Here is a 72,089-nt window from a genome sequence, read left to right as displayed (position 1 = left end):
AGGCTCCAGCATGCCCGCGACCCTCATGACAAAAAGCCATTCAGAAAACGAACGGCTCAAGAACCCTTGGGTATTCGTACCTTAACACTTAGGGGCATTAAATTCAAAATAGGAAGAAGTGATGAAATCCTCAGTCGGCGAATTAGTGTGCATAAAACGGGCAAAGGAGGAGGAAGTGATGCATTTTCAACCTTGCTATACAGTATCAAGTCAAGTCAACTTTATTGTCAAATGTGCAACACACAGCACAGATGAAATTTCTTTCTTCTCAACCACAGGTATATAGTACATAAAATATGTTGTAGTTCATGAGACACTTACCCAAAAGTTGTTCTGAAAGGAAGTCATCATCACTCAACAGATAGTCACCGTGCTCTGTAAAAGAAGTGGAAAGGAAGCATATTTGTCAGAACTTTAGTTCATCTTTTGGCAGATCATCTTTTCTTGTTTACATGCATACTGTCGAAAGACAAAAGTTCTTTAATTCCTTCTTATTTGCCATCTAACAATCAAAATTCCCAATTTGTGTTTCCTTTTTCCCGAGAGACTAACATCTCTGTACGGCATATTGGAGGGGAGCAAAGTTTAGCATGAGTTGTGAGTAGAAGTTAAGAAGAGTCTTTGCTGCAAAACTGTTCTATATTTAATATATATATATATATATATATATATATATATATATATATATATATATATATATATATACATACACATACATATATTAGAGCTGTCAAACGATTAAAATATTTAATCTAATTAAAAATGCAACTGTCATAATTAACTCAAATGGACTAAAAAATTAATCGTGATTACTCACACATTTTTTATTGTTTCTGAATTTCCTTTTACATTTTTTGTCCTATTTTTCACACATTTTAATGCTCTCATCAACATGGAATCATGGATCAGTTTTCTATGTGCCAAATGCAAATATTTACTGAAATAACAATTTTGATTTTCAATTTTACATGAACATTTTTCACTTGGAGCAGTTGTTCACACATAATCTCTCACACAATATTACTGTCCATCAACAACAGTGAAAAAAAACATTTTGTCACACAAGAGCTGCTTTAACAGCTTTTTTAATGAAATCAAAACACAGCAATATAACATTATAAAGTGCACATGTAAGGTAAACTAGTACTCAGCCTATAGTATATTTAAACCATGGTTACATACTTCGTTTTTCTCAAGTTTACTGTGAACACAGCAGTCTGTTTCTGTATGTTTGTTGAAGAATAAAGAGACACCGGACACCAGTGTTCATTATGTGCCGCTGTATTCAAAACTGCCCGCCGTACAAAAAAGCGCACGCACTTCTCCCGTCCTGCTGGGGCAAACCATTCTGAAAGGGGGAGGGGGGGTCACTCCCCCTAACACAGTCAGGCTATGTTGATTGTGTTGGTCCTTCTTGTGCGGAAGTCTCTCTACAGTTTTTGTGTAGACCTTATTTTGAATGACAACACTGCAGACGTTTTATTTTCGCTAGGTCGCTACCACTGTCAGACTAACACAGAGAAGCTCCACCCGCTCCATTTATATGAACGCAGAACACTGTAACCTTCCACACAAAATAGTTCCAAACAAGTAACTTCCGCTTGTGACGTGTGCCGCGTTAATCTCGCGAGAAAAAATTTAATCCCGTTAAAAATCATTTAAATTAATGCCAATAAAAACGCATTAAACTGACAGCTCTAATAAATATATTTATTTATTTTTTTGGCAGGGGGCCATCAAGTACCATAATCTTGTTTTTTTGTCATTTGTTTTGTTTTTGTCATGTTGTTGCCCACGGTGAACGGCAGGGCCGTTTCGTGTCATAAAGGCTGAGATCGGAACTAGAAAAAACAAGGTTTATTACCAATCTCTTCAAGAAAACACAAGATAAATTCAGTGTAGGAAGGATGCTCCTGGGGAATAACAGATTTATAAAAGACTTCAGAAGAACATCCCAGAGGATGGGCAGGCGAAGGAGGAGTGATTGGAGGGATGGTGAGGTGGAAGAGCCACCAAGGAGGTAATTGATTGGTGTGTGGGCCTACAATACTCATGTGGTTTAGTTATCATATCGATTGAACTGGAAAAAAAATAATAAAAAAATTAAAAAAACACTTGCCTTCCCCCCGCTTCTATTCATTGTATGGCGAAAAAAAAAATCCATATTGGTCGAGCCCGACACAGCACAGCCTCTCACATTTTTACCTGTTAACTTACGGCAAAAGGCAGACAGACTCCACCCAGCGGTGGTCTCCGGTTAATCCGTGCAATTGCAAGCGAGTCATTATTTGGGAATTAATCTCATGCTAGCTGCAATAAAGGTTGATAGCGAACCACTAAACTCGTCGTCAAAAATCGCTGCAAGCTCGGCTTGGAAATGTGAATCTTAAAACACGGTTCTGAATGCAAGATCATGTCAGCAAAAATGCAGTGGATCAGTCAGAAAGACAAAACAAGTGGTTTATCTGCGCAGCCTTTCCAAAGTATTATCTGTTCACAGAGCGCAGCCAAACTTGCAGCCTGTCTAACACTACACAGATTGCCACCATCCAAAGGAAAAAAAATTAAGTCTGGTGGACAGATGGGAACGAATGAATCAAATTCTCACACCTTGATAAACACAAGCAGCCCAACGTATTATAACTACACAAAAACAGCATCTTATCATGCCAATGTGAACATGCTGTATTCCACCACCATAGAACCCTGGGTACTCACAGATGTCTCGAACAAAGACATGAAGGACAACAAACTCACACCTCCGCAACACCAACATGGTCTCCTCCCTCGGTGGATTAACATTGCTATGAGAGGTTGAAGAGGTGTTACACCACAGGTCCTGAAGTACAAAATGCTACAGTGCAGGCTTTCTGAATTCTGATTGTAATTTCCTCATTGCGGGACAAATAAAGGACAGCTTAATCATTCACCACAAGAGCAAGCACAAACTGGGTCCAGTACAACGCCAGTGCTGAGCGCATAGTGAGTAATGAACATATTAAACCGTTTTAATAGTACAGGTACAGGTATAAAGCAGACAAAACTATGTGGTTTCATCATAGCCAGCAATGCAAGAATATTTCAAGCTGATGAGGAAATGAAGATGAAACAAATGTCATTTTAAAGATAATTTTTTAAAAATAATAATTTAAACAAATTTCTGAAACGTGAGTTCAGTCACAGTGGAGCCATTAGCTTCTAACCTCCCAGTTTGCCGGCTCCTTTCTGTGAGCATTTAGCATTCTCTTTCCATGTGTTGTCCAAGATAATTAAACACTAATAATTGCAGTTCAGTGGAACCTTCACGGCGCATTGACTCATCTGTCCCTCAGTTTGGCAAAGCAGGCAGAGAAGACCATATTGTGTCAGACCTTATTTGTCAGTTGAGCTGCAAACAAGCATGAGTGTAATGGACACCAGCTTGTGCTATGTACGTTCATAAAACCTCACAGCTCTGAGCCTTCAGAGGGCACTGGCCACTGAGTTGGCACCCTGAGCCTCAAGCTCAGCGGTCGCCGCACAACACTTCAGGCGGGTGACATGGTAGTACTGCGTGTTCGAACCCCGAGTGGGTATGAGATGGATGGAGCAAAAATGGAATAGCTGTGACCACAGATGTTGGGATAGACACGCTTTGTAGTTTTATGCAGAATTGCCACAATCTGCACTGACCCTGTATGCCTATATCCATGATATTATATGCCAAGTTTCAATGATTAGTTCATATTTAGTGTCTTTATACTATATTAAGCTTTTAATAAAAGAGTACTTCTCTGAAGTCACTTATTCGCATGTTGTTTTTTGTTTTTGTAGTATAAAATCTCACTGAATGTTTAAGTTTGGACATTTGCTGGTCTTTATAACTTGTTCAAGCCATTCCATATGGAAGGATTTAACCTGATGGGAAGCATGGTACAAAGATCAATGATGAGTGAGCAAAATATTGAATACATTGAATATTAAATATTTTAAAATGCAAGTACATCTTGATTTTATCGTATTTATTCATGATACTGACCCGACTGAATTTCGGGTGGCCCTACACAGTCATGTAGTGGCCCGAGCCACTGTTAACGTAGAACAAGGGGCAGGACGGGTTTTTGCTATGGACAATGTGGGTGACCATCCAGGGAATAATCGATGTGAGGGCACACAAGCACCCTCAAAAAAAAAAAAAGACCAAAAAAGCTAAACTCAAAACGAAAGGACAGTTTTCTAGACTACTATTCATTTCCATGTCAAGTTAGTGACGTGGGCACTGGGGCATCTTCAGTGTCACCTCAATTTGCTGCTGAGAATCATACAGGTTGTTTGTGTCTGAATATTAACATTTTCTTCCAGCTCTCCTAAAATATTAAGTTTGGGGTCACTGTGCTCATGATAAAAGCAGCCCCCTCGACTCTCTACAGGAGAAGCAGTTGTGAAAGTGAATGTATGTATTAATTCGTGTCTTTTCTGCATCATCAATTTGAAGTATCCTGCTTTAGAAACCAGAGATGAAAATTAAAACATTATTAGAGTCTTTGATTAATCAAAATAATCGATGGATTAATCGATTTTTTTAATCATTAGTTGCAGCCTAAATTGAAAATCAACATATTGAAAATCAGAAAATCAGACATTGCTTTTCATTCGTGATTCATCAGAATTATTTTATGCAGCAAAACCATGAAAATAATTCTTATTCATTGTAGTCTCGCTGATCATTTCAACAGCGGTGGGTGAACCTTGTAAATACATCAACAACGTCTGAATCATCCTACATATATAATTCTGTAGGTGATTCATAAATCATTTCATCATGTTCACAACATATTCTGCACTCTCAAATTGTCATTGGAAACCACAACCAAACAACAAAGCTTAACACAAAGGCAAATCAAACATAATTACCAGGGCAGGAACATAACTTGCATTTAATGACAAGTACACAAAAGCCATTAAAGTGATAAAAGACTTGGCTTTCACTGACAGAAAGGAAATGTGGGGAAAATCCGAGTGATCAACATGGGCCAGGCAATATCCCCATTGTCAGAACCTGAATGTAGTTTTGTCAATGCAGCACTACTGCAGTCTGTGACCATGTGCCTGGCAGCCATCGCTTGCATGAGCAGCTGCATGAGCATACATTAGTCAGGCACAGAAAGCACTTCACAATCTAACAAGGATCTCCACACAACCTCTCAGTTAATTAAGACCATGATTCCAGTAGTAGCAATTTAAAATATTTAATGACTCAAATTACATCACATTTTTTGCTTAAAAAAGGCCTGTCATATTTTAGCACAAAACTATTTTACATCAGCACTAGTTAACCTATAGATGTGGAAACGACATTATATCAAAAAGAGAGTGATTCAAGAAGTAGACATTCATTACACTGATACTGAAAGGAACAACATGATAAGATTTCCCAAAATAAGTCTGTCAAAATGGTAAATGTGGTTGGAATGGGTTGTTCAACCTGAATGTGCACTGAGAATTTTCAAATGTTGATGAGTTCCAGAGAAATTGCTTGTTGGGTTTTTTGTATATGCAGGAAAGAAAAAAAATGCCTAGTTATCAAAAAAACACCTCCAAATGTCAGTAAAATAGTACTTTATATCTCCTCGACCCTTTCGACTCTACACTAGTTAGGGAACCCTTTTTACAATTGGCTGACCCATTTCGGTAAAAAAAATATTCACCAATAACCTTTTACAGGCGGATAATCCTAAATCTACATGTCAAATTTACCTTGATTTTTCAAACGTAATCACTTCCCCTAAAACAGGAGTGGCCAAACATGGACTGCTCCCAAGTTGACTGCGAGGGGTGTGTTGTTCAATGTTCCCTCAAAGCTGCACATGTGAGCAATTGTGCATAGCTCTCACTCTGTCAGCACATCCCACGCACACACGCGCACACACACACACACACACACACACACACACACACACACACACACACACACACACACACACACACACACACACACACACACACAAACGTTCAAGTCCACCTCATTTTAATCTACAAAAAGGACACCACACCACCCCCCCCAAAAAAATATGAAATCCATCCTTAGTTAAAACCCAGTAACCATTTATGAAATAAATAAATACATAAAAATAAGACCTGAAGGCAATTACCACTTAACTTAAGCTCTGTATAGTTTTTTTGTTTGTTCATTTGTTTACAAAAACATATATGAGCTGATCATCGTACACAGCGAGGCATTAAATGAACTACTAACCCAGAAAGCGAGCCAGAACCAGAGTGCCCCAGGATCCTTCCATCTGTGGAAGAGAGGCACCTTGGCTGTACACATTCACAGCCTCGAGCACAGGTCATGGTCTTTCATGAAAGCTGAAACTGTATTTCTTAGCAAGACTATGCACTAAACGGGATGTCTATGTAACAGGTCTCGTCAGACCACATTGTGTTGAAGAATATTGACGCCGGCCAGCAGGATTTCCTGTATTGGCTGTGTTTAACTCTCCCAATCACAAAGCCTGACGAAAATAGCAGAAAAGAATGTCATCCCCTCAATTAGAGTGATACTGTACAGCAGGGGTCCCCAAAACTTTTCCTGTGAGGGCCACATAACTTTTCCCTTCTCTGATGGGGGGCCGGTGTCAGTTTGTAACATCAACGATCGTACGGGAGCTTAAAAAATTTATTGTTTCCCAGAAAGCCACACATAACCAAATAACCCTTTCCAGGTTCTTTACAGAAAAAAAAAGTCAGGAAACAAATAGTAACACTATTAATGAAATAAATAACAACTAAATAACGTAGTTTGGGGACCCCTGCTGTACAGTGTGCCTCTCCCTATGGACATCAAGAGAAAAAGGGCCCCACATAACACAACATACCTGACGAAAATAGCAGAAAACAATGTCATTGCATTAATTAGAGTGATACAGTGTGCCCCTACATAAATTATAAGGCACAGCAATGTACTAAAATACATAAACTTGTAATTGAAAACAAAACTTTCTTCCAGCTCTAAAAAATGCCCACCTTCACATGGACATCAAGAGGAAAAAGGGGGGAGTGGTACTGAAAAGAGGCAGTGTCAGGTTTTTAACAACAAACATGACGTTCCTGGATATGAAGTAAGATCCAGCCAGTTAATACAACCTATCTAGTACATATACGTACATTCTATTTTAAAATAATACCGAGTTACAAGATTTCATATGTACATGAGGCTGAAAAGCAAAGCATAGAAAGTCTCTGCTGTCGCAGTGTCTGCCTCTCAAATTGCCACACACACACACACACACACACAGTCCTTTAATTCTATCCCTTTTCACGACTAAAATATCACAACAGTGGCCAGGGCAATCTACTTCTTCCTAAACGAATTCAACACAATACAGTACTGTATATTCATCCACACATCCATTATTTATACTGTTGATCCAGTTCAGGGTTGTGGGGAGTACAACGCAGGCATGGCCTCAAAACTTTGTTCCCTGATACAAACACAAAGGATCACAATTTTTCCGTTGCAGCATGTTGGTAGGTATGTTTGCAATCGTACAGCTCGCTCATGGTGCTCAGTACGCTGCGGCCCTTGAACTTGATTGCTTTGCTTGTGTGTGTGGAACAAATTCAATTCGCTCTTTGGGGCTTGATGCTTCCGTGCCTCTGAGTTATGGCGATGCAGGGCAGGTTAATTTTCCATTTGAAAATTAAGTTAACATATGATTAACACATCATGGACAGTTGATGTGGAGCCAATCATTCAGAAGGAGAGAAACATGATCAAAGAAATCCTTAAATTCAATATGTACGGTCAAACTATACGTATTATGCATGGCTGTAACCATGTGCATATTCTTGCTCTTTGCCTGTTTAGAACAATTTACTAGGTGTCAATAAACTCATCCATTCAAACCTAAATGCAAAACGGGGCGTGGATTATTCACCTGCTTCTCTCATTTTCCTGTAAGTGTTACCGTTGCTCTGTTCACACAATTGGCTGCAACGTCTGTCGGTAATTTTAATTTGGCATGTCCTGACTTTCTCCCAGCATCGGAGTTCTCCTCAGTCATCATTTCTCCTCATTTTTTTGTGCTTGCCCCAGTCTATTACTAGCAATAGTTAGGAGTTTCAACTGTTTAGCTGACTATATAACAAGAGATCTACTCGGATTCAGATTGTAAAAGGACTAAAAGTAGCAGGATAACCGTGGGAGAAAAAAAAGGATGTTGAATAGGCTCTACACTTTTGCACTGATAAAAGTGGTGCGACCAATATTTCAGTTGGTCGCACAAGCATAGATGATTTGGTCGCACCCTTTTGACAGCGAGTATGGCATGATCATATTTGCTGAAGTATAGTAATCGAAACATCAGTAAAAAGCAGAGAAATACACAGTAATAGCTGACCGCATTTTTTTTTTGCATTAGTTGAACAAAAATACTATAAAGGTACAAATTTTGCACATTTTTAAACACAAATTGAACATGGAAAAAAAAATTCATCCAATTTCATAATTTATATTCACGCCACGGCACCAAAAGATTTGTTGTTCATTATTTAAGCCTTTGGGGAGTGTAAAATCTCATTGGCAGCATGATTGCCAAAACCGTCTTGGAAATAGATCGTCCGTTCAGGAAAATTAACAGATTTTTTTTCCAAAATTCTCAATGGTCACCTCACCCACATTTATATAAGGAATATGTAGTAGATAGAGGCTGGTGAAAACTCTGCATGTCCAACCCCTTTTTTTTCTCTTCTCTCTTCATTTGTTCACTTATTTTGTCTTTGTCTGCGGCCACAGCGACATTTGAGGTAGCAGCAGCAGAAAATTGAGGGGAACAAAATACGGTCATTTTTTTTTTTGCCCGACTTGTGTTAAATAAACACATAATAGAAAATTAGATCACGGCTCATTTTACAGTTTTCGTTTTCCAATTTTTAGATGAAAAATGGGACATAGCTCGTTCTCTGGGGACTGCTAACTCTTAGTGGCTTGGAGGAAATATGGCCTTTCCACACATCTGAATACCTGAAAACTATGCATGAGAATAACTTTTAATGGCATGTGTCGTTTGTCAAAAAATAAACGTGCATGTCCACAGATCCACAAACACAAATTCGACACTTTACAAGCCAAATTGAATCTTTACAAGCATTTGGTCATTGTAAATGCACACACACAAAATTAAAATCAACAACATATGTGAAAATCAAGCGTATATTTGTGGATCTGCAAAATCGTGAAAATCTCAACTATAATTGTGGATCTTGAAAATGTGAAAATTGTGGATATAAATGCAGCCATACATACAAACAGACATTATGTGCTTTGAAACAATGTAATCTAATTGAGCTTGAGAATAGTAAAAATTGAAAATTTCAATACATTTATTGGAACATCTATCAAACATTGAAGTGCGACTGGATACCAACAAACCAGAAACCAAATGCTGCTGAGTTTTAATCTTTTGACTAGTATTTGCAAGTAGCAATGTGTTCAAGAGAGCTTACTGAACGTAAAACTATTTGACCAATGGCACGGCCTGTGATGATAGACTAAGAATTTACAAGACATCACAGAAGAGAAATGAAGAGATAACGTGTTTGCGAATATGTGGTTACGCTGCCACTTATGCAAGTATTTAACTGTGCAAATTTAGTAATTCGTATCATGAGATATTTAAAATGGCTGAAACGAATAGTCTATAAAATTTGTTGACAACACAATTCACACTCAGTACTGACTTAAGCTAGAACTTGTCATTCATTTTAATCAATAAATTCAATTTACTGATCAAATTAATGTGAACTTTGAATACACTTTGAATACCTGTACACCTCAAAGAAAATACGTTTCTATGACGGTAAATATAACAAAGCTTTTAAACGTGGTTCCACATGAAATTACATTTTGGAACTAATATTCACGTTTCTTCAGGTGAACTGCACCTTTGTTGCGTTAGCTTGAGTCAAACAACTGCGCCAACGGGAGGGCTGTCACATATATGGTTCGAACAACCCGTGCGACGCTTTCACAAATAAACATGCGTTCATAACGGTGGTTGAATAAACGTAAATTGAAATAAAAGGTGATTTATGACCTGTGCAGACTTCTGTGAAGACATTTATATTGCATTGTCCTCCCCCGGTGTTTGAGTAGCGTCCATCCGACAGTGTCGTGTGTGGCTCCAGTGGTCTGCTCACTGTAGTAGAAATGAGCGACGTTTTCCAGAGTACACTCCCGTTTCAAACCTGCACAAAGACAATTGGCTACCAAGCCCGTCATTCAGAGAGAGCCGTGAAGTAGGCATAGCAACCGTAAAAAGGAGTGTTTAAGAGTGAACACTAATATCCTATTGGTTGATTAATTCCATATGAAGCCACGCCTTGGCTGAGCTGCAGATATTGATAGCGTTTGTCATTTAATGGTGGCTTCTCTTGCTGTAACTAAGAATATTGCCAATTTACAAAGCGGACCAAAGTCTGTGAATATCATTAGCTTCAGTTTGATACCGCTCCCACATACGATGCATGATTTGCAGTGAATGCTATTTGTCGTGACCGCTATTCACTGCTACTTTCAAATTCAACTGTAGACAATCCTAATTAGCAAGCGACGGCACCCCCACCTGGATTATGACACCATCTACATCAACGTCACTAAACTAGGCATCTGAGACACTCCTTCACCTTCACCAATGTTTCCCAAAACTTCATTGAGCCAAAACATCCGTTTAAAAATTTTACCACCAATATCAAAAGTATAAATACTGGGGCAAACAAATACTGAAATAATTATCTCGTCTCAATTTACTTTAATGGAAGTGGTGTGACTTGGGCCTCTTTAACTGCACGAAAATATATTTTCAAGCAGCCATAATTTATTTTGTTGTATGAATGGCAACATGTTAATACATGTACGTAGGTATATTGCACCTTTTGCCACCTAAAAGAAGAATAGTTAATTATTCTTCAGTTCACGACAGCGCTGCAAGGGGCATGCAGAGGGCGCGTGTCCCTGTGCATCCACCCGAGAAGGGTCATTCAATGAGATAAAAACACTTCTATTCTCTATACAGACATCAAATAAAGGCAACAGGAAGGCATTTCCCCTTGTAGTTCAATACTTCGTTCAGCCAGGCCACAAACAAAATGCTCGATTTCATTGAGAATACAGATCAGTCCCCCGTTAGGATTCTAGCTCACACAGAGGAGTCTCTGGACAAAGTTGGTTTATTATTTGACAAGTCAGTGTATAATTAAGACAACACACATGTGAATTATGGAATTTATGACTCTTTTTTACTAACTTGAAGAAAAAAGACGATGATCTCCTCCAAGGAAACTGCACTGAACGTTGCACATTGTGCACAACACTGTGAGGCAGGCTCTTGACAATCCTACTGTTGCTGTGGAAAACATTCTGCTCAACATCAATGCCTTCTTTTCAACATATTCCAAAAGGAGAAAACGGCGCAACGAGTTTTGTAGGTTTTGTGAGGACGATGAAAACATTGAAAACAATGACACAAATAAAAATGTAACACTGCTACGATTGCTGCGTCCACAGGGTCTGCTCAGTGTCATGGGACTATGCTGATGCATGCGTATCTGGCACGCATGCTCATATTTTGTTTCATGTTTTATAAAAATTTTTATCATTCATCTGACTCGGAAGTGAGTGGTCCTATGTGGCCTACCAATAGCAATGATGAAAAACTATGGCTCCTTCCGGCCTTTAAATTAAACTATCCTTGATCTACTGGTTGAACCTAATATAACAGTAGTGGAGAATTACATTTGCAAACGGGCCACATGAGAAAATGGAACACTTGCCGAGGGACAACCCAGCATGCTAACCAACAACTTTGTCTCTATTGTTTTTAATGTATTTAGAAAAAGCTTTTTCTCTTGTTTCAATAAATTGCGACGTGTATGTATGGATTCTTATAGTTAGCAAATACACATCCATCCATCCATTTTCCGATCCGCTTTATCCTCATAAGGGTAGCGCCGGGTGCCAGAGCCTATCCCAGCTGTCTTCGGGCAGCAGGCGGGGGACACCTGGACCGGTTCCCAGCCAATCACAGGGCACACACACACACAAACAAGCACCAGCGCTCACACACACAACACAGGACAATTTAGTGTGTTCAATCAGCGTGCCATGCTTGTTTTTGGAATGTGGGAGGAAACCAAAAGACCCAGAGAAAACACATATGCAGGCCCGGGGATAAAATGCAAACTCCACACAGGAAGGCCGGAGCTGGAATTGAACGCGGTACCTCTGCGCTGTGAGGTCAATGCGCTATCCACTGGAACACGGGGCCATTGCAAATACACATTCATTCATTCATTCATTCATCTTCCTAACCGCTTGATCCTCACTAGGGTCGCGGGGGGTGCTGGAGCCTATCCCAGCTGTCTCCGGGCAGTAGGCGGGGGACACCCTGAATCGGTTGCCAGCCAATCGCAGGGCACACATAGACGAACAACCATTCGCACTCACACTCACACCTAGGGACAATTTAGAGTGTTCAATCAGCCTGCCATGCATATTTTTGGAATGTGGGAGGAAACCGGAGCACCCGGAGAAAACCCACGCAGGCCCGGGGAGAACATGCAAACTCCACACAGGGAGGCCGGAGCTGGAATCGAACCCGGCACCTCTGCACTGTGAAGCCGGCGTGCTAACCACTGGACTACCGGGCCGCCCTGCAAATACACATTTTTAAACAAAATTATAAAGAGTCATTAAAAAATCAAAATACATGTTCACACTTTTAAAATGAGAATAGTGAGTTTGTGCATTAACCGCCAACACATATTAGTCGTTCCTAATCAGGACTCTCAAATAAATTGAAAAGTGTTAAGTATTTTATTGAGAGCAATGTATAATGTACAATGATGACTTATAATACATCCTGTATAGATTTGTCCTGCATATTTATTTTTGCGTAGAGTACTGTAATGTCAGGCCTCCTGGGCCTCTCCCTATCCCCGTGCAGGAATTAAGAATGTTGTTAACATAAGGACCACTGCCGTTATTTTTGTTTGCCTTTTTTCCCCCCAGAAAAAGTTGCTTGGGGAGTTCGGAAAAGATGCTAAATACAGTGGAAACACGGTGAAGTTGGCAACACTTGAGACATGTAGCTCTTGCTTACTACCTCGCTTGTACTAGTGTTCACACGTGCACAAAAGCACTACAGTACTTACATAATTAGAGTAGAACGTTTTACTATTGACTTCATTGTGACTGTGAGGGACAGTCATAATTTGGGTGCTGTGCACAGGTTTGTTAAGCAGTATCTTCAAATGTACAAGCCACTGTGAATGAATTCTACTGTAGGTTGCTTGTAATGGTTGATGTCGTACATTGAAAATCAATGTTCGTTGATTATTATTGTCCTACAATCCATCAATAGTAAATGCCCAATGTGTATTTCATTCCAGATCAAATAATGGCGCCGCGAGAGTGGCTGCCTTTCCAGCAGCTCCTATTTTTTTGTTGTTCTACTTCTTCCTTTCATAACTTTGCTGCTGTGAATCTGGAATTTCTCCATTGCGAGACTAATAAAGGTATTCTCCCTCTCTCTCTTATAAAGTACCACTAGCGCTGAGATAGAGATACATTTTTCACAAGGATGATTTGTTTTTTGTATTTTTCTTGCAACAATTCTTAAACCATCCCCCTTTCGACTGTTTTTTGGTCTTTTCTTTGTCTTCGGCTTTGTGCCTTGTTTGTGGGTTACTTTGTGGGTTACTGCAACTTTCATTTGTTTGTTTTGTTATCTCTGTTGCTTTGTTATCTTTTGTTCTCCAGTGGCGTTCCACCTCACTGTGTTTTTCCTCCTCTGTTACTTTGTGGTGTTCAAGCTCTTTATCTGTTGCATGATTATGTTCATCAGATCGGCCACCACTGGTTTCGACATCCTCCGTGCTCTTGGTAGCAGGTGGCACGTTGTTTAACGAGCTCAATTCAGACAGTTTTTTCTGTCGCTCCATTTCCTTTTGTGCCTGATTCGATGCAACCTGCTCCATAATCATCTGCCGCATATTGGAGGCCCTGCGTTGTTGAAGCTTGAAATCTAAGTCTCGTTTCCGTTGCTCTATTTGTTGCTGAAAATAGTGGTCTTTGGAGGGAAAGTTCTTAAACGTTTGTGTGAACGGAGTGGCGAGCGATGCAGGTGTCATACTTGTTCGAGTCACTCCAGTTACTTTAAAATCATACTCAGGTGATGCAAAAATGTTCTCCATTCGTGGTCCATCAGTGGCTTCTTGTTTCGTAAGTGCTGCTGTGGTTTCGTCCTCTTGGGGTGCTATTACGCCATGAGAACATGTGGCTGTGGTTTCCTCCTCGTCCTCATCTTGAGGTGTAGCACTAGGTTGCTCTTCTTCATCCTCTGCCTCCTCCCAGAGTACATCACAGTTTTTTTCTTGAGGCAAATCAAAGGGTTTCTCTTCTTCCTCTTCCGAGGTTGTATCAGTGATTCCCCAATCGGGTTCTGAAGTTGTCTCCTCCTCCAGAGGAGCATCATTTGTGCTGTGCTCCCTAAATCGTGCATAGAACTCATCCACATTGGTTGAATGAGTGCTATCTTGCTCCATAGGTGCTGCATGCAGAAGTTAACAGATGAAGCTCCTTTCGGTTAGGTGGCTCTTTTATGTGGGTAAACTGTGTTTACGAGCCATAAAAACTGACTCTGACCAACCTTATTTTAACGTGCACCCATCCATCCGTTGTCCATACCTCTGATCCTCATGAGGGTCGCGTAAGCAGAAATATGAACACCGTCTACGCCTGCGTTATGTGACGTCATAAAAACTAAAAAATCGCCTTGAAATTCAACAAACAGGGAGGTTGACGAAGGTGCAGCGCGAGTTTTAGGGACCTTCTATGCACGCCCACATTTTTTATTGACAGGGGTAAGACTCCCTGGGGGCCACAAACAAGAAATAAAATATACGAAGTGCTGCGAGAACCCTACCTCCGTACTTGGTGCGTTCAAAGACCGTCATCAAAATAGGATATTTGATACCCAGATAGAAAAACACCATCATTGACAAAAACAGAACAAAACTAAATAAAAATAATGAGTATGAAAACAAACATATAAATAATACGGGCTTTCTCACACAAGTGTCTCTCGAGGCCTACCAGCCAGTAACTACTATTACTAGTGGCTTAATACAAGGTTTCTGACAGTAACATGTTCCTGACATGTTCCTTGACAACGTTACAACATGTGCCTCATAGCTGCAATGGGCCCATGCCAATAATCTGCCTTCACTTTTGCATTTTTGATTATGGTCGCATTAAATCATCATCGTGTTCAAGACTGGCGCAAATCTGGTGCGGCGCACAGTGTAAATCTGCACAAAGGCGTGTTAGACGGTAGAAATTTCGCAGACGCACACAAACCACGATTAAAAATGTGTCTGTGCGTAAACAGAGCCGACTTCATAAACTAGCAATCAAAATGGGTCATTGTATTCCCTTCAAATGTGGCACATCTCTCAAGGATACCTCCGCATATTTGTGGTTCCGCACCTGCAGATTCATCTGCGGATTTTTTTCACAATAGTTTTTAAAATAAAGTATATTTGAATATGTTTTGGGGCAAACAAGGACGTGATCCTTGCGCTTACACAAACGTCAGGGTACAGCAGCATTTCTGCATTCGCTGTCTTCGAAAAAGAGCCCTCAAAATTGATTAAAATGTTGAAAGGAGGGTCCAATCTTTGCGTGGTTGCATCCTGTTATAATAAATATGAATAAATAGGCTGCAATTGGCTGGCGACCAGCTCGGGGTGTACCCTGCTGTTTACCCGAAGTCAGGGATTGGCTCCAGCACATCAGCTATCCCGGTACAGTCAAAGATGGTAACATAGGTTAATTTCTTCAAAATTCCATCATGCACCCCATAAAATGAAAGGTGGCACTTGTAGGTAAGTCTCTGTGAGGCTTAAGATCTGACTCCGTGCTGTCCAATGCAGTTACGAAAATCAAAGTATGGCGTCCAAAAATAATCGCATTCTGTGATATGACACGTCAGTGTTCTCTGTAAAATTTCTGTCAAACTAAATTCACACAAAGTAAATGTTGTAAAGTTAGTTATTTTTCAAGCAGTGTTTGGTAAATACTGATCGTGAATAAAACTAATTATCCAATGTGACCAGCAGAGAGCGCACTGGGCCCACTTTTCAACTTGTTGCACCCAAGTGTGAAGTATAAAATGAATGGCATGTTTTATACTAAAATGTATAAATTGATTAAAAATCGACTTTTGTGTGTTTTAATTGTCCAGGTCATTCTCAACTTACGGTCATAGTGTCAATTAAAAAAAAACTTGCGAGTGGAGGCTCTGTTTGGAGACTGATTGGCAGGTCTGCATCACAGTGCAATGGTCTTGAGTTCGAATCTGGCCCTGGGCCTCCTTGTGGAGTTTGCATGTTCTCCCCGTGCCTCCGTAGGTTTTCTGGGGTTTCTTCCCACATTCCAAAAACATGCAGGGTAGGTTTATTCAACACCCAAAATTGCTCCTAGGTGTGATTATGAGCACAAATTGTTGTTGTCAATGTGTGCCCTGCGATCTCCAGCATGCCCGCGGCCTTTGTAAGGAAAACCAGAACAGATAATCCAGTGCTGTCAAACTCAGTTTTGTTGCGGGCCACATTGTAATTAGGGTTTCTCTTGGAGGACCGTTATGAATTTTGTAGAACCATATACATTTTAAACAACCTTTACATATTACATACACAGCGAACAGTTGATGTTGTTTTATCACGAGGTCTTAAACTCGAAATTTTACTCAAATTCATGACCACAAATCATGACTTAGCGTGGAAGCCAAACACTCCTTTAAATCCCTGCTTGCTTTAAAGCCCGAGGTTACACATCCTGACAACTGAATTTTGGTACAGCTGTCAAAACTCGAGACTGGCCTTTGAAACCTTTGACAGACACACAGCTCTATAGGAAGAGTCCTGCTTGTTAAGAATTCCGTTCATTTATAGAGGCCACTGAGCTCATTGGAACCTTCAAAGCAGCAGATTTTTTTTCTGTACCCATCCTCAGAGTTGTGCCTTGTAATAATCCTGTTGTGGAGTACTACGGACAATTCCTTGCTCTTGATGTTTGGTTTGTGCTCTGACAAGCACTGTGAGATATTATTTAGAGAGTTGTATGTCATTCCAAATCATGTCCAATCAACTGAATTTATCACAGGTGGAATATGTATTTATTCCATTTTGGAATGAGGGTGTAACATAAAATGTGGAAAAAGTGAAGCGCTGCCAACACTTTTCCGGAAGCACTGTATGTGTGGCTCGTTACAAAGTGTTTTCAGAAGTCTGCCTGGCACCAATGTGTGTCGGCGTACTTTCAGGTGTTTGTGAGGAAATGTGCTGTCTGAACAAGAAGACCCTCCCAACGGCCTGTGAGGTCATTTCGAGTATAGAACGGATCTGCCAATTATGACGAAGTTAGCCGGCCTCTTGTCAGCCTATAAAAGCAGCAGCAGCCCAAAAGTTACGCAGGATTTACGCATAGCCTCTGATGCTTGGTAGGTTGTGCTGTTACCACTTCAAAAAAAAAAAAAAAATTTCATGTTGCTTACTTTCAGGTACAAAAGAGAATGTCTTGGACTCCTCTACGTTCACTTATTCTGTTGGCTTGTTCCTTGATTCCAGTTCTCAGCCAAAGTGAGTATGATGCTTTCATTACGCGAGGATGTTTAGGCGCATGCTGTGACGAAACACATCATGAATGACACGTTTGTTGTTCTCACTTATGTTTACCGTGGTGGCAATTACTTACCAGACAACGAGTCCTCTTTGTGCAGTCATCACTTCTGCTGTCCCTTTTCCTGTAACTCAATGCTCTCTTCCCATAAACAGACAGTTGCGAGGGAAGATGTGGCAACGAGTACTACCGAGGTTACCTGTGCCAGTGTGACTACAACTGCATGGCCTACAACGAATGCTGCCTTGACTTTGAATCTCAATGCACCACAAGTAAGGTTGAACCCTCAACAATGGTTTTGCTGAGAGGCAGACTAGATGGATATTTGATCATACTCTCAATTGATGAAACAATGGTTAATTTATCAGCTTTAAACAATATACAGCCACTCAAAATTAGTTTAACTGGTCATAATATTGGCCGGGTGCAACCAGAAAAAAAGGCAACTTTCGAAAATGTGCTGTATTTTATTGTTACCCTTGTCAAGTCCCGGACTTCTAATATTTTATAGTAATGACAATAAGTACCAGCATACCGGATCTTATTAGTATCTACTGGTGTACCTAAAGTGTCCGCTGTTGCACTAATGGTCCTCAAGAGTAAAAATAATGTCACTGGATATGTACGACAGTCATTTGGTGCAGCTCACTTTGCAGGTTTGTCATGTTGCATTTATCTGCCACAGAAAACTCCTGTAAAGGTCGATGTGGGGAAACATTCAAGAGAGGCCAACTGTGTAGCTGTGACTCTGATTGTGTTAAATTCAAGCAGTGTTGTCCAGATTACAAGATCCACTGTGATGCAAAAGGCAAGCTTTGTCCAGTCTTATTCAGCATGATCAGCATAGTGTTTCTCATCCACAAGACACAGCAGTAAGCACGTTGCATTTGCTGTGACTTTGAGTTCATGACTTTGAGAAACATTAACTTGCATGAACGAAAAAATAAAGAATTAGGACAGGCAAGAAAGGTAGAAATAGGCATGCAGAGCAAAGCACTTCTACCTGACAACAAGCATGTAGCATGTAATGCATCCACACCAACACATTGCGTTGATACAATTTTCTGTTTGAACAATGAGAGGAACAATGAGAGGAAAACAATGGATCATCCAATGCATCAGCGCCAGGGACGAGTAGTTAGTACATGTGGTAATGTAGTTGATAAGAATCCCAAAGGTATTTCTACTTTGACAAAAGGCTTGACTCAAACAAAATATATAGTGTTTGTGTAATGTAAATATATTGTTTGTAGTACTGCATATGGTGATCTGGCTAATATTTTTTCATCACTATTCCAACAGAGGAAACTGCTAATGAAGCAGAAGAAGACCCGTTTTTGCCACTCAGTGGGGGAAACACTGAAGGTAACAATTTGAAATTTTGTCCAATATTTCAAGCGTGAATCTCCACTTTAGTGTTTCTGTGTTGCGTTTGCATGTTCTCTCCTTATTTTGGTTTTCCCTGAGTATCCCCCAGCTTCCTCACACATCCAAAAAAACGTTCATGCTTCTATATAGAGCAGTGGTTCTCAATTATTTTCTATCATGCCCCCCCTAAGAAGAAGAAAACATCTCGCGCCCCCCACTCGTAACTATAAATACCTGTCGTATCATTTCTCTATAAAATTCTTATAAGTACAGCGCTGCATAACACTGTATCCTTTTAACGTGTAAGAGAATAAAAAAAGAAATATGGACCAACTTACAACACATAATAGCTTTATTAACTGAACCAGAAAGTTTCAAGTACATCTGAAATTCAAAAGTAAAATGAAATCCTTACCATACGATACTGAAAAATAAAATGACATAAAATCAATAAATAATGCATTCAAACTGATCACCGGCATTAATTCAGGAGCACAATCTGAATAAAACCTTTAACCTGCAAAACAAAAATATATAAAATAATTTGTGCTGATTTTTTAAAGATGATGTCTGGATTAATGGCAATTTAATAATATTTAAAATATTTGGCACGTTTTCTCTAAAAAAAAACTTCTTATCAAAGGGATTGGGGTGTAATGTCTTTAAGTGACGCCTTGATAAAATTAATTTGGCTTCATGCTTTCCTCCCACCGTAGTCACAGTGAAGCCAAGCGCTACAAAACGCTTCGTAATGTTTCTTCGTCTTCGCTTTCGGCAGACCTCTTTTCTCCGTCGCTCTCTCCGTCTGTCGACTGTGTCTACACTTCATACTCATACTCTGTGCCGAGTGCAAAGCGCGCATGCTAAGTGCGAACAAAACACCGAGCGAATGCTCTCTAAGCACTCTGCCAAGGAGAGCACCACTTCCCCCTAATGTAGTCGAGGTGCAATTGCACTTTATTCTAGGACAACAAAAAATCAAAATAAAAAAGCATGCCAAACGCGTCCTCCTCGACGGACCCTCGCGCCCCACTATTTGAGAACCACTGATATAGAGTGTGAGTGGGAATGGTTGCTTGTCTATATGCGACTGATGGCCAGTCCAGGGAGCTCTCCGCCTCTCACTGAAAGTTAGCTCGGATAGACTTTTTTTCTTAATAGATCAGATGAAAAATTGTTGTTAAACTGCATGTTGTTTGACCTATAACCCAAATGAAATCTAGTTCTATTGATGATGGATAGATGGGTGAAAAGATGTATTGTCCTCTGAAATACGCTTGGGCTCACGCTGTTTTAATATGAGCGGGCCTTAATTATTAAAATGATGTTCCTGAGCAATTGTGGTTCTTTTGCTGTGGTTCGGGCACCACGCAGAACGGGCCAAGAAGTACAAACTTGAGTGGCCAAAAGTAACACAAGAGCGCAGTGCTGTCAAAGTGTGGGAGGCTAATGGGCACAGCTTCACATGCAAGAGAGTGAAAGCAAAAGAGGATGGCAAGATTTAGGCAATAACAACAAAAGTATTGGAACACGCCTCATAATCCGATTACTGGTAATTTACCAGTCTGGGATGGATAAAACCACTAGTTTTGGGAATGCTTTTTCCTTTTCCGCATACCTGCGCCACCAGTATGCAATCCAAGGTACCATTAAGGTATGCTTGGATGTTTTTGGTGTGGAGGAAGTGGTCAGGTTCAATATCAGTGAACCTCTGCCCTCACAAACGATCTGGATGAATGGACCAAAATTTCCACAGACATACTCCAACATCTTATAAAAAGGTTTCACAGTAGAGTGGATCAAATCCGTATGTTCTTCCATGTTTTTATCCCCTACAACTAATGGCCTGGGAGTTCCATTACGTGTTCCTAAGTGTGAATGTATGTTGAAAGAATTCATTCAGGCGTAGGAGTGTGGACATTGAAGTGTGTATTCTGCTCATATTTAGTCTAGTAAAACCTCTGTCGTGGTCTTTTGTGTCTCTTAACAATATTTGATTAAAATAATGCACTGAAGTGTGTCTTCCGCCACATTTAGTCTAGCCTGTAAAACATTCTCATGCCCGTAGTAAACCAGGCGCATCCTTGGAACCATCTGTTAGCCTTGATACACTGATTACTGGAGACGGGTTAATACAAGCTAAGAATCAGTTTAGGAAACAGTGAATATGGCAGAAGACACACTTCAGTGCATTATTTTAATCAAATATCGTGAAGTAACACAAAAGACCACAGCAGAGGTTTCACTAGACTAAATATGAGCAGAATACACACTTCAACATCTGCATCATTTGTTTCATAATTTTCGATGACATCTAAGAATGAAGTTCCACTGGTGAGTCCAATATCATTTCCATAAGATGTCGCCAATGATGGTGAGCTACTTTGTTATGTAGGGGAAATAAATGAGATTTTTTCACAAGTAATCTAACATGAAATTGACAGTGAAGTGTAACAGTGTCTACACACAATGACATTGTTCACTTAGGTACGGACACCGAGACCATTCCCAGCGATTACCAATCCAACACTCCAGATCGGATGGAAAGTGATATGCCAGATAGTACTGGCAGTTATGCGTCATCTCCAGCTGAGCCGCTGAAAGCGATCCCCACTCAAGCCACCTTGATCAAAGACACTTTACAGGCGAGAGCAAAAGTAGTTCCATCGGTGACAGGCCATTCACAAGATGAGGTCAAGTCAACCACCGTGGACAGGCCTGATGGAGTCACTTACACTGAGAGTGAAGGTGTGTAAAGATTACGGTATGATGGGCTTAAACCTTGAGGATGATTTTGATCTTCATAGGAGTAGAGAAGATGAATTTGTACCTCAACGGATGAAGCCGCAGTTGGTAGAGAAAATCAGCTATTTTAGCTGAATCTCAAATTAACGTTATCTGACAGTTAATCAGGTCATGTCAGGATCTGGAATCTTTGAAATTGAATGAGTGAACTACTTTACATGTCAGAAATTCAGTATACATGAGATACTGGACTACTGTAAATACCCTCATGATAGATGAGTCATTTGAGTTTATCTGTTGTTCTTGCACTTTCAGAAAGCAGAAGAAATCCTCTCACCGTGTCAGACTCCAGAACAACATTTCCACAAGCCACCATGGGAGGTAAGCGAGTTTCCAACCAACCCAGTTGGACTTCAGCATCCCAAGTAGAACCTTCTCCCACAGTTGACACCAGACCTTCACAACCAGAATATCCCTTTCAAGAGTTGTCCACACCTCGACTGCCATCAGAACACACACAAGGGTCATCCAGATATTCAGATTCACCAGATCCTTCACAATGGTCTTCCACATCTTCAGCACAACCAAAGGCTTCACAAGAGTCATCCACATCTTCACGCCCACAAAAAACCTCACAAGAGTCTTCTTCATCTTCAGGACCACCACCAAAAACATCACATTGGTCATCCAGACCGTCACAACAAGAATATCCCTTTCAAGACATGTCCACACCTCGACTGCCAACAGAACACACACAAGGGTCATCCAGATATTCAGATTCACCAGATCCTTCACAATGGTCTTCCACTTCTTTACCACAACCAAAGGCTTCACAAGAGTCATCCAGACCTTCACGCCCACAAAAAAACTTACAAGAGTCTTCTACATCTTCAGGACCACCACCAGAGACATCACATGGGTCATTTAGACCTTCACAATCAAAATATCCCTTTCAAGAGATGTCCACACCTCGATTGCCATCCGAACAGACACAAGGGACATCCAGATCTACAGATTCACCAGATCCTTCACAATGGTCTTCCACTTCTTCAGCACAACCAAAGACTTCACAAGAGTCATCCACACCTTCACGCCCACAAAAAAACTCACAAGAGTCTTCTACATCTTCAGGACCACCACCAAAAACATCACATGGGTCATCCAGACCTTCACAACAAGAATATCCCTTTCAAGAGATGTCCACACCTCGACTGCCATCAGAACACACACAAGAGTCATCCAGATCTTCAGATTCACCAGATCCTTCACAATGGTCTTCCAATTCTTTAGCACAACCAAAGGCTTCACAAGAGTCATCCACACCTTCACGCGCACAAAAAAACTTACAAGAGTCTTCTACATCTTCAGGACCACCACCAGAGACATCACATGGGTCATTTAGACCTTCACAATCAAAATATCCCTTTCAAGAGATGTCCACACCTCGATTGCCATCCGAACAGACACAAGGGACATCCAGATCTACAGATTCACCAGATCCTTCACAATGGTCTTCCACTTCTTCAGCACAACCAAAGACTTCACAAGAGTCATCCACACCTTCACGCCCACAAAAAAACTCACAAGAGTCTTCCACATCTTCAGGAAGTTCACCAAAAACATCTCATGGGTCATCTAGACCTTCGCAACCAAAATATCCCTTTCAAGAGATGTCTACACCTCATCTGCCATCAGAACACACACAAGGGTCATCCAGATCTTCAGATTCACCAGATCCTTCACAATGGTCTTCCACTTCTTCAGCACAACCAACGGCTTCACAAGAGTCATCCACACCTTCACGCCCACAAAAAAACCCACAAGAGTCTTCTACATCTTCAGGACCACCACCAGAAACATCACATGGGTCATCTAGACCTTCACAACCAGAATATCCCTTTCAAGAGATGTCCACACCTCAACTGCCATCAGAACACACACAAGGGTCATCCAGATCTTCAGATTCACCAGATCCTTCACGAGGGTCTTCCACATCTTCAGGGCAACCAAAGGCTTCACAAGAGTCATCCACACCTTCACGTCCACAAAAAAACTCACAAGAGTCTTCTTCATCTTCAGGACCACCACCAAAAACATCACATGGGCCATCCAGACCTTCACAACAAGAATATCCCTTTCAAGAGATGTCTACACCTCGACTGCCATCAGAACACACACAAGGGTCATCCAGATCTTCAGATTCACCAGAACCTTCACAATGGTCTTCCACTTCTTTAGCACAACCAAAGGCTTCACAAGAGTCATCCACACCTTCACGCCCACAAAAACACTTACAAGAGTCTTCTACATCTTCAGGACCACCACCAGAGACATCACATGGGTCATTTAGACCTTCACAACCAAAATATCCCTTTCAAGAGATGTCCACACCTCGATTGCCATCAGAATACACACAAGGGACATCCAGATCTACAGATTCACCAGATCCTTCACAATGGTCTTCCACTTCTTCAGCACAACCAATGGCTTCACAAGAGTCATTCACACCTTCACGCCCACAAAAAATCTTACAAGAGTCTTCTACATCCTCAGGACCACCACCAGAAACATCACATGGGTCATCTAGACCTTCACAACCAGAATATCCCTTTCAAGAGATGTCCACACCTCAAATGCCATCAGAACACACACAAGGGTCATCCAGATCTTCAGATTCACCAGATCCTTCACGAGGGTCTTCCACATCTTCAGCACACCCAAAGGCTTTACAAGAGTTATCCACACCTTCACGCGCACAAAAAAACTTACAAGAGTCTTCTACATCTTCAGGACCACCACCAGAAACATCACATGGGTCATCCAGACCTTCACAACAAGAATATCCCTTTCAAGAGATGTCCACACCTCGACTGCCATCAGAACACACTCAAGGGTCATCCAGATCTTCAGATTCACCAGATCCATCACGAGGGTCTTCCACATCTTCAGAGCAACCAAAGGCTTCACAAGAGTCGTCCACACCTTCACGCCCACAGAAAATCTCACAACAGTCTTCTACATCTTCAGGACCACCACCAGAAACATCACATGGGTCATCCAGACCTTCACAAGCACAATATCCCTTTCAAGAGCTTTCCACAACTCGACTGCCATCAGACCCCACACAATGGTCATCCAGATCTTCAAATTCACCAGATCCTTCACTAGGGTCTTCCACATCTTCAGGGCAACCAAAGGCTTCACAAGAGTCATCCACACCTTCACAGCCACAAAAAACCTCGCAAGAGTCGTCTACATCTTCAAGACCACCACCAGAAACATCACATGGGTCATCCAGACCTTCACAACCAAAATATCCCTTTCAAGAGATGTCCACACCTCGATTGCCATCAGAACACACACAAGGGACATCCAGATCTACAGATTCACCAGATCCTTCACAATGGTCTTCCACATCTTCAGCACAACCAAAGTCATCACAAGAGTCATCCACACCTTCACGCCCACAAAAAACCTCACAAGAGTCTTCTACATCTTCTGGACCACCACCAGAAACAACACATGGGTCATCTAGACCTTCACAACCAAAATATCCCTTTCAAGAGATGTCCACACCTCGACTGCCATCAGAACACACTCAAGGGTCATCCAGATCCTCAGATTCACCAGATCCATCACGAGGGTCTTCCACATCTTCAGAGCAACCAAAGGCTTCACAAGAGTCGTCCACACCTTCACGCCCACAGAAAATCTCACAACAGTCTTCTACATCTTCAGGACCACCACCAGAAACATCACATGGGTCATCCAGACCTTCACAAGCACAATATCCCTTTCAAGAGATGTCCACACCTCGATTGCCATCAGAACACACACAATGGTCATCCAGATCTTCAGATTCACCAGATCCTTCACGAGGGTCTTCCACATCTTCAGGGCAACCAAAGTCATCACAAGAGTCATCCACACCTTCACGCCCACAAAAAACCTTACAAGAGTCTTCTACATCTTCAGGACACCCACCAGAAACATCACATGGGTCATCCAGACCTTCACAACCAGAATATCCCTTTCAAGAGATGTCCACACCTCGACTGCCATCAGAACACACTCAAGGGTCATCCAGATCTTCAGATTCACCAGATCCTTCACGAGGGTCTTCCACATCTTCAGGGCAACCAAAGGCTTCACAAGAGTCATCCACACCTTCACGCCCACAAAAAAACTCACAAGAGTCTTCTACATCTTCGGGACGTTCACCAAAAACATCACATGAGTCATCCAGACCTTCACAACCAGAATATCCCTTTCAAGACATGTCCACACCTCGACTGCCATCAGAACACACTCAAGGGTCATCCAGATCTTCAGATTCACCAGATTCATCACGAGGGTCTTCCACATCTTCAGGGCAACCAAAAGCTTCACAAGAGTCATCCAGATCTTTACGCCCACAAAAAACCTCACAAGAGTCTTCTACATCTTCTGGACCACCACCAGAAACATCACATGGGTCATCCAGACCTTCACAACCAGAACATCCCTTTCAAGAGATGTCCACACCTCGACTGCCATCAGAACACACTCAAGGGTCATCCAGATCTTCAGATTCACCAGATCCATCACGAGGGTCTTCCACATCTTCAGGGCAACCAAAGGCTTCACAAGAGTCGTCCACACCTTCACGCCCACAGAAAATCTCACAACAGTCTTCTACATCTTCAGGACCACCACCAGAAACATCACATGGGTCATCCAGACCTTCACAACCAGAATATCCCTTTCAAGAGATGTCCACACCTCGATTGCCATCAGAACACACACAAGGGACATCCAGATCTACAGATTCACCAGATCCTTCACAATGGTCTTCCACTTCTTCAGCACAACCAACGGCTTCACAAGAGTCAACCACACCTTCACGCCCACAAAAAACCTCACAAGAGTCTTCTACATCTTCAGGACCACCACCAGAAACATCACATGGGTCATCCAGACCTTCACAAGCAGAATATCCCTTTCAAGAGATGTCCACACCTCGATTGTCATCAGATCACACACAATGGTCATCCAGATCTTCAGATTCACCAGATCCTTCACGAGGGTCTTCCACATCTTCAGGTCAGCCAAAGGCTTCACAAGAGTCATCCCCACCTTCACGCCCACAAAAAAACTCACAAGAGTCTTCTACATCTTCGGGACGTTCACCAAAAACATCACATGAGTCATCCAGACCTTCACAAGCAGAATATCCCTTTCAAGAGATGTCCACACCTCAAATGCCATCAGAACGCACACAAGGGTCATCCAGATCTTCAGATTCACCAGATAGTTCACGAGGGTCTTCCACATCTTCAGGGCAGCCAAAGGCTTCACAAGAGTCATCCACACCTTCACGCCCACAAAAAACCTCACAAGAGTCTTCTACATCTTCAGGACCACCACCAGAAACATCACATGGGTCATCTAGACCTTCACAACCAAAATATCCCTTTCAAGAGATGTCCACACCTCGATTGCCATCAGAACACACACAAGGGACATCCAGATCTACAGATTCACCAGATCCTTCACAATGGTCTTCCACTTCTTCAGCACAACCAACGGCTTCACAAGATTCAACCACACCTTCACGCCCACAAAAAACTTTAGAAGAGTCTTCTACATCTTCAGGACCACCACCAGTAACATCACATGGGTCATCTAGACCTTCACAACCAGAATATCCCTTTCAAGAGATGTCCACACCTCAAATGACATCAGAACGCACACAAGGGTCATCCAGATCTTTAGATTCACCAGATCCTTCACGAGGGTCTTCCACATCTTCAGCACAACCAAAGGCTTCACAAGAGTCATCCAGACCCTCACGCCCACAAAAAACCTCACAAGAGTCTTCTACATCTTCAGGACCACCACCAGAAACATCACATGGGTCATCCAGACCTTCACAAGCAGAATATCCCTTTCAAGAGATGTCCACACCTCGATTGCCATCAGATCACACACAATGGTCATCCAGATCTTCAGATTCACCAGATCCTTCACGAGGGTCTTCCACATCTTCAGGGCAACCAAAGGCTTCACGAGAGTCACCCACAACTTCACACCCACAAAAAAACTCACAAGAGTCTTCTACATCTTCAGGACCACCACCAGAAACATCACATGGGTCATCCAGACCTTCACAAGCAGAATATCCCTTTCAAGAGATGTCCACACCTCAAATGCCATCAGAACGCACACAAGGGTCATCCAGATCTTCAGATTCACTAGATCCTTCACGAGGGTCTTCCACATCTTCAGGGCAGCCAAAGGCTTCACAAGAGTCATCCACACCTTCACGCCCACAAAAAACCTCACAAGAGTCTTCTACATCTTCAGGACCACCACCAGAAACATCACATGGGTCATCCAGACCTTCACAAGCAGAATATCCCTTTCAAGAGATGTCCACACCTCAAATGCCATCAGAACGCACACAAGGGTCATCCAGATCTTCAGATTCACCAGATAGTTCACGAGGGTCTTCCACATCTTCAGGGCAGCCAAAGGCTTCACAAGAGTCATCCACACCTTCACGCCCACAAAAAACCTTACAAGAGTCTTCTACATCTTCAGGACACCCACCAGAAATATCACATGGGTCATCTAGACCTTCACAACCAAAATATCCCTTTCAAGAGATGTCCACACCTCGATTGCCATCAGAACACACACAAGGGACATCCAGATCTACAGATTCACCAGATCCTTCACAATGGTCTTCCACTTCCTCAGCACAACCAACGGCTTCACAAGATTCAACCACACCTTCACGCCCACAAAAAACTTTACAAGAGTCTTCTACATCTTCAGGACAACCACCAGAAACATCACATGGGTCATCTAGACCTTCACAACCAAAATATCCCTTTCAAGAGATGTCCACACCTCGATTGCCATCAGAACACAAACAAGGGACATCCAGATCTTCAGATTCACCAGATCCTTCACGAGGGTCTTCCACATCTTCAGGGCAACCAAAGGCTTCACAAGAGTCAACCACACCTTCACGCCCACAAAAAACCTCACAAGAGTCGTCTACATCTTCAAGACCACCACCAAAAACATCACATGGGTCATCCAGACCTTCACAACCAGAATATCCCTTTCAAGAGATGTCCACACCTCGATTGCCATCAGACCACACACAAGGGTCATCCAGATCTTCAGATTCACCAGATCCTTCACGAGTGTCTTCCACATCTTCAGCACAACCAAAGTCATCACAAGAGTCATCCACACCTTCACGCCCACAGAAAACCTCACAAGAGTCTTCTACATCTTCAGGACCACCACCAGAAACATCACATGGGTCATCCAGACCTTCACAAGCAGAATATCCCTTTCAAGAGATGTCCACACCTCGATTGCCATCAGATCACACACAATGGTCATCCAGATCTTCAAATTCACCAGATCCTTCACGAGGGTCTTCCACATCTTCAGGGCAACCAAAGGCTTCACGAGAGTCACCCACAACTTCACGCCCACAAAAAAACTCACAAGAGTCTTCTACATCTTCAGGACCACCACCAGAAACATCACATGGGTCATCCAGACCTTCACAAGCAGAATATCCCTTTCAAGAGATGTCCACACCTCAAATGCCATCAGAACGCACACAAGGGTCATCCAGATCTTCAGATTCACCAGATAGTTCACGAGGGTCTTCCACATCTTCAGGGCAGCCAAAGGCTTCACAAGAGTCATCCACACCTTCACGCCCACAAAAAACCTCACAAGAGTCTTCTACATCTTCAGGACCACCACCAGTAACATCACATGGGTCATCTAGACCTTCACAACCAAAATATCCCTTTCAAGAGATGTCCACACCTCGATTGCCATCAGAACACACACAAGGGACATCCAGATCTACAGATTCACCAGATCCTTCACAATGGTCTTCCACTTCTTCAGCACAACCAACGGCTTCACAAGATTCAACCACACCTTCACGCCCACAAAAAACTTTAGAAGAGTCTTCTACATCTTCAAGACAACCACCAGAAACATCACATGGGTCATCTAGACCTTCACAACCAAAATATCCCTTTCAAGAGATGTCCACACCTCGATTGCCATCAGAACACAAACAAGGGACATCCAGATCTTCAGATTCACCAGATCCTTCACGAGGGTCTTCCACATCTTTAGCACAACCAAAGGCATCACAAGAGTCATCCACACCTTCACGCCCACAAAAAAACTCACAAGAGTCTTCTACATCTTCGGGACGTTCACCAAAAACATCACATGAGTCATCCAGACCTTCACAACCAGAATATCCCTTTCAAGACATGTCCACACCTCGACTGCCATCAGAACACACACAAGGGTCATCCAGATATTCAGATTCACCAGATCCTTCACAATGGTCTTCCACATCTCCAGGGCAACCGAAGGCTTCACAAGAGTCATCCACACCTTCACGCCCACAAAAAAACTCACAAGAGTCTTCTTCATCTTCAGGACCACCACCAAAAACATCACATGAGTCATCCAGACCTTCACAACCAGAATATCCCTTTCAAGACATGTCCACACCTCGATTGCCATCGGAACACACACAATGGTCATCCAGACCTTCAGATTCACCAGATCCTTCACGAGGGTCTTCCACATCTTCAGGGCAGCCAAAGGCTTCACAAGAGTCATCCCCACCTTCACGCCCACAAAAAACCTCACAAGAGTCTTCTACATCTTCAGGACCACCACCAGTAACATCACATGGGTCATCTAGACCTTCACAACCAGAATATCCCTTTCAAGAGATGTCCACACCTCAAATGCCATCAGAACGCACACAAGGGTCATCCAGATCTTCAGATTCACAAGATCCTTCTCTAGGGTCTTCCACATCTTCAGCACACCCAAAGGCTTTACAAGAGTTATCCACACCTTCACGCCCACAAAAAACATCACAAGAGTCTTCCACATCTTCAGGACCACCACCAGAAACATCACATGGGTCATCCAGACCTTCACAAGCAGAATATCCCTTTCAAGAGATATCCACACCTAGACTGCCATCAGACCACACACAATGGTCATCCAGATCTTCAGATTCATCAGATCCTTCACGAGGGTCTTCCACATCTTCAGCACAACCAAAGGCTTCACAAGAGTCATCCAGACCCTCACGCCCACAAAAAACCTCACAAGAGTCTTCTACATCTTCAGGACCACCACCAGAAACATCACATGGGTCATCCAGACCTTCACAAGCAGAATATCCCTTTCAAGAGATGTCCACACCTCGATTGCCATCAGATCACACACAATGGTCATCCAGATCTTCAGATTCACCAGATCCTTCACGAGGGTCTTCCATATCTTCAGCACACCCAAAGGCTTTACAAGAGTTATCCACACCTTCACGCCCACAAAAAACATCACAAGAGTCTTCTTCATCTTCAGGACCACCACCAAAAACATCACATGGGTCATCCAGACCTTCACAACTAGAATATCCCTTTCAAGAGATGTCCACACCTCGACTGCCATCAGACCACACACAATGGTCATCCAGATCTTCAGATTCACCAGATCCTTCACGGGGGTCTTCCACATCTTCAGCACAACCAAAGGCTTCACAAGAGTCATCCAGACCCTCACGCCCACAAAAAACCTCACAAGAGTCTTCTACATCTCCAGGACCACCACCAGAAACATCACATGGGTCATCCAGACCTTCACAAGCAGAATATCCCTTTCAAGAGATGTCCACACCTCGACTGCCATCAGATCACACACAATGGTCATCCAGATCTTCAGATTCACCAGATCCTTCACGAGGGTCTTCCACATCTTCAGGGCAACCAAAGGCTTCACAAGAGTCATCCACACTTTCACGCCCACAAAAAAACTCACAAGAGTCTTCTACATCTTCTGGACCACCACCAGAAACATCACATGGGTCATCCAGACCTTCACAACAAGAATATCCCTTTCAAGAGATGTCCACACCTCGACTGCCATCAGAACACACACAAGGGTCATCCAGATCTTCAGATTCACGAGATCCTTCACGAGGGTCTTCCACATCTTCAGCGCAACCAAAGGCTTCACAGGAGTCATCCACACCTTCACGCCCACAAAAAAACTCACAAGAGTCTTCCACATCTTCAGGACCACCACCAGAAACATCGCATGGGTCATCCAGACCCTTACAACCAGAATATCCCTTTCAAGAGATATCCACACCTAGACTGCCATCAGACCACACACAATGGTCATCCAGATCTTCAGATTCATCAGATCCTTCACGAGGGTCTTCCACATCTTCAGCACAACCAAAGGCTTCACAAGAGTCATCCAGACCCTCACGCCCACAAAAAACCTCACAAGAGTCTTCTACATCTTCAGGACCACCACCAGAAACATCACATGGGTCATCCAGACCTTCACAAGCAGAATATCCCTTTCAAGAGATGTCCACACCTCGATTGCCATCAGATCACACACAATGGTCATCCAGATCTTCAGATTCACCAGATCCTTCACGAGGGTCTTCCATATCTTCAGCACACCCAAAGGCTTTACAAGAGTTATCCACACCTTCACGCCCACAAAAAACATCACAAGAGTCTTCTTCATCTTCAGGACCACCACCAAAAACATCACATGGGTCATCCAGACCTTCACAACTAGAATATCCCTTTCAAGAGATGTCCACACCTCGACTGCCATCAGACCACACACAATGGTCATCCAGATCTTCAGATTCACCAGATCCTTCACGGGGGTCTTCCACATCTTCAGCACAACCAAAGGCTTCACAAGAGTCATCCAGACCCTCACGCCCACAAAAAACCTCACAAGAGTCTTCTACATCTCCAGGACCACCACCAGAAACATCACATGGGTCATCCAGACCTTCACAAGCAGAATATCCCTTTCAAGAGATGTCCACACCTCGACTGCCATCAGATCACACACAATGGTCATCCAGATCTTCAGATTCACCAGATCCTTCACGAGGGTCTTCCACATCTTCAGGGCAACCAAAGGCTTCACAAGAGTCATCCACACTTTCACGCCCACAAAAAAACTCACAAGAGTCTTCTACATCTTCTGGACCACCACCAGAAACATCACATGGGTCATCCAGACCTTCACAACAAGAATATCCCTTTCAAGAGATGTCCACACCTCGACTGCCATCAGAACACACACAAGGGTCATCCAGATCTTCAGATTCACGAGATCCTTCACGAGGGTCTTCCACATCTTCAGCGCAACCAAAGGCTTCACAGGAGTCATCCACACCTTCACGCCCACAAAAAAACTCACAAGAGTCTTCCACATCTTCAGGACCACCACCAGAAACATCGCATGGGTCATCCAGACCCTTACAACCAGAATATCCCTTTCAAGAGATATCCACACCTAGACTGCCATCAGACCACACACAATGGTCATCCAGATCTTCAGATTCATCAGATCCTTCACGAGGGTCTTCCACATCTTCAGCACAACCAAAGGCTTCACAAGAGTCATCCAGACCCTCACGCCCACAAAAAACCTCACAAGAGTCTTCTACATCTTCAGGACCACCACCAGAAACATCACATGGGTCATCCAGACCTTCACAAGCAGAATATCCCTTTCAAGAGATGTCCACACCTCGATTGCCATCAGATCACACACAATGGTCATCCAGATCTTCAGATTCACCAGATCCTTCACGAGGGTCTTCCATATCTTCAGCACACCCAAAGGCTTTACAAGAGTTATCCACACCTTCACGCCCACAAAAAACATCACAAGAGTCTTCTTCATCTTCAGGACCACCACCAAAAACATCACATGGGTCATCCAGACCTTCACAACTAGAATATCCCTTTCAAGAGATGTCCACACCTCGACTGCCATCAGACCACACACAATGGTCATCCAGATCTTCAGATTCACCAGATCCTTCACGGGGGTCTTCCACATCTTCAGCACAACCAAAGGCTTCACAAGAGTCATCCAGACCCTCACGCCCACAAAAAACCTCACAAGAGTCTTCTACATCTCCAGGACCACCACCAGAAACATCACATGGGTCATCCAGACCTTCACAAGCAGAATATCCCTTTCAAGAGATGTCCACACCTCGACTGCCATCAGATCACACACAATGGTCATCCAGATCTTCAGATTCACCAGATCCTTCACGAGGGTCTTCCACATCTTCAGGGCAACCAAAGGCTTCACAAGAGTCATCCACACTTTCACGCCCACAAAAAAACTCACAAGAGTCTTCTACATCTTCTGGACCACCACCAGAAACATCACATGGGTCATCCAGACCTTCACAACAAGAATATCCCTTTCAAGAGATGTCCACACCTCGACTGCCATCAGAACACACACAAGGGTCATCCAGATCTTCAGATTCACGAGATCCTTCACGAGGGTCTTCCACATCTTCAGCGCAACCAAAGGCTTCACAGGAGTCATCCACACCTTCACGCCCACAAAAAAACTCACAAGAGTCTTCCACATCTTCAGGACCACCACCAGAAACATCGCATGGGTCATCCAGACCCTTACAACCAGAATATCCCTCTCAAGAGATGTCCACACCTCGACTGTCATCAGACCACACACAAGGGTCAGCCAGATCTTCAGATTCACCAGATCCTTCACGAGGAACTTCCGCATCTTCAGCACAACCAAAGGCTTCACAAGAGTCATCCACACCTTCACGCCCACAAAAAACCTCACAAGAGTCTTCTACATCTTCACGACCACCACCAGTAACATCACTTGGGTCATCTAGACCTTCACAACCAGAATATCCCTTTCAAGAGATGTCCACACCTCGACTGCCATCAGAACACACACAAGGGTCACCCAGATCTTCAGATTCACCAGATCCTTCACGAGGGTCTTCCACATCTTCAGGGCAACCAAAGGCTTCACAAGAGTCATCCACACTTTCACACTCACAAAAAACCTCACAAGAGTCTTCTACATCTTCAGGACCAACACCAGAAACATCACATGGGTCATCCAGACCTTCACAACCAGAATATCCCTTTCAAGAGATGTCCACACCTCGACTGCCATCAGAACACACACAAGGGTCATCCAGATCTTCAGATTCAACAGATCCTTCACGAGGATCGTCCACATCTTCAGAAGGTGTGTAACGTTTCCGGTTTGATGGGCTGGAACTTGAGGTTGATTTTGATCTTCATAGAAGTAGCGAAGCTGGACTTGTACCTCAACGGATGAAGCCGCAGTAGGTTGAGAAAATCAACTATTTTAGCTGAATCTCAAATTAACGTTATATGACAGTCATAGAAGGTGTGGTCAGGATCTGGAATCTGAAATTGAATTAGTGAACGACTGAAACTTTACATGTTAAAAAAAAATCCTTATACTTGAGTTACTGGACTACTGTAAATACCCTCATGGCAGATGAGTCAGTCTGATTTATTTGTTGTTCTTGCACTTTCAGATAGCAGAAGAAATCCTACCACCGTATCAGACTCCAGAACAACATTTCCACAAGCCACCATGGGAGGTAAGCGAGTTTCCAACCAACCTAGTTGGACTTCAGCATCCAAAGTCGAACCTTCTCCCACAGTTGACACCAGACCTTCACAACCAGAATATCCCTTTCAAGAGATGTCCACACCTCTACTGCCATCAGAACACACCCAAGGCTCATCCAGATCTTCAGATTCACCAGATCCTTCACAATGGTCTTCCACTTATTCAGCGCTACCAAGTGCTTCACAAGAGTCATTCACAAATTCAGCACCCCAAAAACCAACACAAGATTCCGCCACAAATGCAGAAAGCTCCGAGGCGCCTCACTTACCCGATTCAACGAGGTCTTTCCCACCATCAGTCCCAACCACTTCAGTGGTTACAACATCCCGACCTTTCGCTCTACCAGACCAGACCAGTCAGAATTACTCTCCTGGTGTTTCTCCGGTTGCATCAGACCTTGACGTTACAATGACCGTTAATCCTTCACCCACAGATGCGTTGCACAGTAATTTTAAAGACAAGGTTACCCCAACAGAACCTTCCATCGCCCCAGTAACAGAAACCCCAAAACCCACCCGTGCTAAAGCACCTGAATCCACCCCAAAACCTAAACCAAACACTTCCAGTCCATCAATGACTGCAGCGCCTGAGGATAAACCTTCTCTCAAACCGGCGATTAAGCCAGTGGATGCGGTGCTGAATGTGGATAGTTCCAGACACTACCAACCAGGTAAATCAACACTTGCTTTGAATATCAGTACAGCATTCTAAGAAAAATACGGTAAATAGAAAAGGGAATTGTAATGAATGACAAGTTGGGTTGTTGAGGTTCAAAGTTTTTCTTTTTGTCTCCCAAAGGAGAAAATTGTCTTGGAGCAAGGGACTGCTGCAAACATGAACACTGCACACTACATGAATGCCATTGCATGCCATCCCCAGCCATCCATCCATTCTCAACCCATTTTGTTATTTATAGTGATTAATTTAATTTGATTCAATAGAGCGGCCCGGTAGTCGAGTGGTTAGTACGTCAACTTCACAGTGCAGAGGTACCAGGTTCGATTCCAGCTCCGGCCTTCCTGTTGTGGAGTTCGCATGTTCTCCCCGTGCTTGTGTGGCTTTTCTCCGGGTCCTCCGGTTTTCTACATCGGTTGTTCGTTACTGTGTGCTCTGCGATGGGCTAGCAACTGGTTCAGGGTGTCCCCTGCCTACTGCCCGAAGACAGTGGGGATTGGCTCCATAAGGATAAAACGGTTTGGAAAATGGATGGATGGATTTTGGATGGATGGATGGATAATTAAATGGATGGATGGATAATGAAGGTGTTTTTCTATTAGATATTTGAATCGTAATCACTTGTATTTCTGCCATATTTTAATAGTTCATACTCACACTTCAGTGTGTGCAGGGTGTATGATAAGATATGGGTTGTTGTTTTTGGTTTTGTTTTAGCTCATTTCAATGTCTGTTGATGTCAAATATTACCTGAGGGATTTTTGGAGGTGTGGTTTTACTCCTGGTCTTTGACACATTTTTAATAAAAAAATCATCGAAAGACCTTTTTTCTTAATTTTAGTCATTTCCTTTCACTCTACTGTTGAGTGCAAATTCCCCTGAATTACATAATTAAGTGTTCCAAGCACTTTCCCACATTATGAGTTCCAACTAACACCCCCTCAAAAAAATATGTACACCCAACCAGAAACAGCCACTTTCAGATTAAATTGCAGTTGCAATTTTTGTTTTACTTTTCCACACAGTGATGTTTTTATGAGCGATGTCTTTATTTCCAGATGACAACAATGACACAAACTTGTGCAGTGGGCGTCCTCCCAGTGGAGTCACCACATTGAGGAACGGCACAATAGCAGTCTTCAGAGGTTGGTGCCATCAATTATTTTAATGAGAAAAAGCCATCCGTACAACAAAAGTACAGATGTTAAGTCACTGTGGTTCCGAAAATTAAAAAAAAAAAAAAATTATTGTGACTTTGGAACACTCTCTGACATTCACATTATTGCATCACCGCTGTTTAGGAGTCAAGCAAATTTTGTTGCTCATGAAGGCAAAACTTTCAGAAAGTATTGTTACAATATGAGGCAGGAAACTAAACCTTTATAAAATAGTGCCTTTTAGCTGAATAGTCGTCAAAGATTATCAGAAGTGGTGTTAAATACGGCTATTCACGACAAATTCACCATTTTCTAATTATTCATATTGACAATTTTGACATTCACAAGACTCTTCTGGCAAAACAAAATTCTCACCTCAAAACAGGTTAATCTGTGCTCAAAACTGAACTATCTGGTCTAATCGTGGCCCGGGTCAATCAAAATGAAAAATACTTCTAAGAAGTCAGTAAACATGAAATAAAAAATATAAAACACAATACTCAACACTAGCAGCACAGTAGCTCTGATTTTATCACCTATTACTGTTCTGTGTTCGCGGATCACTTTGATAAGATAAGATAAGATAAGAAAACCTTTATTGGTCTCACAATGGAGAAATTCCCAATTCACAGCAGCAAAGTTATGAAAGTAAGAAGTAGAACAACAAAATATAGGAGCTGCTGGAAACCACCTCATCCAACTCTTTCATGAACTCCTCCTCAAAGATTTCTCTCCAATTTAGTGATTCTCAAACCAGTGCTCTCTGAACTGGCTAAAATATGATATTTCATATCATTAGCCATGACTGAGCAACTTTGAGATCGATGACACTTGTGCTTCAATTGTGTTTGACTTTTGCGACCTGTGCTCACCATTATGCAAAACAGGTGCACCACAATGAAAATGTGCTGGCAAGTTATGACTGAAAAGTGCTGATGTTTTGGTCAAGAATGACTGTCTGGTGTTTTAGCAACTGAGAAAAACAAAAGATGAGAATGCACAATTTTTCTTCAAGGTTCTCACATGCAGATGGACAAGTCTAAATATGTGTTTGTATTCTGGTACACAGGTCACCTCTTCTGGTTTTTGGATAGAAACAGGGTGCCAGGTCCGGCCCATGACATCACACAAATGTGGGGGGTCCCGTCACCCATCGACACTGTGTTCACCCGTTGCAATTGCCAGGGGAAAACATACATCTTCAAAGTAATATTTGTCACTTCTCTCTCTCTCTATATATATGTGCGCATGCATTTTAGGCATGTCCTGAAATTTCACCTGAAAGCCAAATGCTTTATGTGTGTGTCTCATGTGGTTTGCAGGGAAACCAGTACTGGAGATTTGAGAACAATAATTTGGACCCAGGCTATCCAAAGTTTGTTGAGTCGGGCTTTGATGGTCTTCGAGGTCACATCACAGCTGCCCTGTCTGTGCCTCAGTACCTCAGGAGGAGAGAATCTGTCTATTTCTTCAAGAGAGGTGACCATGCATGTCAAATGTTACAGAAATATTGCATTTTGACATGTTAATCCATGAACTCAACTGTCTGTTGATTCTTCTAGGTGGATTGGTGCAGAAATATTCATATCAGTTTGGCACCAGCCCATCATGTAGCAAGAAAGCCCATTTTGCTATTTACACTGTCCGTAACCGAGTGGGGCGACAAGCAGGTAGGAAAAACACGACTACATCATGCTGACTGTGGGGGGCATTTTGATAAAACTTGGACAGTGCCCAAAGTGCACTTCAGTTAGGGGTTGTCACCCCGACAATCTATATTGTGGGAGTTATGTGTTAATGGATTTTTGTTTGTTTCTACTATTTAACATGGAGCCTTTTAAAGGACGTTGTTAGGACTGGGTGGTTGGCTTTGGAAAGCATTAAATTCATATCTCTTGACCATGTCAGTCAAATCTGAGCATTATTCTTCATCTTTGCAAAGGAAGCATTTGTCTTGCATTTGAATCGAGTGTAAGACAAATGCTCGATACACCTTCATGATCTTATGATGACATCATGACAGTGTACCTCACGTTGTGGCCAGGGAGTTTCAGGCTGTTTTGAGTGAAAATGTGTGGTAAATGTCACAGTGGGTGTGAGCAGCGCAAGAACACTCGGTGATCTCACACGTGATTTTTGAGTTTCAACACAGCACTCTGGAAAATGAGTCATGCTTCAACTGAGAAGGACAAATCAGATCCTGTGAGATTTAACACATGGAAAAGGGCCTCAGTGCCATTTATGAGAAACCTCAGGAGTGAAATGTGAACCAATTTTTTTTTTACAAAGCCGATTTGTTTCCAGTGTCACTGCTGGGACCCGCAATCAACATCCGGACGAGCTGGCGAGGATTCCCCACCATCATCACTTCAGCTGTTTCTGTCCCCAGTTACAGGGAACCAGAGGGCTACAGATACTATGTCTTCTCTAGATGTAAGTCACAGTTGAGCCTCATCTTAAATTACATGTTTTAAACTCATTGATGAGGAATTTAAAAAAGGGACCAAGTGTGTGCCAGACACAGTGGTGTATTTCTATCATAAAAAACATTTATTGGAGTTCTAACTGCAGTCAAAGTTCCACTTAAAAGCATAAGAATGTAGTAACATGAGTATTTTTTCCCACATTACCAAAATATGCATGTAAACGGAAGCCGAAAAACTGGTCAAAGGTGATATGTGACCACAAATGTTTATGTGCCCTGCAATTGGCTGGTGCTTCAGCTGGAATAGGCCACGGCGTTCGATGACTGATGGCTGTATTTTATACCAGACACTTGTCACAGTAATTTCCCAAATAACCGATGGAAGCAAAAACAAGTTCTCATGTGTGTGTCTTGCAGCTAAATCCTACAATATCAGGTTGGACGGTGAGCGGCCCGTTGTCACTTCCCCGATAGAAAACCCATCAGCTCAGAACAACAACTTCATCAATTGCCCCAAAACACTCTGATGACCACAGACTGCTTCATGAAGCCTTCGTGTTGGACTTGTTAAACACTTTTAATTACATTTTTCAGAAAGCACATAACCACCATAGACTCATCAAAATTATAAAAGCGAAAAGCTTTCGAACAGGTGATCAAGATCAAGAAGAGTGACTTGTTGAGACTGTCACGATGTCCGTGTAGGGAGCTTCATCTGGCGATGCGTCTGCCGTGAACTCCTCGGGAGGGAAATGCTTGACCTAATGGAATACACAATGCAGGTTTCAAAATTATATCCAGCGGCTGAATAAACTGCATATCTGAAATCTATGAATGAAAGCACACAATTTTAAAAGCATGCAAAAAATATTCACGTTATGATCTATACACTATGTAACTATATTTAAAATGCAATAAAGATTGTCTGGTTGGAAGCATGTTTGTTTTCTTACAGCTTTGAAAGTGTAGCACTGCAGGTCTATTTACAAGTGCATCTCAAATATCGGAATGAAAAATTTCACGATCAATTTCAATATTTTGATTTAGAAATCAGGTCGGAAATGGTCTTCTGAAAACTCATTGCCAGTGTGAATTTACACGAGTTTCCCTTTTTTTAATTGAACTGCTGGAACAAGTTCGCATAAAATCTGGATTTCAAACATCCATTTATGAAGCACGCCATCTGTGGGTTGAAGGAATTCAAAATCAAATTTTCTCAAATTTTACTTTTACTACTCTATGAGCACTAGAAGTGGGCAATGTGTAGTAACGACATCATGTTGATGTGTATTCGGCTCTTCGGGATGGTAAGAGCTAAAATGTTACCTCCTCTCTTGGCGCGCCCACCGCGGCTCCCTGGCCAACGCTGCAGCTGTCTGCTGGGCGCAGCCCTGGTTGGAGCGCTGCTTGTATCTGCCATGCATCATTCAAAAGGACAGTTGGAATTGCATGTCATAGGAATGCCTTAAGAATATCAGGTGATGACGCTATGTCACCAAAGTGTACCTGCAGAGCTGGACGAAGGCTCCTGGCTGGTGGAAGGTAAGCTGGCTGTGTCGGAAGGCTGACTGGGCTCAACCAAATCATCTTGAGATACCACAGCATCCACCGAACTCTCAGCACTGGGCCTGGAACTAAATGTGAAACATACTTGTAGCGCAACATTTTAGTCTAAGACAAAGTAATTTTACCATCATCAACAGTTTCCAAAAATATTTTAGCTACGGTCACCTCTCAGCACCTTTTATTTTTTGAAGAGAGCAAATGTATTGGACTTTATTAAAGTGGCCATATCATGCAAAATCAACTTTTTTGAGCTTTTAGCTATGTTAAAATACAAATTCCTCTGCACAAACACTCCCTAAGTGTTATGTTCCTCGGTTCAGCCAGCATTCTTGCTCATTCCTGCTTTTTAAATGGAGTATGCGCCCAATTCAAGGAAATGACCAGGTCCTCAAACAAAAACAGCCTGAGGAGCCACCCCCACTTACTCAAGCAGCCAGCGGGGACACTCAACAAGAGTTTCTGGAAAGACCTCTAACATATTGCAAATGACAAAAACTGTTTTATAAACACGTGCTTAAAGGCCTTTAAACAGTAAAGAGCTGGAGTTTTAATAAAAAAATGACATCAATCTTTTTATCTACGTACATTTGGCCTTAAATAAATATCAGCCTACCTGACTACCAAAAACCGGTAGTAGCCCCAAAAAAAAAAAAAAATTGGCCTATCACTCATTAAAAGCAGCAATTTTGTACTCAAGTAAAAACCGCTGCCATATAAAATTGAATAGTTATAAAATGAAATGTAATTTATCCGGCTGCCGACCTCAAGTTGATATAAAACAATCAATCCCCAACTAAGAAGTCGGTCAGCTCAAGCCAGGAGCATGAGAATCTGTTTATTCTCTCAAGTACTTCTCAAGCAGTTTCGAGGATTGTATTGTATTGTGTAACATTCAAGTAAACTTTGAAAATGCAACAATGAAGCATTTAAGAATTTCAAGCACCAGTTGAGATGTTTGACCTTGCTCTCATTGGTTTTGTCTGATAATCCACACACTGCCAAATAGCAGCATGGTCGGCATCTTACTTATCAGGGTCTGACTCCAGAAAGACGTCGTCTCTTTCCTCGCTTGTACTGGCTGTGCCTGGCGCAAGTATGCCGGGAGTAGACGTGCTCACCATGGGAACCGACTGAGAGGCCTGCTCTGTGGCATCTGATAGAATCACCTCAGAGAAGGCTACAAGTTGGAGAACGGTCAGCGCATATGTACCGATTCTTTGAGTGTGTGCTCCACGTTCAGTATTGCAATGAGGAATCAGTGATACCTGGGGCCGCCACTTGCAATGGTGTGGTGGGAACACTACGTCCACCAGATTCCTCTTCATGAGATATGAGGAACAAGGGGCTGTCAAACATCCCAAGACCTGAAAATAGTCCCAATCACAATGACTGTTTTGCTATTTTAAGTGCGCTCAGGGTAATTCCATAAACGGGTGATTGGGGGTGCACCTCCTTGGGCTGCAAGTTGGCCAAGATCTGAGCTGGTCTGTGGCACTTCGTCTGATTGGCCAAAACGGAAGGTTCTTGCGGCCACTTGGGGAGAACTGCTGAAGGAAACACTTTTGAGTTACCAAGGAATTTATTGGCAAAAGCACGAAGAGACTTAAGTTCAATGAACACACAGATGGCTGTCATAATAAAAGATATGATTTCATTTTTAACTCTGAAGAACACACACACACACACACACAAAATCAGCTAAAGCAATGTGTGGCTTTCGTGCATGGTGTACTCAACATGAACAACACAGTACACCATATACAGTACTGAAAAACATCACCACCAACAAAAATGACTCTCCCCACACAAACCACATGTCTGTTGCACCAAGACTAACCTGTAGGACGCTGCATTGTGCAACAGGACATTCAGACTCACATCGAGTACAAAAAGTATGCTTCAAGTAGTAGAAAAAAAATAAAACGAAAAATATACCTTTATATTGATCCATTTCAAATTTTATGACATTTTCAACACACTGCTATGTCCATGTTGGGTCCAACGAGATGTAATATGTGCAACAATGCCATCATCGGGGTTCCTACAGGTGTGTCCAAGTTAAATTTGAGACTTTTAAGACCTATTTTTAACTTTTAAAAGGTTTTATTTCTAAATTTAATGCCTTTAAGACAGGGATGTCAAACTCATTTTTGTCGCGGGCCAGATTTTAGTTTCCCTAGGAGGGCCATTATGACTGAAACCATATAATTAAGTCAAGAATAACAGTTTATTCACTTATCTTTTTAAGTTGCTGTAACAAGATTTGTTTGGTAACAAGAAAATGCTTACAGTGTCACTTTTATTTATTACAAACGAGATTTTGACATTTTGGTTGCGATTTTAGCAAGCATCATAAATGTTGACATCTTTGATTTACTTTCGGGGGCCACATAAAATGATGTGGCGGGTCAGAACAGGCCAAATGGGCCTTGAGTTAGACACCTGTGCTTTTAATATTTTAAGACCTTGCGGGAACCGTGCATAACACAGAGCAAAAATTTTCAAGGGGTCATCCAGAAACAGCAAGGTTTTGTCGAGCCCCCTGTGTGCACAAGGACAGGCGCGTGCAGTGATCATTTCCAGTACAAGGAGTGATTTACAGTTGGAGATGACACACAGATGACATTAAAAACCAACGGCATATTTTTAGCAAGCAAGAAGTGGGAGATTATCTTAACTGTCTGTGATGTACTCATCCACATTAAAGGTTGAGTAGAATAAAGTATTACTTTTCAGTTTCTGAAAGATTTACCGTTCCTAGAATTAAAAGGTGTGCACATGTGAGACTTACTGGACAGCCTGGTCAAAACTATCCGAGCGGTGTGGCACTACCAATGTCGGAGCGCTAGGTACCATCCGGTCCTCTTCATCAATGAGGTGCTGCTGCAAAGACAACCGGGTAGTTACATTATGTCACATAATGCGCTGTGTGCACAATTGGCTCTGACACATTAATAAAATATCGCAAATGTGACTTACACCACTGCTGGGGACGCCAGAGAGCTGAGGGACCCTGCCCACCGACTGGCGACGAGCAGGGATGCGCTGGGACATCTAATACAAACACAATGGTATATTTTTCCACTTCCACTGAATGGTGAAACAATAAAATGTGCTTTCTTGGGGGTTCAAAAATGATGTGATGTCTTTAATCACTAGCAGTCGAAGAAAAATCAAAACTGATCTATAGTGCACATCATCTTGTATTATGGCACGAAAACCTGGGTTTCATAATATTAAAGGAAGAGGATATTTTAAAAAAGCATTGGGGATACATTATCTGTCAGTAGACTTTGTCACATGTTCCGTGCGACATACAGTACCTGAGTCGGCGGTCTCCTTGGTGATTGGGGCATCCGTATACCCGAGCTTGTGATGGGCTGTTCGGTAGAAAAGGCCTCCATTGTCGTGGCCTCAACTGAAACATTTGGAGACGGGATCATGTCAGTGGAGTGGCAATTGTTTTTCATTGCAGTATATTACAGTAGTCTTTATTATTCTGATAAAGCATATTAGAGAATTAGTTTTTAAGTAGGAACACCGGCGAGAGGACCACAAAACGGGCAAAGGAGGACTTTTTTTTTTTACCACCCTGGCCTTCAGACAGACAACAACATTACACGTCTTCAAGTCATGCTGAAGCATTCGATAAATTAGATGACGGGACCGGTTGTGAGTACACTGGGCGAGTCCAAGGTGGTGTTAGACGTGTGCATTAATAAGATTTCCTGGATCTTACAGCTGGACGTCTGGGAATCTGCTGGCCTCTGGGTGGAGTCTGACGCCCCCAAACTCTCCTCTGTCTCGGTCCCTGGGTCAGTTGTGTCAGCTCGCTGGGAAGAGAAAGGAAAAAAAAATAAAGTAGTATCAGAAGAAAACTCCATAAGCAAACAAGTTCCAACAATGTAAAATTTTTAACTTGTAAGGTCAACGACATTATAGAAACGGACAGAAAACGGTTGGAAAACAAAAGATGGTCACACAGATCACCTCATGAACACATCATCCGAAAACTAAACTTTATTTTCCACTTCAACAATGTATGCTGTGAAACAGTAGAATTATGGGACCCTTTAAAAATGGACAAGAATGTTAAAAAATAAAAGTGGTTGGGGAACTCTAAAATAAATGTCAAAGTTGATTTAAAAGGAAAAAAATGACAACCTGTTTTGTTGTTTTTTTCTTAGGGCGTCTAAAGGTCGAAGTTTTTTGTCACATTTGGTAAATGGATCGACTTGTTAACAGTTTTTGAACCAAAATAGCATTTAGCAACTAAAGTACATAACCAACAGTCACCTGATAGACTAGCGATGTTTTTTTCTGTCAGAGGAGCTCCTCCTCTTTTCTGTTTGAAGCAAGCCCCATATTCGTTCACTTTAAACAAAAACACGCGAGGTGATGCGAGACGCACCTATCTTAGTGCAACTGTTTACAAAGTCGTCCTAACTTAGTGGCTTCAGTCATTTAGAGCCAACTGGCAAGAGTTTTTCCAGCAAAGGTTGTTATTAGTCAAGATTTTATTCCATAACAACCACAAAAAAATAAAATAAATAAATACCATGGGTAGCAGTTTAAAGATCAGGCTAATCTCACTGGAGTAGATTACAGGTGACAGCAGAATGGCCCTGTGGAGACATTGACTCATCCCAGACGCTGGACGTGCAACTCAGACCCAAGAAAATGTAAACTAGTGAATTAAGCACACTGAGACAGCACCTTATGACCTAGACGTACGATTCGGCTAGGATAAGAGTGGAAAAATTGAGTTGAGCTGGAAAAAGCAGAAGGTTAACGTGTCTACTGGAAAAGACAAGTGGTGGGTGAGTGTACAAATGAAGACTAACTGCGGGTACTTGATAGGTGTGCTAATCAAACCTCTGTGTCATCTCCTTCGTAGGCTTCATTGCCTTCTCCACTCCCGTCGTTACTCTCCTCTCCGTCTTCTCCTATGCCGCCATCATCTTCCTCCTCCTCTTCCTCCACCTCCTCGTCGCCCTCATCGTAGTCCTACAGAAGATAAAACGTCAATCGCGTGATGGACACACCTCAACGTGTATCAGTTGACTCGAGATGAGAGGCAAGGCACACCTTGGATTGATCTCAAATCAATAGATGTACTGCCGGAACAGTATTCAATCACTATATCAGTTCAAAAATGCGAGAAATCCTTCTACTTTGTGCAATACCGATGCGAATCAGTTGTTAGAAACAGTGGTTGTAACAACTAAAAGATTTTAAGGGTTATTTTTTCCCCCCAACAACCTAATTCTTCAATTGCTCTTGGTGTACAATTGGACAATTCTTCTTGTCAAATTGGTCAGGTTAGATAAAAAAAAAAAAGTTTAAATGCACAGCCAAGTTTGCTTTATTAACATTTTTAAAAATATATTTTATTTGACTAATAATTAAGAATTCACAAGAATAATGAACACTTCATTTTAAAAAATAATTGAGAAAAAAGTTAGCTGTTAACATTTCTTATGTTACTTAACAAATCCATTTAACCATCCATTTTCTTCCACTTATTTGGGGATAGGAATGATGAAGCCAACATAAGGAAAGACAGAAAGCATCAGCTGCATCTAGAAATTCCGTCCATCGAGGTAGTCCAACCCTCAGTGGAAACGAATTTAAAATGTAATGAGAAACTTCTGAATTAATGCGAGAAATATCACAGCACTCAATACAAAGTGGGCCGTCCTAAACAAGAGAGGAGACCATTTTTTGCACCAATACATTTCATCAGTTTTTGCGTCTGAGGGGAAAAAAAGAACGAGTTCATGTTTGGAAATATTGCAATACTTGAATTTGGAACATGATGTGTGGCGTTTTCAATTTATTTACCGGTACTTGTATGGAAATGAAAGGTATAAGATTTTGTAGTTCACTAATTCTTTGCAGCAATTATTCAAAACAACCATTATGGTTTTGGACTCTGAAACATACAAACACAAAAACCCCACACAAACAGGCCAGAACTGAGATTCAATGCCAGGAAGCAAACCACTGATCTCACTGTGCTGTCTGAACAAAGCATTTCTTAATTATTATTATTTTGTTCTATAACTTTACCTGCTCATCCTCCTCTTCATCCCCATCATCTGGGTTTTCCTCACTCTCCGTGTCTGTGACTATGACGATCACTTCTAGCTGCTGCTCAGGAGTTTCACTCTGTGCAAGAGCGACTTCTTGGTGCATGGTGGTAGATTGAGAGGCTGCACTCTCATCTTCATCCAGCGCCGCAAGCTCTTCAGTCTAAAAGGCCAAACATTCAATGATGTTTACAACGTTAAATAAAACAAAACTACGAGGGTCAAAAGTGGATCTGCCCTTTACCGATTTTCATTCTGTGTGTTGTAAGTTGCCATACCTGACTGGCTTCTGTGCCCTCCTGACTGTCTGTCGGCACCACCCCCTCAGCCTCAGCAGTGTCATCAGCCATCACTTCTTCCTGACAGAACCACACAACGCCAGTAACTTTTAGACAATTCTAAATAAAGCATCAATAAAAGATGTGCAAGCTGTGTAACCACCTCTGGACCCACTCTTTGGATAATGCGCAGCTTTTTCGGAATAGGAGCCCTGGAGGTGTCCTCTTGAGGGGCCTCATTATCTGTCATCATCGTGCTGCTACTCTCATCTTCTTCACGGGGCCTTTTGGACAATGAGGACGAAGACCCTGGTGTAGCTGAAACTAGACAAAACGTTGCTTTTATTTGGACAAATCTTAGATAGTGGGGTTGAATGCAACATAGGTTTTTCTATTAACATATTGCATGGCTGTAAGTGAGGAAAATCTCGGTGCCTGAAATGTTTTTTTTTCTGTGTACAGTACCGAACTAATAAGTACGGTAATGATTCCTTGTAGTACCTAGGAAATTGGTCGCCAATTCTTGCACTCACACAATGTCACAGGGAAGTTCTTAGGTACCGAAACACAGGTTTGAGTTACTCGCAAGGAACCAAAAACAAGTACCGACTTATAAATATAGTATGAGTAGGCTTGGCCTTTTTTTAATTTAATTTTTTTAAAATTTTCAGTTAGAGTACCGTTCCTGATTTGGAATCCGGTTCAAAATTATGCGTGATTCTGATTCTTTAGGGGGAGGGAAAAGAAAAAAAAAAGTTTCCATGATTTCAATCAGGGGGCCTTAAACAAAAGTCATCCATTTATTTTGTGATGATGTGGCCGGCCGTATAGACTAAAATGAACGTTTGACACGGCCCATGTCGTTTGCCTAAAATCTACATTGGGCGGCAAGCCACGAAAAGCCTAATCACAAATCATTTGGTCGGCCCACTGGTCAACACCAAAATCCTGTAAAATCATTAACTTTATGTTATATTACCTAGCTAGTTGTTATGAAAGATGTCATGGTCCAAGTGGTCCATGTAATAAAACGTTTGGCCACCCCAGGTTCACATCAAGCCAACTAGTTAATTTTTTTCAAATGCAGGCGACTGAACTCATCTATTTTTTAAAAATTCTATTAATTTTTAAAAATTAACTTTAGGAATTTCACACTTGGTTATTTTTCACCAGTATTAGTAACACATTATTAACAAAAAAAAAAAAACATCAACAACAACAAAAACCACAGGAGTATAGGTTACACTTTTAGACCAGGGGTGCCCAAACTTTTTTTGAACGAAGATCTACTTTTCGATCAACCAACCTTCCGCGATCGACCCGTTACCACACGCGCACGCACGCACGCACGTACACACGCATGCCATGATGAGCAATAGCCTGACACGGAGGCATGCGTCACACTTTTGCAGCCTGTGAACGCATACCATTTTAAAATGCTTCTCTCGGCCCTCCAGATTCCCATTCTTTGCCCGTCCCCTCGGTGAATTGTACAAAACAAACTCTGAATGAGAATAATGATAACGATAAAAGATATAGCGCAACAACTCGGATCACAAACTGCAATTGCAGACTGCTGAGCGCTAACAAGTTTCGGTGACGCAGTCACATGTCACCATAGGTTAAAGATGACCTGCTTTATTTTATTTTTTAATTACTTTTTGTGAAAGTGAGACTGATAGAATGATTAGGGTGCAGTGTGCATTAACACAAAAAAATATATATTCCTAACATGCAGTGACACAATTGTACTTTTCCACTCATATACTTGTCGAAAATTTAATTTCTCCTCACCGGTTCCAAATACAGCAGAGGTGGAGGATGTTGAAGGCCATTCCACCTGCGAGCTCTGCGTTGCCTCAATTATCACAGGTGGCATTTCCTGATTGACTGGCTCTGCATGGGTAACGCTCTGCTGTTGAGTTGGCTGGACAAAGGCCGTGGCCTGTGTCTGGGCTTGCTGGACAGTCAGCATGGGGCCGGCTAATGTTGTCTGGATGTTGGGACTTGCCGAGCGCACAGAACCACTGGCACTCCCATACACAGTCACATGCTCCACTGGCGGACCCTCTGTAGTCTGCATAGCTGCAGAGCAAGTTAGGTCTTAGGTCAAATTAATTCATTGAATAGCACATTCACAGTTGACATTCCTCAGACTTCAGACTCAACTAAGTAAGAGCTAAATAACTGACATATTGGATGTCATTGGAGTGGCTCCAAACATTATTTGAGAATGGTCAATCTTTTTACATGCTATTATGAAGACTTACTTTCCTGGGTCTCGACCTGTGTTGTGGGCATGACTGTAGCGGTGGGGGTTGGAGTGGGCACAGGGGCCGGGGTGATCATGGGCCTGATGCTGGCCCTTGGAGTGGGTTTGTTCCCAGGGTTGACGGCTTGCTTGCTGGCTGTGGCGACGACGGGTGTTGGTTTTATGTTGGCAGTTGGTGGCTCAGAGCTACTGGCGCTGAGAGAAAAGGCAGACAACAATGTCAGTTCACACCTGTATGACCCTGTTGGACTGGACCGGATAATTATTTCACATCATACCTGCCCCTATCTGCAGCTGGGGTAGACTTAAGAGTGATCTGTCTCTGTTCTGTGCTTCTCTGCTGCTCCTGAGGCTAGAACCATAACAGACACAGGGTCATTGTCTTATTTGATTCCTTATTCTACAGAACAGATATTTTTAACCGAAAAACTTGGAGCAGAGATTCACCTTGCTTGGACCTGCCTCAGCAGGCTCATCTCTTTGCTCTTGTCTCTCTTGCTGACCTCGCAGTTCTCTCAGTTCTCTCTCCTGTCGATTAAACCGTCCCTCATACTGAGACTTTATAGCACTTAAACGCACCTCTAACTCCTCATTTAGCTGCTTTTGCTCCTCAAATCGCTGCTTGAGCTCCTCCTTTTCTTTCTGCAGCTCGTCTTTGGCGCCTAAACATGAAGTGCACATTTAAGATCCAAAGTAACACAAAGAAAAACAAAATGGCGCGACTGGAGACAGTAATGGGGCGAACAAAAGAGTGTAAAAAGACTCATGCATTTGTTGTGCTTTGACTATTCAATTTAGTTGTGCAGTTTCTTATTGATGATTCAGTGATTCATTTTAGTTAAGCACACTAATATTTATGCAAAAACAATTCTATTTTTTAACACTTTGAGAATTGTACAAACATGAAAACTGCATTATCAAGTAAATACCATCGCCTTGCTCATGTAGGTAATGGGGAAATGTCCTGTCTGTTACCTGTGAGCTGGCTGATCCTTTGCTTGGCAAAAACGATAGCCTTCCTGGTCTTTTCCACCTTGTCTGCCATCTGCTGTTTCAGTGTGTCCTCTTTCTCCTGCAACGCCTGCTTTAGCCTGGCTAGCTCTGTCTGCAGCCTGGATGACTGTTCCTGAGCATTGTGCACCTCAATTTCACGCTCTGCAAACACCTTTACGAAGGGAAAATGACTGAATGAGTTACGGCCATAGACTGTTAGAACATATTACTTGGCTCACCTTGTTAATATTCTCCAGCTGTCCCTCCAAGTCTGTAATCTTTGCGTCAGCTTGGCTCAGAGAGTCTCTAAGTCCCTGCAGTTCCTGAACTGATGCTTGCCAAGCCTTTTCTTCTTTTGATGGGCCTGCAGCCTCAGCTACAATCTAGAAGGTGTACGATAAAAGATTTAATCCTGGTATAATCAATAGGAGAGAGTAAACAATGCTGGGGTCACTTACCTTGTCATGTTGTACTTTAAGATCATCATACTGAGTCTTGTAGCGTCGCCCAAGCTTTTTGACCTGGCTAATCGTCTCTACCTTCTCCTGAATTTCAAGTCTCTTTGCGACGACCTCTTCTTTGAGCAGGTTTCTTTCATCTGTTATCTTACTCAAATTATCAAGCAAGTTTTGAATTTGGCTTTGCTGGGATGTTGTAAGATTGCTGGTCCTAAAGACAGATGTTCATAAAACAGATTTGTTATGAAAGGACAAAGTTAGGGCTGCTGCATGAGTGACCACTCCCGCAGTATACTGGGTTCTGTCACAAGATTTCACGAGTGGCCCAGTCTCGTCCACTGGTTTTGCAGTGATTCAAAGTTTGAATCGCAGTTGCACAACGCAAAGACATTGCAAATTATTGCAAAATGCACTGGCGCATTCACACTGACAAAAAATCAATTTATGAGCGACATACAGCTGCCTGCTGTGCACCGGCAAGTGAAATGAATACATGGATGTATTTTGTCAAACTCTGTCAAAAACGGTGATAAGCATTCAATATGCAATTTGAGACAGACAGACTTACAGACACACACACAGGGATAAATACATTTGTAAAAATCAGCAAATATCCGACGCCTCACGTGCTGAACAGCAAGAATCTAGTGTTCCACTGTACTACCCAAATTATTGAACGGTACATTTATATTACAAAAACAATTATAATTACTATTTCTCACCTTGTAACCTCTGCTTTATGATGGAGAATAGACTAACACAATGTTATTATGTTTAAAAGTTTTATTTTGTTACATGCTTGATTGACCATGAACGCGTGTTTATACAGTTGGTACACAATGGAGCACAGATAATCAGGGGTCAGTTTGAGGTGAACGGAACCAAGGCGCTTAGTAACTGATAAGCTAGGAAGAAAGATTCGACTTCAGGTGGATAGTGAGGACAGAATACGCTCCAGCATAATAAGATGTCCTTGAGCAAAAGTTAAAGATGTATCAGTTCATGGGAAGATGTTGGTGCTTGTACCAGGGAAGTGTCTTGGCCTCCAGGGGTGGTATGTAAATGAAGAAGGGAGTGTTTTTCTGAATTGCCACTTGTAATTTGCGTAAACTGTCAATAAAGGCCAGCAGAAGCTATGAGAGTTCGGATTTTTGGTTTGAGAAGCGAGCACGAGTAAGTGCGGGTTCAAAAATCGTACCTCCCGCCTGGCAGTGAAAGACAATCTGTTCCGGTCGAGTCTCTGACAATTACAAAAACAATTATAAATTACTATTTCTCACCTCATAACCTCTGCTTTGATCCTGTTGTTCTCTTCAATGAGCTGCTGGATACGTTTGAGGTGTATTTCCTTCTCTGAATGTAGACGCTTGTACTCATCTGGATCAGAATCTTTTTGCTGACTCACCAAATGCTAAAAAAAATAATATATGCGTAAAAAAATAATATGCGTAAAAACAAAATAGGGGCAGTAATAAAGCAAAAACGGCTCATTACTGGAAGCTAAAGCAGTACACATTTCCACTAAGATATAATAGTTTACTTGCAACTGCTTAATGCAGAAATCACTCTCTCACAGCCTTGTTCTCACATACTGCTCAGTGCAGTTTAAATATACAAATATGCAACACGATTTGGGTTACAACAGCAAAAGAATAGAGTTCTGATCCATAACTATGGGGGAGATGGTAACGGTGGGAGAATCTGTAGCTCCACTGGTGCCCCCTGCAGGCCAAAAATGGTTTTGATCTGCCAAATGGAGAGAGGCTACACTGCCTCAGATCTTTAAAACAATGCCTTGCACATTACAATACTTACCGCTGGTTGGATGGCCCTTTGGCTACATTTTCTGCATGGCACAACTGATACGAGAATTTTAAGAGCGTATGGCCAGCCTTTCAACTAACCTGTGTCCTAGCTTTCCAGCGCTTGATTTCATCATCCAGTATTTTTTTCTCCATTTGTAGCATACCACTCCTCTCACTCAGTTCAGTGTTAGTCTGTTTCAGTGGCAAAACATCCGACTCCAATTTTTGCACCTGCAAAATAATTTAGATTATTAATCTGGATTTAATAGTATGATAGCCCCCCCAGAAATCTGCAGAGAAAACGTGTTGATTCTGGGGAGAACAATCCTGATTCTGCAGGGAGCAAATCTTGATTCCATGGCTAAAAAGTTGATTTTCCGCAGGAATTAAAAAAAAAGACCAGTTATAAAGCAAATTAATGTTCTAATGAAGAAAGAATTGAGGAAATCATCTGCAAAACCAAAACACAGTGGAACATGGTGGGTATAAAATAATCAGTATTCTCTTCATCGCTCTAAGACAGATTTATATAATAATAGGAAGAAGAAGAAGAAATGTTATTTTCATTAAATGGCAAACATTTCATCAGTCTGTCAACTTGCTATGTGCATCATGCTTAAATTTTTGAGAGTGGACACCAGCAAATCAGGAGACTAAAATGCTTGAAGACAAAAGAAAAAACCCCCTGCTTTCGAATGGTGATTTTGGGGTGGCATATAAAATTTGAGAACAGGTTATTCTTGAGAAATTACAGTAATACCAACATGCACATGCACACACGCACATTCCCACACGCACACACCACAATTTACCTTAGCTTGGGTTTGCTGCAGCTCTTTCTCCAAATTATCCTTCTCCTCTCGCAGCATCTTGTTTGTCTCCATTAGGATGCTCATAGTTTCTGTCTTTTTCATTAGCTCATCATGCTGGGCCAGCGTCTTTGCCGTTACCTGATATTCAAGTATTTAAGATTTTTGTCACAAACTATAGTTTAAGTCAGTTGGTATGCTTGTGTTTCGTTAATTAACTTCATAAAGTCAAAGTGCATGTCACAATATCATAGGTTAGGACATGCTCATTAAACAGTATGATCAAATGTGTCTGAACTTTTGGCTCGTGCTATATGTTGGGCAATAAAATGTCAAAGGGGGGGGGGGGGGGCATGTTCCCACTGACTTAGGTTTACCATGTTGAAAATAAACATGACTATTAACTGAGGGTTCATTCAGTCTACAAACCTACCTGCATCCTTTGTCGAGCAGCACTCAAACTGTCCTGAACTTCTTTTAGCTCCTGTTCCAAGTGTTCAACCCTTAAACGGTAACGCAAACTCTCTCCTTGAGCAAACTCAAAACGAGACTCTGCAATCTCCTTTTCACGGCGCACAAATCTATGACACATAATGGGGAAAAAGATTGTAATTGGATAGTACCTTTACACTTTCATATTATTCAAATCAGCTTATCATGTGGCCTAGATGAAACGATTATCTTGCCTGTGCTTTTTGAGACATTGATGTAGAAAAAAAACGTCACGAGGGGTATAGAGCATTATGTCCATGGATACTTCAACAATTAAAGCAATAACATTTCCTCAAGTCACTTAAGCTAACACCCAACTAGAGGTAGGTATCAAAATTAATCGATTAATTGACAGTAATCAATTATCAAATTAATCAATAGTTTAATAATCAAGTAACCGTTTTGAGCTATTGTTCATTTTAAAGTGTCCAAATCCTCTATTTTCACCCTCTTAATAATAATTATTCTCTGATTTATGTAGTCTTTCATGAAAGAGGACTCATATCTTTTGTATTTAATCAAAATTACTACGGAAACAATAAATTAACCGGTTTCAAAAAGGTTGGTTAATACATTAATCCCTCTCCTGTGATACTGCTTATTTGTTATTATTTTTAAAATCACTAACCAATACTTGGTTTATAATCGGGGGGAAAAAATTTTATATTATGCTTCAATGCAAATTAAAATTTGAAAGGTACTCATCCCTACATGGCAGTGATAATTTTACAGTTTACCGGCAGCGAGTACAAGGGATTCGCTGATCAGAAAAGTATATGCATATACCCATTATGCATTTAGAGAGTTCCAAATTTTGAATTTTGAAATGGTCTACTTATTCAATTGCATATGATAATAACACAAACAACAACATATACATACAATTATAAACAAATGCTGCAAAAAAGGAAATAATTCAGTAGCAGGCCTGAGGATTTCAGAAATTCACGGCAACCGTTTTTCGGCTACATCGGATTACCCAATGGGAAATTTGGGGTTCCATAAACGTTCATCATTGGAACCCATTTTTCTATTTTGACTGATATTCATAATCAAGAATTCTGAAACTCAAAAGAATAATGTTTCAAGGGTACATGTTTGAAAACTATGCATTAACAATGAACATTACATCAGCAGCGGTTTATTCAAAAAAATAAATGGATCAGAAACTGGTCTTTGGACGATTCATATGAAAAATCAGACTGGCATTCCCATTTCTTAAATGTCGTAATTAGTAGACCTTTGTGAGTTTTTTTCGCCGCCATATCAAACTTTCATCCGCGCGATTCCTCAGTTTGCGGACTAAAATAGCAACCCGCATACGCACATAACTTTATCTGTTGCGTCCCCCCAACACTGAAAACAAAACAAAACGAAAGTAAATTAGAAGAAACACACTCACACACCACAACACAAACACACATACAGGCACAGTGAAATTGCGTTGATCACACAGGAGAGATTTGATCAGTCCAGTACAGTCAACTCGTGTGCGGTGACTTTTAGGGTTAAACTATTTTTCAGTACCGTTAAAATGACGCCACGGAAACGACACGCTACCGGTAACGATCTTCAGGCCTGCCGTAGTTTTTCTTTTTTGACAGATGTTTCCTTGCGCCCCAAAAACGCACATTATTTGGAACTGTGTGTCCCGTGGGAAAATTCTGCGTCTAGGACGCAGAGGTAATGAGATGGCTGCACAGGAAACCAAATTTAAACAAATAATTCAGAAGGAGTGGAAATTAGGTCAGTGATACACTATAAAATAAGAGTTAATGTGCAACACTATTTTTTCCCAGATGAACATGTGCTACCTGAGAATCTCAAGGACTTGTTCTTGTGATTTGCCTTCTTCAGTCAGGGAGGTGTTAAGTGGACTCTCATTTGTAGCACGCTGCAAATTCTCAGCCATCTTGCTACTCATTGTTTGAATCTGTTCATGCAAGAGACCGTTCTGCCTCTGCAACTCTTCAAAGCGACTTTCTATCTTGGACATTTCCTCCTGTGATATGACAAAATGGAATGAAATACAATAGATTTAACCAGCATGCACATTAAATAGTGTGGCCTTCTACGAAAATGTTCAATTTAAAAGCACACCTTAAGGATGTTGTCCTGCTCCCCCCAGGAGATCCTTGCCTCCATTAGCTCAGCACTGGCTCGTTGGGCTCTCTCCTCCAGCTGATGCCTGCACTCAACTGCTTGCAGCGCCTGAGCCTTAGCATCCTGCATAGCCTTCACATCTGCAGCATGCAGCATCATCTCCTGCTCATACTTGTCTTGTGCTTCAGCTGCCAGTTTAGCCTTAAAAATTTGAAAGAAAAATAATTTCAGAATACCGGTATATGAAAAATACCCGCTATGCTATGCTGAGGGGAATATACAATGGGGAAAAAACCCATCTGTAGGTAACTGGCTATCAGTGACAGGGTGAAATTTATGGCCAATTAACATGGTGGCTATTTACCTGTTCTTGGGCGTCTTGTATAGCCTGCAGCTGCTGGGATTCAGCAGCTGACAAACGTTGTAGTGCCATGTGGTGTTCTGCCTGGGCACTGCTCAGATTCCTTTTGAGCGCATCCATCTAATAAGGTTTGGATGAAAAGATTTTTTTTTTCTTTTCTTCAAACCCATTTCAGGGTCGATGCATTAAAAATGTACAGCTAAGAAAGTGTAAAAAGAAAATTGACGACCTGCTTATTCAAGGAGTCCATAGCCTGCTTATTTTGTTCTTCCATAGTCTGTTTCTCTCTCTCTGCATCCAGAAGCTTCTCCTCAAGCCTGCGGTGTTGCTCATCAGCCTCCTTCACACGAGTTTCAATGGAGGCACGAGCTTGCTCCGTGACCTAAACATTCGAAACATGATCCAAAAAGAAAATCTCAACGTTTTAAAAACCATGTTGGGACTCGTGTAAATGAAAATCAGACTGGCCTTTTATATAAAGTTAACACGATGTGTGCATACAGTAGTTGTATTTCCTTAGAAGAGTACATCACCTGTTTCTCTTTGTCCAGGGATTCCTCCAGACTCTGAGCCATGGCTCGGTACTGTTCCATACTGGAAGTGGTTGCTTTAAGGCTCTCTGCCAGCTGCTCTGCCAGTGTTTCAGCCTGCAGCAAACGACCCTGAAGATCCTCACGCTCTTGATTTGAAACTTGCAAGCCTGAGAGAAGGAACAATTGAACAACATTATTTAAACAGGACCCTTAAGTGGGCCTGGTATAACAACAGTGACTCAAAGTAATAACTAGATGCACTTAAAGATTGCCAAGTAAACTTTTAGGCTATTTCCAACTATATCCGCATTCTACTGTAATATCAAGTAGAATGATAATGGTCAGAATAACCACTCCTTGGCGCAACTCATTGTAAATCAGTATGTATGTGTACATGTTTCTTTGTTCCAACCTCTAGTTTTGGGTGTGGAGGGGGAACCCAGGATGTGACGTTGTTCGGTGCTACCTTGCTGCACCCTGAGGGAGTCGAGTTCTACCTCGGCAGCATTCAGGAGCTCTTTAGTCTTCTGGTGTAAAGCCACTTGTGTCTCCAATTGCCGTTTTGCTTCCATTACTTGGATCTTAGCAGAGGAAGGAGAAATATTATATGGATATTCTTTTTCCGCCTTCAATTGTTCAGTGTGTTACGATTGTACGGGCTGTAGAGGGAAAACGGCTCAATGAGGTCTCTATTGATTTAAATTGACAACAGTTGGCGGGTTAAGACCCATCAAGTGGATGTAAATAAAAAAATGGTGGCCATCAAGAGACAAAGAGTTCAAATTCATTTCCTACTTCTTGATTCCTGTTCAGCAAATACCGCTGTTCCACCTCATGCTCCAACCTCTTCTGTAGCTGAGAGATCTCTCGCTCTTGCTTCTCAATCTGGCTGTCAAGGCGCTGACGTGTGTCAGCATCTGAACGCTCAAGCGTCGCCTATAAAACACTCGTGTTGGGAACCAATAGTTTTGTGTGCATGGCATTAAGGGAGTTAGTCAAGATAATTAAATTGACCTGAATAGTCTGAAGGTTGGTCATCAAAAGGTTCTGACTCCGTTGTTGACTCATGATCATATCCTTCTCTTGAGTCAACCTTGACTCAACCAGTTTCAACATGTCTCTCTCTTTACGCAGACCCTCAGAAAGACCCTAAAAAGAAAGATGCATACAGTTCAAATATTTTACAAATGTCCGCAGCAGCAATTTAGGTTTTTCAAAAAATACCTCTGCTAGTGTGAGTTTTTCCTGTGCAGCTCGTAGATCCTCAGATAATGTGTTGATGGTCTGCTCGTGTTTCTGTGAGGCAGAGGCCAATTTCTGTTTCTTCTCTCTGATGGAAGCAATCTCTTTCCTGTAGCCCTCAACATTGTCCTGCAACATTTCATACCTGCCATTGTTGAAAGAAAGCTTTTAGTCCGAATGAAATATTAAAAATGCAAAAATCCAATTTCCACATTACATAAATGTAAGAAAAATATGTTACAATGTCGTTCATGCCAGATATTCAGAAAGCCATTTCGTTTTGTTCTCAAAGAGCACTTTGGATTCTTCTGGATTAAGCTACCAATAATTAAAACATAATCATGACAAATATCATACAAATAATTAAATATATGATAAATGAGCTGAATGTCAAATTCCAATTTTAAAGCCAAGAAGATGGTAGATTTAGGAATTTGACCTACATGTGTTGATCACAATACAACGCCAAGCATAACTTTGCTAGCTATACATGATAACGTTAGGACACGAGTAGGCTGTTGGTAGCTGTGAGGCTGTGTGTGCATACTTATACAGAGCTGTAGATACTGTTGCAACAGTTTGATCATTTATTCTGTTTTAGATTCAATAGTTGAAATAATCTATGAATTATTTTTGTACTGTATATTGCAGGGGTGGGCAATATCTTAGTCCGATTCTGGCAATTTCCATGATCAGAGTGAATTGCTTGTGGCTCGAATAAATGAACATTTCCTAGACTGGTTTGATTGTTATCATGTTAAAAACTTTCTGCAAACTGGACCGCTAATAAGAGTCGGAGAGCAGTCAAATGTGTAGAGCTGAACAACAGGGGGCTCAGTACACATCCTTGAGAACCGGTGCTGAGTGTGATGGTGGAGGAGAATGTTACATTATTACTGGCATACAAAGACATTGCTTCTTTATTTTCCATTTCCATTTCTCGCCCGGCCCTCCACAATATTTTCTGCGTCTCATTTGGCCCCCCCGGGAAAATAATTGCCCACCCCTGGTATATTGGAATGAACCAGAATCACTGAATGATTTTGTTCTCCCATAAGCCATTTGAATATGATTTTTTTTTATGTTTACGTTTTTTTTTAATGTTTAGCAAGACCCCCCTTACATACATACACAGAGAGAGAGAGAGAGAGAGAGAGAGAGTGTGTCTGTGTCAATGTGCATTGACAAAAATGACCAAGTTCTTCTATGTAGGTGCCAATGGTTGCCGAGTGTTTCCGAAGAGGACAGGGGAGGGGAGCGTTGTAAGGTTGCAATGTTGGCAAGGAAATACTTTATTTGGAAAATACTTCCTACTATACTTCCTAAAGAGGAAGAAAAGAATGGGGAAATATAGAAGGGGGGGGGGGGCGGCAAAAGAGTTTATGTTGCACACATTTTTTCCATATCACCTTGAGGGCTCCGTAACTACAGTCTGACGATGCAGGGCTGGGATTGCCACCACCATTCGAGTGATCCGAGTGAGGGAGGACAACCTTTGTTTTATTGGCTGACGTTTTCTTGGCCATCAGTCAGAGAGAGTGCTTCTTTGATTTTTTGACATGCTGCCACATCAGATTGCGGAGTTTGCGGTGTCTGCTTCCCCAACCCACATGAAGATTTTTGGTCGAAAATATTGAAAACAATTATTGAAGATTGATGTCCGAATTGGTTTTGGATCCTATTTTGAGGAAACATCCAAACTTCATACACATTACACGCAAGGATAATCTTCTAAAACAATCTCATAAGACATAAGATTGTCAGCCGCTTGACATCCTAGGTCGGGAAGGGGCAAAATCTGGGCAAGATCGCCGGTCGTTGTGTGTACCCGATTCCACAGTAATTCACAGGTATAGTACAGCAAATGGTCCTGCTTTGAAGATAGAACAGACCTCTTGGAAGTAAACTCCAACTGTGTTGCCATCTTGGCATTCTGGGAGCGAAGATCTGAAAGCTGCTGCAGGAGTTTGTCATTCTGCTCGGTCAGTGCCTTGTCACTCTCCAATCGTTCTTTCTTATAGGAGGAAAACACCTCCTGCAGCTGCAGAGGCAAGAATATATGTCTTATTTCAACTTGTAAAAAAAGGTTTAATTTAGCTCAGGAGTATTTGGTCAACAGCTGTACCTGTACAAAAAAATCACATAATATTTTGCCACGTTTCTGTGATGAGACCAAATCTGTGTTAAGACTGATTTCACTCATTTCAATTAATTTAAACAAAGTAAACATGTATGGTACAAATTACAGTGCAGGAGTAGATGTATATCATAAGAACCTGACAAAAATCAGAAAAACAGGGACATAATTTGCCTCTGTTGTTTATCCATTATAAGATTCACCATGTTGCAAGAGAGTGAATGCTGTAGTTTCTTTTCCTTGGCTATTCAATATGCTTGTGCCAATCAGAATTTCTACTTTCTTTCACTTCATTACAGATCCCCACACAGAGATAGCATGGCATCCTACAGTTGGCCCTCAGGTACTCGCAGGTTGATAATTCACCTATTAATGTATTTTTCCCCCAATATTTGATATGTTTCAATTTTTTTCAATTTATTGTGAGTTCTATATAAAATATGTATTTTTGTAAATGCATGAAGAAAAAAAATGCCAGAAAATTGCCACGAATTTCCTGTAATTATATCGGGATAAAAGATTACCTATATCGCAATACAATTTTTTTTGTCCAGATGGCACAACTATACCAAAATGAAAACATGTCAGAAGTCAAGGGAAGCTGTACAGTGTTGAAGATAGCCGGTTTGGCGTGACAGTTGGATTTCAAGAGCAACCGACCTCTACATAACTATTACTTATCATTTAATTGTGAGGAAAGTGATAAATAAGTAAGTTACTTTTTCAACATATCGTCATATACACGGTTCTGTAATTTGGAAGGATATTACAATTTCCAAGAGGAAATAAATATTTAAGTTAACATGCACTTTATTTTTCAGTGTTTTGCACAACACTAATAATTTTTACTCTGTACTATATATGCTCATATGTTACGTGCAAATTTGTATTTTGCTAAAAAAAATGTATGACATAGTGGAGTTAAAATTTTCAAAACCAACCAAACAAAAACAATACAACATACTCCTATTTGCAAATTTTGACTTCTTGATCAATATTTTAATTGATAAGATGACAAATAAAATTGCAACCTGAAGAATCGAACTCAAATGGAATCGCAACTTAAAGAATCCAAATCAAACCGAATTGTGAGGTTTTTAATGACAACCCCCATCTCTGTACATTAACATTACAAAAGCAACGTTGACATACCTGTCGCAAGGCTGCCTTGGCCTCCAATGCTTCAGCAGTGTCGGTTGCCATGGACACGAGTGCAGTGGGTGTCCCAGTGGTGGGTGTGGCTGCAGGTGAACGGCGTGGGGTGGACGTAAGTGTGAACTCCTCAGATGATGTCCCTTAAACAGAAAATTGAGCTATACAGTATTGGAACACTAACATTACATTGAATTCAACGATTTTTTGTGTGGAAGATTATATTCAATGTCTAACTTTTTTGTCATGCACAATTAACAGCTTCTTCATGCTTTACATTGTTAGTGATACCTTGCTGAGGGAAGCTGACTCCCGTTGCCTGAGCCAACAGCACACGGTACATGTCTCTTTGCCTCATAATGGTCTCTGCCATCTTTACGTGTTGGCTGCGTTGCTCCCTCAGAGACTCCACCTCAGCCAAGGTAGTCTCCAAACTCTGCTCCACTTCAACTCGCCTGTGAAAGCTCATGCTGATTAGCCCAATTCTTCATCATATCATCTAGGTTGGATTTACCATACACTGTTAAACGAACATGATTTTTTTTTTGTGATCTAAGTGGTAGAATTCAAACATGTCTACAAATATCAATAATGGCAGCATAAACTGATGGGGAAATGCATGAAATCTCGTCCTCCCGTCTAAAAACATAGCCCATTAAATATAATGTAGATATTGAAGTGCACAGACCATTGATTAAGGATACTGTATTTTGTGGTCAGTGGAGAGGCTACTGAGTTTAAACTAAAGGCAGATAGAGCAGGCTAACTATACGCACCATCTATCCATCCCTCCATCCATTTTCTAATCTCCTTATCCTCACAAGGGTCATAATTATCAATACTACTAATGTAGTATTGATATTTTTACTATTATTTATATGTATTATTGTTTACTTGCTGACACCGGATGTTATTTCAGAACAAGTGGTTTGCATTAGTAAATGGAAATATGGGTCATGTGAATGTTGAGCATTCGTCACTTGAAAAATACGTTTGAATAATAAATTGCATAGAGGAAGTTGAACTTGGACACTTAAGCTATGCAGTATAATTCCAGCCAAAGAAACCTCAACGGCGTTGTCATAAAATAAATGATATCAACATACTTGTAATCAGAGGCTTCCAACTCCTCTTTCTCTTGGGCGTCACTAAGATCCCTGAGGGCCACCAGAAGACGCTGATTTTGCTTCTGCAGCTCTTCCACACTTCGGAAGGTCACCAGGTGTTGACTAATCACTTCTGAGGTACTGCTAACATCCGCAGAACTCAACTCCTCCTCAACAAACACGTGGTTTCCTCGGGCCTCCTCGAGCTCAATAAGGAGCACGCGCACCTAAAAAAGAATCACGGGTCAGATTTTCCTGATTTTAAAACCAGGCTATGCCAACTTTTTTTTTAAAATCAGAATAACCTACCTGCTGAGCCATGTCTGCAAGCTGCAATTCAAATCTTTTATTGTCCCTTTCTACAACAGAGGAACGCTTGTTGGCTTCATCAGCTTCATTCTGTAGGCGGTGCACCTCCTGAAACACACAAAGGAGCAAACTTTGAAAGCTACTGACTTCAAACAACAATGGAAAATGCTGTCAACAATGGATTAGAATGAACAGTAAAACCTGCTAGACAAAACACGACAAAAATAAAAGAGGTAAAACAAAAATCCAATGATTTAAAGTACTACATGAAAATTAGGGTGCGTACACCTCATCAAGTTCAAATTCAATGACCACTCACAATAACTTACGGTAAGCTTCCTTACACATTAAAGCTACGGCATTTTAAATATTTTACATGAAAGTAATTTTAAAGAAGTGCGAAAGAGATAGCATACTGCAGTAGAGAATGACAAGGAAAATATGCTATTTGTCTTGAAGTAGACCTTGCTTCCTTGGCACAGCTGGTTTGGTTTGGTTTGTTTGTTTATTGAACATAAAACATATACAGTAATAATTTGACAGAAAATAAGGTAGATAAAAAGTAAAAGAAAGAAATCAGTCTTCATTCAACACAGTTATGTTCAAGGGAGTAGGATGAAGTAAAAAAACGTATCTAGTCCTACCCCGTTATGTGTTTATATCTACTAAATCATTTTTATATCAATCAGAAAAGAAAAAGTAAGAAGAAGTCTCCATTAAGGCTCATACTTTACCCTTAACCGTGATATTTTCACAACTTTTGGTTTGTATCGGGATTATATACATCCTCACCCTGGCACTCTTGTGTCAATTTTCTCTTGTATTCATAATGGATATTGCAATACCTTTCTCTATTTATCAACTTAGTTCTGATTTATCATTATATTTAATGTTTAGAATTTATCATTTTAACTCTGATTGGTGTAGGTTGTTTGTACTATTTTTTTGAATTTGTTTTTGAACTCAGCAAGCGATTTACTCATTTTCAGGTCCGTTTCGAGATTATTCCACAGATTAACACCTTTGCTAGATACACTTCTTTGCTTGATGTTTGTTCTTGTTTTGAGTTTTTTGAATAAATTGGTACCTCTTAATTCATAGTTGCTTTCTCGAATTTCAAAAAACCTCTGAATGTTTTGGCAGAGCAGGTTATTGTGTGCTTTGTACATTAATTGGGCGATTTTAAAGTCAACCAGGTCATAAAATTTCATCGTATTTAATTTGATAAATAGTGGATTTGTGGGTTCCGTATATTTTGATCTATTAATAATTCCAATTGCTTTTTTTTGTAGTTTGAGAATAGGGAGTGTGTTTGTTTTGCAGGCATTTCCCCATATTTCCACACAGTAGGTCATGTATGGTAATAATAATGAAGTGTATAATGTGTACAAGGATCTCTTATTTAGCACTTCCTTGGTTTTGTAGAGGATCCCTACGGTCTTGGCTATTTTTCTTTTTACGTTATCGATATGTGGTTTCCAACATAGTTTTGAGTCTATTACTAATCCGAGAAACTTGGTTTCATACGCTCTTTCTATTTCAATTGAGTTTACCATAATTTTAGCTTGGTGTTTGATTGGTCTTGTGCCAAAAACAATTAACTTCGATTTTTTCAGGTTAAGTGACAATTTATTTCTGTCGAACCAGTTTTTTAATTTGTTTAATTTGTTTTCTACGGTTGTCAGGAGCTGTTTCAGGTTTATTCCAGAACAGTAGAAAGTTGTATCATCAGCAAATAGGACACAGCTGACATAAAACAGTCGAATGTACACGTGACTAATTTATAAATGAGGATTTATGATTTTTGGACAGTGTAAAAAAAACAAAAAAACGAATGTTCATATTAAAGGTCAGTAATCAGTTGAAATTAGTATATTTTATAATGTACCAAATATTTTGTATTTCATTTCAAACGTAAATATATTGTGGATAGTGTATAAGAATACAACACTGTTATTTACCCAAAGTATTTAAAAAAGGACATTTTATAGACCTTGAATTTTCATACCTTGATATTACGAAATTTTTGCTGATGGTTATCATAACGTCCGAATAATATATCAGCCCTAGTCTATAACCACATATATAAAAGTCAAGTGCCTGTCAATTACACTGAACCAAACTTAAGTATCTGAAACAATTTCAAACGCATGCGTACGACCACATACCTTTACAGCCTGCTCCAGCTTGGCTGAAAGACTGGTTACAGATTTCTGCATGCGTTCATGCTCATCCCTCTGCCGTTTCAGAATGGGAGCTTTTGCCTCCACTTCTTGTACTATGTCATCGAGATACTTGTTGACACGCTTGTTCTCCAGGCGCTCCAGCTGCAACTGCTCCTGGCTTTCTAGATATGCAGTATATACCTGCAAAAAACACCGGTAATAAGTCACAAAACACAATAAATAAGAATACAAGTCAAAATACCCCACAGTGAGCACAAAAAAAAATCTAATTTAAATTCTGTGCCAGTTAGGAATAAACATGAGCTTTAGCATCGTGTCGTTTGACAGCGGCGATAACTTGCATGCTAGTTCAATGCATCACAAGTAAAATCATGCGAGCTCCACGAGGGTTTTTAAAAATACAAATTTTAGAATTTGATTGAATTTCACACACTTCAGTGAGCCTCATTTCAGGTTTAATCTTTGACACAGCAGCGGCTGTTGGTGACACCGTTGTCATTTGCGCCTCAGTATGCACAGATGTTGTGTCAACTGGACCTGGACACACAAAATAGATAAAAAGGCAGACAATGAAGGAATAAGAAAAGAAAAATGAATTTAAGGACATGCCTGTTTTTGCTGATGTTGTTAATGGTCAGTAAAATGTAAGACGGTTCACGATCAATAAATAACAACCATGGCACATTGACGTACTGCAATCAAGGGAACAACAGAACCGAATTACCGTATTTTCACGACTATAAGGCGCCATTAAAAGTCTAAAATTTTCTCCAAAATGGACAGGACGCCTTATAATGCGGAGCGTCTTTTATATGAGCTGAGTTCCAAAATCTAGCTGAGACCCGACACGCTGTTTATATAGAGAAAAGGCAGAAGTGAGGTCGACCAATCAGTGAAGCGCGTCCGTGCACTTATATGTAAATTATGGAGAGAGAGAAAATGTGTACGTGAGTGACGACACGCACGCATGCGGAGAAGAGGTCGGCCAATCAGTGAAGTGCGGAGAAGATGTCGGCCAATCAGTGAAGCGCGTCCGTGCACTTACATGTAAATTATGGAGAGAGAAAATGTGTACGTGAGTGACAACACGCACGCATGCGGAGAAGAGGTCGGCCAATCAGTGAAGCGCGCCCGTGCACATATATGTAAATATATGAAGAGAGGTGGACGTGAGTGAGGACAGGCACGCAGGGGGTGGGTCCGGAAATGAGTGAAGGGTGGGCGTGTAAATGGACGCTAAAGGCACGCTTCTAGCAGGTACCAGCACCTGTATAAAATGTGAGTATGTGAATTATTGCAAAACAAGAACCCCCGAAAATGAATTCCAACCGCTGGACATCGGCATCAACCGGGCGTTCAATGTGAAGTTGCGAGCGGCATGGGAAAAATGCATGATCGATGGCGAACACAGCTTCACGAAGAGTGGGAGGCAGCGCTGGGCTAGTTACTCCACAATCTGTTAATGGATTGTGACTGCTTGGACGAACGTATCTGCTAGTACAGTTGTTCGAGCTTTTGGCAAAGCCGGCATCATTTCTGTGGAGCCACATGACGACGAGAGTGACTCTGACAACGAGAGGGAACCCAGCGGTTTGGATGGATTACCGATACTTGCAAATTTGTTCAATTCGGACACAGAAGATGACGACTTTGATGGCTTTCTGAGTGATGATTGAGCAAAAAACGTGAGTACCTTGTAAATAAAATACACCCGAACTCAGTTCTGCTTTCGTTGCCTTTTTAAAAACGTGTTTTAGCTTTGAGCTTCAGTGTATGCTTCAAGCTAACGTGTTAGCATGCATGCATGCCCTATGTTTAAGCGTATGTTTTACCACTGTAAAACTGCGCCCATTAGTACAGTGCGTCCTGTGTATGTGTAAAATACAGAAATGTCACCCATTAATGAGAATGCGCCCAACCGTACGGTGCGTCGAATAGTCGTGAAAATACGGTACCTCTTAGTTTTGAATAGGAAAGGAGCTCATTGGCATTGTCCAATTCCTTCTCAAGCGCTTGGATCCTCTCCTTCAGCTCTGCAACAGTCTGATCCGAAGCAGCATTGGCTACTTGCAAATTCTCCTCAAGAGCTTTGTTTGCTGCAGTCAAAGGAGGAAACAGAGCACCAAAATTGAATATTAACGGGACATTTACAAGAGAATCAAAACCGGACAGTCAAGGGTCTTGCTTCATGGACAAATGTGACAAAATGGAGTTGTCATATCATACCCTCCCCTGCCTCTTGCAGAAGTTTATGCAGCTCCTCTATGGCTCGACTCAGCTCTTCACCCTTGGCCTCAGAATCAGCTGCTGCTACCTGCAGCGATATTAACACATTAGCATCTACTGAGCTTCAATCTGAACCAATCAAGTACCAAATGTTGATGTCTTGTTGGAATACATTCTCTCATAAAATATACCTTGTATAAATTGGACAGCTTAATGTTGGCATTCAGTTCATTTCTGAACTTCTCCTCTGTAGTGGTCTGCTGCTCCTTCGCCTTAAATAAATTAACATTGTAAAATTAATTCTCGTATTTTTGCCAACCGCCAAAAGAAAGTCAACACAATTTAGCATGCTCAGTAAGGTGGTGGTAATGCACCACAAGTGTTTGCCAAAAGCCAAAAAACTGTTGATAGAATTATTGCATATTATTGTAGGGCTAACCTTAACACAGTAGAAGAAATGGAAGAAGAAATGGAAAAAGTAGTCTTATTAATTGTGCACTCCGATTAACCGAACGATACATTTGAACGCTCTGAATTTCCGAATGGTCCAAGTGAAGTAGTGCCCATTCAGAACATATTTATCAAAGTGCCCACAATTACGGAACGGGGATTTTGGGTGCGAAACTGAGATCGCCTGTTTCTGTAAAATACATTTACCCCCAAAATGTGACATACTCCAGAAAATACAGCAATTTGTTTTCCACAACAGCAAGAGAAAATGAAAAACAAAGTAGGTTGCACATACTTCTTTCAGTTTGTGGATTAGGTCGTCATTCTGTTTTTGGTGGTTTTCATTTAATGTTTTGAGACTGGCCACTTGTTCCTGGACCCTGTTCAACTACAAAATACATGGACCATAAACTAATTAAATCTGCATACATAATATTATCACAGCTACTGTATCAATGAAGGAAAGTAACCTACCTCATCTATTTTATTCTCCAGGCTGCATTTCAGGTCAAGGATTTCTTTACCCTTCTGTCGGGACAAGCTCAAAAGTTCTTCGCTCTTGGCCTTCAACTCTGCATTCAACCAAGATGTTTGCCTATCCAGGAGCTCTTTTTCTTGTTCCATACGCTTCTCCTTGTACTAGAATGTTAAACCATCACAAGTTCATGTTACTTTACCGTTTACACATTGAATTATACAATTCTACACTAAAATAATTAGGATCCAACCAATATGTTATTTTAGGCTGATGTGAAATCTGATATTTGGCAAAAAGGAATTCTGAAAAGGCAATTAATCGGTTGATCATCAAAAATATAAACATGAAATGTATATTCTGTGGACAGAAGAAACCAAAGTTGAGTTTAGAAGGAACACACAAGACTGTGTGCAGAGGAAAAAAAAAAAAGAACAGCACACCAACGTCAAAAGCCAATTAATCGGCCTGGCCCTAACATACAATGTAGTGAATGAAATATATTTTGTGGGCGAATACATAAATATACTATTAACTCACTTTGATGTTGACTTCCGCTCCTTTAAGTTCGTCTAACCTCAGCTGCTGAGACATTTTGGAGGCACTGACCTCCACCAACTTATCATTCAGTTGCCTCAGGTCATCTAGTGGGACAAGAAAAAAATGTTTTGTTTTGGGTTTATTTGAGGGAGGGGGACCAACAAAAAAATAGACCCGGTGATACATCGTAGTTAAAAAGCAGATAGATCGGACATATTCCATCTTACCTATAACCTTAATATGGACAAATGGTATTAAAAATTAAAAGAAGACGCATTGATGGATGGAGGTGCCTGTACCATTTAAATGCTCCACTTCCAAGTTTCTCCTCTCAAGTGTCCGCACAAGTTCAAGCTTTTGTGTCTCCAGGTCTTCCTTGGCGTTTGACAGCCTCGTCTAAAATTGAGTGAATAAATATGCTGATCAAACTGTTAAAACAAACCATACATATCTATGTCGGGGAGTGAACCGAGACAATCTCAATGACTTGGTTATGTTCAGTGAGCAAACAAATCAACTAACTAACTCACAAAGTGAATGAACAACTTAAAAGTAATCTACGTTACCTGCTCCGAAAATGACTTCTCTTGAACAAGTTCATACTGATGGTTCTTCTCACGGGCACTTTTTAGCTCATCCGCTTTACAATAAGGCAATATCACATACATGGTTAGCAAGAAGGGTCAAGAGGCGTGATTAATTGGGATCGCAAAGTTCACTGTTACCGATTTTCTCCAACTCCTCTTGCAGTGTACTGTGTTCTTGTGTCTGTCTCAGAAAGTCTTCTTGACACTGAGACAGCTGTTTCACCTTGTCAAAGAAATGTTGTTCTGCGAGAGAAATGGGAATCGCAAGAACGGTGACATATTTACGTTATTGCTTGCTACGCAACTTAGCTAAACATTAGCATTGCTAACGGACTTATTTAAAACAGAATGCAATGACAACTGAAAATAAACAGCTACAGCAGTTGTGAAATAGAATGCGCTATATTCAACTGCATGAGCAAGCTTGAAGTGGAATTAAAACAGACTTGTCCACGATAGCGACGAACTATTTACAAACTGCGTGCATGGTGAGCAGATCCGAACGTTTTACTAGCACCATTCGCTAGCGAAATATCGGCACATATCTTACCACAGTCAACTCTGAATTGTTCCCGCTGGGCTTTGAGGGTATCGATTTCGTAATGCTGATCCGATATAATCTTCTCGAGTTTGTTTAGTGTCCCTTTTGACAATTTAGACAGCTCGGAATCATCCAAGTCTTGCAATAAGAGTGCCGCCATTTTTCCGAGGGTGAGAGGCGGCGCAGGCGCAGAGCTGCAATTTGATGTCTTGCCTGGTGGATTGTGTGAGAGGATGTGATTTTACGACAGGCAAAACCCGTCACTGACAATAACAAATTGTTGAAATTGTAGAATTTAAAACGCAAAAAAATGTTTAAGATGGTTTCCTCGATCCATCGGAACCACGATGAATTCAAATTCTACCTTCTGTGTGGTTCGACGTTTTCATTTCATAGACGGTGATCACCAGCAGATGTTTTGTTTGTTTGCAACGGCCTTCACCCTGGGCGGGTTTAACCGGCTTCTTCCTTGGCGCGCACGACATCCCTGATCATGGCGGCCCAAGCGCGGCGATCCTGTGCCAGGTCAACCGACAGCTTCAGCCAGTCCTGGTTCCACCGTCTCAGACCCACCACCAAGGGGCATGAAAGATACGCGAGGTCTTCTTTCATCGTGGTGGCCCAGGTCTTGCCTTGTCCACCACGCCGCTTGCGCCAGGCTGGCAAAGGAGCAGGAAGGAGAACATCCCTGATCAACTCGCCCTCCTGGTGGCGTGCCGCATGCCCAAACCAACGGAGTCGGCGTTGCAGGAGACACGCTGGTAAGGGGCTAAGGTGCAGGCAGCGACGAAGGTCAGCAGTGGGGACCCGGTCCGATCGGCGGCGGCGGAGAATACGGCGGACGCAATCGTTATCAAAGACTTCCAGCTTGCGCTGGTCAGCCACTCTCATAGGCCAGGTCTCACAGCCATAAAGCAGGATGGTCCGCACGATCGCCTGGTAGACACGCCCCTTTGTCACTGCCGAGATCTCGCGCCGACCCCACAGATGGCGTTGTAGGCGCACGAAGGCGGATCTGGCGGCCCCGATGCGATGCACGACTTCTGCTTCTCCTTGCCCCGACGGAACCACAGAGCAGCCGAGATATGTGAAGGAATCAACGTTTTCCAGGGTCACACCCTCCAGTGGCAGCGACCGTTGGTCAGCTGGGTTGGTGAGGCAGGACATGATCTTGGTCTTCGAGGCGTTGATGCGCATTCCAACGGTCAAGGCCGTTCGATGGATTTTCATCAGCGCGTTTTCAACGTCCTCAAACGTGTTTCCAAGTAGAGCGATGTCATCTGCGTATGCCAGGTCCGACACTGCAACATCTCGGCCGACCCTCACACCCTCAAAGCCATGGAGAGCAGTGTTGAGGATGTGGTCGATGGCATAGTTGAATAAGGTTGGCGAGAGCGCGCAGCCTTGTCGGACACCCGACCGCACCTCAAAGGTTTCTGATTCGCTGCCGTAGGCCCGCACTCGGACTCGGGTTGACCGGTAGTACCCCTGGATGAGCCGAAGCAGTTTCACAGGGATCCCGTCAGCCTTCATGATCATCCACAACACACCCCGGTCAACTGAATCAAATGCTGCGGCAAAGTCGATGAAGCACACGACTGTTGGTTGTTGGTAGGCCCATCGTTGCTCCAAGGTGCGACGCAGGCTAAAGATCTGGTCTACACATCCCCTTCCGGGGCGAAAGCCACCCAGAGTTGGGCGAGTCCGGTGGTCACGGGCCATCTGGA

At 41.7% G+C, this 72,089-nt stretch overlaps 4 protein-coding genes across 12 annotated transcripts in view; 1 reads left to right on the top strand and 3 right to left on the bottom strand.

Annotated features, from left to right (window-relative positions):
• Positions 1-10,236, bottom strand: part of fcho1 (FCH and mu domain containing endocytic adaptor 1) — a 43,738-nt gene extending 33,502 nt beyond the window's left edge. The window contains exons 1-2 of the mRNA XM_052074153.1: positions 10,077-10,236; positions 322-375 (exon numbers count right to left, since the gene is read on the bottom strand). Coding sequence (XP_051930113.1) covers positions 322-351 — 30 coding nt within the window. The 5' untranslated portion in view covers positions 352-375; positions 10,077-10,236. The remainder of the gene's footprint in view (positions 1-321; positions 376-10,076) is intronic.
• A 2,712-nt stretch (positions 10,237-12,948) lies between these two features.
• LOC127606165 (uncharacterized) lies at positions 12,949-14,955 on the bottom strand. The gene is made up of 3 exons (XM_052074247.1): positions 14,688-14,955; positions 13,777-14,588; positions 12,949-12,969 (listed from the first exon to the last, which is right to left on the bottom strand). Exons 2-3 carry the CDS (start codon positions 14,581-14,583, stop codon positions 12,949-12,951), a joined length of 828 nt encoding a protein of 275 aa, XP_051930207.1. The 5' UTR covers positions 14,584-14,588; positions 14,688-14,955.
• Positions 14,956-18,938: 3,983 nt separating this feature from the next.
• Positions 18,939-40,584, top strand: prg4b (proteoglycan 4b). Of its 2 annotated transcripts, none has more exons than XM_052073362.1 (12): positions 18,939-19,084; positions 21,575-21,835; positions 22,148-22,213; positions 33,866-34,975; positions 35,295-35,360; positions 35,424-36,062; positions 37,126-37,212; positions 38,294-38,430; positions 38,547-38,703; positions 38,787-38,894; positions 39,529-39,657; positions 40,067-40,584. In XM_052073362.1, the coding sequence occupies exons 2-12, from the start codon at positions 21,628-21,630 to the stop codon at positions 40,174-40,176; spliced, it is 2,817 nt and encodes a 938-aa protein (XP_051929322.1). In that variant the 5' UTR covers positions 18,939-19,084; positions 21,575-21,627; the 3' UTR covers positions 40,177-40,584. The 2 variants fall into 2 exon arrangements, with proteins under 2 accessions (XP_051929322.1, XP_051929324.1); XM_052073364.1 differs by having other exon boundaries at positions 18,940-19,084; positions 34,814-34,975.
• Positions 40,208-70,564, bottom strand: tprb (translocated promoter region b, nuclear basket protein). Of its 8 annotated transcripts, none has more exons than XM_052073258.1 (51): positions 70,372-70,564; positions 69,960-70,064; positions 69,801-69,874; positions 69,534-69,630; positions 69,235-69,338; positions 68,694-68,858; positions 68,515-68,607; positions 67,961-68,041; positions 67,770-67,857; positions 67,499-67,639; positions 65,977-66,080; positions 65,526-65,723; positions 63,358-63,465; positions 63,049-63,275; positions 62,234-62,397; positions 61,943-62,085; positions 60,546-60,694; positions 58,636-58,798; positions 58,426-58,560; positions 58,207-58,347; positions 57,806-57,992; positions 57,412-57,578; positions 57,108-57,260; positions 56,882-56,998; positions 56,515-56,718; positions 56,229-56,416; positions 54,356-54,503; positions 53,926-54,063; positions 53,213-53,344; positions 52,589-52,719; positions 51,309-51,519; positions 51,090-51,233; positions 50,833-51,022; positions 50,305-50,519; positions 50,136-50,209; positions 49,856-50,052; positions 49,380-49,670; positions 47,749-47,909; positions 47,586-47,666; positions 47,288-47,470; positions 46,091-46,222; positions 44,955-45,048; positions 44,539-44,633; positions 44,195-44,269; positions 44,007-44,098; positions 42,665-42,762; positions 42,481-42,579; positions 42,242-42,392; positions 41,156-41,283; positions 40,976-41,062; positions 40,208-40,410 (listed from the first exon to the last, which is right to left on the bottom strand). In XM_052073258.1, the coding sequence occupies exons 1-51, from the start codon at positions 70,520-70,522 to the stop codon at positions 40,361-40,363; spliced, it is 7,044 nt and encodes a 2,347-aa protein (XP_051929218.1). In that variant the 5' UTR covers positions 70,523-70,564; the 3' UTR covers positions 40,208-40,360. The 8 variants fall into 8 exon arrangements, with proteins under 8 accessions (XP_051929218.1, XP_051929225.1, XP_051929219.1 ...); XM_052073265.1 differs by having other exon boundaries at positions 42,242-42,368; XM_052073259.1 differs by having other exon boundaries at positions 42,665-42,759.
• Positions 70,565-72,089: the final 1,525 nt, after the last annotated feature.

Source organism: Hippocampus zosterae, chromosome 8 (assembly GCF_025434085.1).
Source record: "Hippocampus zosterae strain Florida chromosome 8, ASM2543408v3, whole genome shotgun sequence".
Taxonomy (NCBI): domain Eukaryota; kingdom Metazoa; phylum Chordata; class Actinopteri; order Syngnathiformes; family Syngnathidae; genus Hippocampus; species Hippocampus zosterae.
This window is presented reverse-complemented; position numbering and strand designations above follow the sequence as displayed.

Excerpts from the sequence above, each read along its gene's own strand:
- tprb (XM_052073258.1), bottom strand. The coding sequence starts at position 70,522 with ATGGCGGCACTCTTATTGCAAGACTTGGATGATTCCGAGCTGTCTAAA. Across the intron at positions 47,910-49,379 it reads CTCTGCTGTATTTGGAACCG|TTTCAGCTACACCAGGGTCT; the intron begins GTGAGGAGAAAT and ends CGTTTTGTCTAG. Across the intron at positions 42,763-44,006 it reads AGTTTTGACCAGGCTGTCCA|CAGTTCTCCCCAAGTGGCCG; the intron begins GTAAGTCTCACA and ends TGTTTCCTTCAG.
- LOC127606165 (XM_052074247.1), bottom strand. The coding sequence starts at position 14,583 with ATGGAGCAAGATAGCACTCATTCAACCAATGTGGATGAGTTCTATGCA. Across the intron at positions 12,970-13,776 it reads GGAGAACAAAAGATAACAAA|GGAGAGGCCCAGGAGGCCTG; the intron begins GCAACAGAGATA and ends GCACGGGGATAG.
- prg4b (XM_052073362.1), top strand. The coding sequence starts at position 21,628 with ATGGAAAGTGATATGCCAGATAGTACTGGCAGTTATGCGTCATCTCCA. Across the intron at positions 36,063-37,125 it reads TTCCAGACACTACCAACCAG|ATGACAACAATGACACAAAC; the intron begins GTAAATCAACAC and ends CTTTATTTCCAG. Across the intron at positions 39,658-40,066 it reads ATACTATGTCTTCTCTAGAT|CTAAATCCTACAATATCAGG; the intron begins GTAAGTCACAGT and ends TGTGTCTTGCAG.